Source organism: Bos taurus, chromosome 28, assembly GCF_002263795.3.
Source record: "Bos taurus isolate L1 Dominette 01449 registration number 42190680 breed Hereford chromosome 28, ARS-UCD2.0, whole genome shotgun sequence".
Taxonomy (NCBI): Eukaryota; Metazoa; Chordata; class Mammalia; order Artiodactyla; family Bovidae; genus Bos; species Bos taurus.
In genome coordinates this window covers 35,604,587-35,663,236 of record NC_037355.1, presented here as the reverse complement: position 1 = coordinate 35,663,236, position 58,650 = coordinate 35,604,587, and the positions used below count along the sequence as shown (strand labels likewise).

Here is a 58,650-nt window from a genome sequence, read left to right as displayed (position 1 = left end):
TTAAAATTCAGAGCTGGCCAAGTATAAGGAAGTACACATTTCCAAATACAGTCCGTGTGACTTGTTTACAAACTTACAAGAGGGTACTTGGTTCTTTTGTTCGTAAAATTTAAATGCCATGTTTGTCTGGTTTGACCTTTGGGTCAGAGGTGCCATCAAAACAGGGAGGGAGTGCTTTGCTCCCTGAACTGTGGGTCAGGTGGCCATGCCCCATCCTGAGGACGACAGGAAGGCAAGGTTGGTGTGTGCTGAATGGATCATGGCGGTGGTGGTAGGGTGGGCATGTGACTCTCTTGGGAAACCCACGTCTAGGCTACCTGAGAGCAGAGCCCTCTCGTATTGCCAAGGTTGAAGGAACTACCTCTAGGGTGTTTTGTGGAGTCCCAACAGGGTGGCCCTGGGACACTGGGGGCTAGAAGGAGCCCCTGTCCTCTACAAGCCAAGGCTGTAAGTGCTGAGGCATTTGTGTAGCCTTAGAGGACTATTCGCAATGGCACCCCACTCCAGTACTCTTGCCTGGAAAATCCCATGGAGGGAGGAGCCTCGTAGGCTGCAGTCCATGGGATCGCTGAGGGTCGGACATGACTGAGCGACTTCACTTTCACTTTTCACTTTCATGCATTGGAGAAGGAAATGGCAACCCACTCCAGTGTTCTTACCTGGAGAATCCCAGGGACGGGGGAGCCTGGTGGGCTGCCGTCTATGGGGTCACACAGAGTTGGACACGACTGAAGTGACTTAGCAGCAGCAGCAGAGGACTATTCAGATCCCCAGGTTACAGAGGAGGAAACTGAGGCTCAGGAGGGTGGGGCCTCTGAGAACCTCTGAGGATCCTCACTCCATAAAGGGCTGACCCTGTCCCCAGGCAGGATGGGAACCACAGGTGTGGTGGCCAAGTCCCCTTCACTTCATTGCAAGAAGTGGCTGGATCCTGTCCCACCCAGCACTGGGCCTCGCCCTGCTGCTCTGGAGGGTATGAGGACCCTCCAAGCTGTGTGTACTCTCCGGTAAGAGGGACAGCCCTGGGCCCCTGGGGAGGAGTAGGGAACCCCCTTTCACTTACCCCTGGACCCTGAGGGGCCCCCCCACCTCCAGGGTCCCTGACCCCAACCACCGGCACACACCTCCCTCCTCCTGACAGGAGGTTGGGTGCAGTGGGGTGGGGGCCTCTTGGTATTTGTGGGTGACGTAAAGCTGGTTGGCTGTTCTGTTGGGCTGAGGGTCTCCTAGCCTGGCCAGGGCTGTTGGGCAGCCCTGGCCAGGCTGACAGTGCTGGCTCCCCATCGCCTCCTCCAGGGCTGCTCCCCCTCCATCTCCCTCCATGCAGCTCTGAAGAGAAGTGCCCCACTCCTGTGGCCAAGATTGAGGGTCCTACCTAGGAACTTTCTCCTAAAAAAAAAAAGAAATGTGGTGCGGGGAGAAGGAAAGAAGGATCACCTTTAATTACCTCTGGTTTTGGCACCAAATATCCCAAGGTCACGAGTTCCATGGTATCTCACTTGTTTCTATCTTACTTCTGTTTCTCTGCTTTTCTTACATTTCAGTTTCCATTTCTAACTTTCTGAGCTCCAGATAGATTCCAGTGGTTTCTAGATCCAAAATTTACCCCAGAGATAGTTCTACAATTTCCACATGGTTTTCTGCTTCAACTTTTTCACTTGTTTCTAGTTTCCCTGACAGGCAATTACAGAAAATAATCTCTGTTACTTCTATTTTTCAAAAAATTTTGAGGTTTTTGTTGTAGTCCAAAATGGTGAATTTTAATCTTATGTGATGACCTGATGTCATTAGCATGTAGATTTGCATCTATTTCAATTTGTTGTTTAAAATTATACAAGATGCATTTATATTTTAAATTATGTAAATCAGATACTCCAATGGACAGTAATTTTAAGCTTTCCTGAGGGAAAGCTATGGATGAGAGAGAACAGTAATATGTGAATGTTCAGGCATGGCAAATGGTGGTTTCCGCCCTCCCCTTCTCTTCCTTCCCTCCTGCCTCACACCCTCTCTCTGCCTCCTAACCATCCCTCCTTTTTTCTATCTTTTTTTTCCTTCCCTCCCTCCTATCCACAGAGGGTCTCAAACAAGATGAACCCAAACAGACTTACACCAAGATATAACAAGATATCTAAATTAAAAAAGTTAAAGAAAATTTTGAAGGCAGCAAGAGAATAACCAATTCACATATAAGGAAACCTTCTTAAGACTGTCAGCCGATTTTTCTGCAGAAAGTTTGCAGGCCAGACGGAAGCTCTTGTAACAATATGAAAACAAACAAACAAATAATGAAGAAATGGGCAGAAGACCTGAATAGATATTTTTTTCTAAAGAAGACATTCAGGTGGCCAACAGTCACGTGAAAAGATGCTCAACATCACTAAACATTAGGAGATGTAATCATAACTCCAATGAGATATTACCTCAAACCTGTCATAATGGCTGTAATCAAAAAGAGAATAAATAGGGAGTTACCTGGTGGTCTAGTGGTTAGGACTGTTCTTCCCATCTCTTAAGAATTTCCACAATTTGTTGTGATCCACAGAGTCAAAGTTTTTAGTCAGTGAAGCAGAAGTAGATGTTTTTCTGGAATTCCCTTGTTTTCTCCATGATCCATGTTGACAATTTAATCTCTGGTTCTTCTGCCTCTTGGAAACCAGCTTGTATGTCTAGAAGTTCTCAGTTCATGCTGCTGAAGCCTAGCTTGAAGGATTTGAGCATAACCTTGCTAACATGTGAAATGAGCACAATTGCATGGTAGTTTTAACATTCTTTGACATCGGAATGAAAACTGACTGTGCAGAAAAGGTCTTAATGACCCGGATAACCATGATGGTGTGGTCACTCACTTAGAGCCAGACATCCTTGAATGTGAAGGCAAGTGGGTCTTAGGAAGCCTTACTATGAAAAAAGCTAGTGGAGGTGACAGAATTCCAGCTGAGCTATTTCAAATCCTAACAGATGTTGTTAAAGTGCAGCACTCAATATGTCAGCAAATTTGGAAAACTCAGCAGTGGCCACAGAACCAGAAAAGGTCAGTTTTCATTCCAATCCCAAAGCAAGGCAGTACCAAAGAACTACCATATGATCCAGCAATTCCACTCCTGGGTATTTACCTGAAGAAAATAAAAACACTAATTCAAAAAGATACATGCACCTTAATGTTCAGAGCTAGGGCTTCTCAGGTGGTGCTAGTGGTAAATAACACTCCTGCCAATGCAGGAGACATAAAAGACGAGGTTCAACCCCTGGGTCTGGAAGATCCCTGGGAGGAGGAAATGGCGACCCACTCCAGTATTCCTGCCTGGAGAATCCTGGTGGGCTACAGTCCTCAGGGTCACAAAGAGTCGAGCATGACTGAAGCAACTTAGCACGCTAGCATGCACGTTCACAGCTGCATTATTTACAATAGCGAAGATACGGGGCAAACTAAGTGTCCATCAACAGATGAATGGACAAAGAAGATGAATACACTTTATGACATGTGAAGTGAAGTGTTAGTCAGTTGTGCCCGCCTCTTTGCGACCCCATGGCCTGCAGCCCACCAGACTCCTCTGTCCATGGGATTTTCCAGGTAAGAATACTGGAGTGGGTTGCCATTTCCTTCTCCAGGGGATCTTCCCAACCTAAGGATCGAACCTGGCTCTGCTGCACTGCAGGCAGATTCTTTACCGACCTTGGTTATTCAATCATAAAAAGAACGGAATTCTGCCATTTGCAACAACAGGGATGGACCTGAAGAGTATTAAGCTTAGTGAAACAAAGACAAATACTGTACGTCATCACTCCTATTTGAAATCTAATAAAATGTTGTATAACAAGAAGGAAACAGCCTTATAGAGAACAAACTAGTGGTTATCAGAGAAGTGGGGAGGGGCGAGAGATTAAGAGGTAAAAACTATGTTTCAACAGGTGACAAGGGAATATAGTACAGCACACGGAATATAGCCAATATTTATATTAACTTCAAATGGGGTATAATCTATAAAATATTGAATCACTGTTATATACCTGAAGCTAGTATTATAAACCAACTCTAGTTTAATTAAAAAACCACAGAGATTCTAGATTTGGGTCACACATCTAATGAGCCAGATGGAATATTTGTCAGGGAGGACATGTTCACTGAGCCCTGGACACATTTCTTCTCCCTTCCTTGCCTGCCAGGCATTCTCTGCTTCTCATCCTCCACACCATCCTGTGAATGCACATGTGAAGTTCATGGCAGCAGGATGTTCCCTTCTTTTCCTCCAGGAAGCCAGGGTGGGCCCTTGATCTAGCTTCTCACCAAGGGGTCATTGTTCTCCAGGTCCTCCCTTGGGGGGCTGGGTCTTCCCTGCATTCCCTCAAACAGAAAGTAGAAATGGATTACCTCTTGGCTTTGTGACTCTGCGTGGGCTTGCTAATCCAAATCCCCAAATGACCCCAAGGCCCAATGTAGAAACTCACCTTGTCCAAATGTATTTTTGAACTAGCTATATTTGTTTTTAGTTTAAAGAATTGTTTTTACGTAAGTCTTTTTTTTTTTTTCTTCTCATATTGCATCTCCGTAGTATTATAAACAAAGTTATGGATAGTATTTGGCAGGTAGTGGTTTTTAAAATGATTCCCATTATATTTTAATCTCTAGAAAATGTAACGAGTTAAATTTAAGTTGATGATGTAATTCACTATTTCTTAACTATTATCTGGGAAAAGTTCAACCACCAAAGACATTAGACATATCACAACACTGTTTCTCTGTCGAGGCTTCTGTGTGGCTGGGCAGTAAAGAGAACAGCGGAGGTTATGCCATGGCATCAGGGGCTCCTGGTGGTCTGTCTGGGCCTGGCAGGGCTGCTGCCCTCTGGTCACCAGGGCTGGACTGAGTTCAGTTACTTAGGGCTGCACACGGTGCATGCAGGTTGGGATTCTCACCTGTCCAGGGCTTCTGGGCCAGGGAGGCCTTCGGCCTTTTCATCGAGAGTGAAGAGCCATCCCTGATGGCACCGCTGGCTGTGCACCTGCTGAAGGCCTAGGAGCAGCCTGAGCCAAGATCTGGAGCAGCAGCCTTTGGACTGGAGGCTGGGGCATGAGTTGCTGTGCCCAGTAGTCTAGCTGATCCAGGATCAAACATGCTCGGGGTGGATGTGGATTCTAGGCAAATAGCAAGGCTGGAGCTTCTGGCTGATACAGCAAGCAGTCCTGGGACCTGAGGCTTAGATAAGGTCTACCTTGCAGAGTGACTGTCCAAGAGGAGTCCATCCAGAGCTTAAGCCAAGGCTGTGGGCAAAGGATGCACTGGATCGTCAGGGAAATTTTGCCCAAGATTCTGTCAGATCAGATGGGAAGAAGTTCAAACCTGACTCTAGAACCTGCAGACTGTGCTACTTCTGGTAAGTTATGGAGCCTCACTGAGCCTCGGTTCCTCTATTATTTAAGGGAGTAAAGATGGGCCCTGTGAAGGATATGGTGGATGTAAAGAAACCTAACAGGTGCTCAGGAGTGGACACTGGTTCACATCCGCTTCTCCAGGGCACAGCATTGAGCCAGCCTCTGTGGAAACAGGGATGGAACGTCCAAGGGTGAAGACTCTATCAGGCTAGGTCAGGGGGAAAGAAGATCCTCATGGTAGAGCCAGGAGAGTGAGAGGATTAAGTCAGGACTTATCAAGATCCCTGATATAAAACTTCCCTGGTGGCTCAGAGGTTAGTCCGTCTGCCTGCAATGTGGGAAACCTGGGTTCGATCCCTGGGTCAGGAAGATTCCGCTGGAGAAGGAAATGGCAACCCACTCCAGTAATCTTGCCTGGAGAATCCCATGGACGGAGGAGCCTGGTGGGCTACAGTCCACGGGGTCTCAAAGAGTCGGACACTGAGCGAATTCACTTTCACTTTCGTGAAGGTGGCATGACTAAACAGGGAGAGTGTGATGGTGTGACGTTTGTTTTCAGATCGGCTCATTTGACTGCAATTTTTCCTGCAGCCACCAGAGGGCAGAGCTGACCCATATATTTCCTATGGGAGAGCCGTGGGCTGTATGTTGTCACCCTGATTATTTAACTTATATGCAGAGTACATCATGAGAAACGCAGGACTGGATGAAGCACAAGCTGGAATCAAGATTTCCGGGAGAAATACCAATAACCTCAGATATGCACGTAACACCACACTTATGGCAGAAAGTGAAGAACTGAAGAGCTTCTTGATAAAAGTGAAAGAGAAGAGTGAAAAAGTTGGCTTAAAACTCAACATTCAGAAAACTAAGATTATGGCATCTGGTCCCATCACTTCATGGCAAATAGATGGAGAAACAGTGGAAACAGTGACAGACTTTATTTTGGGGGGCTCCAAAATCACTGCAAATTGTGACTGCAGCCATGAAATTAAAAGACACATACTCCTTGGAAGAAAAGTTATGACCAACCTAGACAGAATATTAAAAAGCAAAGACATTACTTTGCCAACAAAGTCCATCTAGTCAAAGCTATGGTTTTTCCAATAGTCATGTATGGATATGAGAGTTGGACCATAAAGAAAGCTGAGCACTGAAGAATTGATGCTTTTAATCTGTGGTGTTGGAGAAGTCTCTTGAGAGTCCCTTGGACTGCAAGGAGATCCAACCAGTCCATCCTAAAGGAGATCAGTCCTGAATATTCATTGGAAGGACTGATGCTGAAGCGGAAACTCCAATACTTTGGCCACCTGATGGGAAGAGCTGACTCATTTGAAAAGACCCTGATGCTGGGAAAGATTGAAGGCAGGAGGAGAAGGGGACGACAGAGGATGAGATGGTTGGATGGCATCACTGTCTCGATGGACATGAGTTTTAGTAAGCTCCGGGAGTTGATGGTGGACAGGGAAGTCTGGCTGTAGTCCAGGGGGTCGCAAAGAGTTGGACACGACTGAGCGTCTGAACTGAACTGAGCTGTGGGCTCCCTGTTGTGAATTCTATTGGAAATGATGAGCCTTAGGCTGGAGAAGACTCTTGAGAGTCCCATGGACTGCAAGGAGATCCAACCAGTCCATTCTAAAGGAGATCAGTCCTGGGTGTTCTTTGGAAGGAATGATGCTAAAGCTGAAACTCCAGTACTTTGGCCACCTCATGCGAAGAGTTGACTCATTGGAAAAGACTCTGATGCTGGGAGGGATTGGGGGCAGGAGGAGAAGGGGACGACAGAGGATGAGATGGCTGGATGGCATCACTGACTCAATGGACGTGAGTCTGAGTGAACTCCGGGAGTTGGTGATGGACAGGGAGGCCTGGCGTGCTACAATTCATGGGGTCGCAAAGAGTCAGACACGACTGAACGACTGAACTGAACTGAACTGAACTGAAGGCTCAGGGGTTACCTTCCGCCTCTGTAGGTACAGAAGCCATTCACAGACCCTGAGAAGTCAGAACCCTTTTCTTAACATTCCATCTCTAGAGCAAGCGCTTTTCCCCAGGGTGAGGGATTATGCACGTGAGAGACTGACCCTTAGGTTCCTCACGAATCCTTATGGAACACACATACCATCCAACTTTCGCGTCTGCTCTTCAGTGCACTTTAGAAGGCAAAGGGAATGCCTGATGAAGGACACTGAAGGCCCTGCCCCAGGCACCATCATCCCCCACCCTGCAGCAAGCCCGGCCTCAGGGGCACAGCTGGGAACCAGGGCTTCCTGAGTAAGGGTCTCTCCAGGGTTGTGAGACTCAGGCACAAGCAGGAGGGTTTGCGGCACTGTGTCCTACCACCCCCTGACCTTTCATTGTGTGCACCAGCCTGGGTTTCCCTCCCGCCTTGGGCCCCTCTGTTCCTCTCATGTGTGTCTCCCAATCCAGCCAACTCTCCTCGGTTCTCTGGGGCTGTGGAGCAACGCTCTGCTGGCCACTCGGTTTCCTCTACACCCATGGTGTGGCTTGCATCCTTGTGGGACTCTGTTCCCTTCCCTGGTTCGTGTTTATCCGAGACACTTATCCTCAGCCTGCTCTTACGCACTTCTTGGGTGCAGGCTCTTTCTCCTCCTCCCTATTGGTCTTTGGGCCAACTGGGATCTCATGAAGAATCTTTGTTTGTCCCATGGATGTCTGTAGAGCTGTGGGCATACAGAGCCATGGCAGAGGGCACAGCCCCAGGACAGGACTGCTGGTTGCCGAGACAAGGCTTTTTTATGGAAGCAGACATAGCTGGTGGCCAGTAGCCCTGCAGGGGTCACCTGCCATAGTTGAATTCCTGAAGGCCCTGCTTCTCTGAATGTCCCTGCAGACCTGGCTCCTGGTCTTGGGCATGTGGGGGCCATGGCCAGTGTGTGCCCTCTGGTCTTGAGTCGGGGCTTAGCCATGTAGCTATCCACTCTAGCCATTCCAGTATTCTTGCCTGGAGATTCCCATGGACAGAGGAGCCAGACGGGCTACAGTCCATGGGGTCGCAAAAGAGTCTGACACGACTGAGCGACTAATAGAAATGCTTTCACTTTCATGTCGCTTAAGGGGAGTCCCAGCTCTGGCAAGGATGGGCTGTGCTCAATTTGTAGCAGGCTGAGCTCCTCTGGCTCAGGTCGTATATGAAGCGCAAATTCAGTTTTTTACATTTATGCTTGTAGTCATAATTTTCATATTAACACCATCTCCCAGTAAACCAAAATGTGTTTGGTTGAAGCTGTTTCAGAGACATATTGATTGGAATCTGGAGTCTTTACTTGTTCCTAGTCAGTTTCTCCTGGGGCAGTGAATAACAACCCAGCAGATCCTCCGGTACATGGGATGGAGGGATTGGAGGCAGCAGCAACATAGCAGAGAGCAGTTTCAGAAGACGGTAGAGTTAGGAGTGATGTAGAGACCAGGGAATCCTTGCTTGCCCCTCAGAGGGCGGACACTGGGCTAGTGTGTGAGGGGCTGGCCCTGCTCCCTACAGATGTGGGACACTCCATCAAAGATCAGATTTCCCCCATATCCGTCCCCCTGCCAGGACCACTACCTGAATTGTCTCATCATCTTTTCAGTGAGGTGGGGTAGCCTGTGGTCTGACTGCCTGCCAGGGTGCTGTGAGAGAGCAGGGTGGGAGGTGCCGAGACCTCCTTCTCAGCCCCATTCTTGAGCTACTTTAAGTTGAAAGATCCAGAGAACATCCCCTCTTGAACATTAACCCAGACCATAGCCAATCTTAGGCCCACATCTTGGCCTGAGGAGACATTGTTCCAACATCCCGGGTCACTGGGACAAGCGTTGCAGAATATTCGTGCCCAGAGGCTTTGGGCCCTTCTGAAATGTTTTCTAAAGTCTAGGATGGATGTATTGAGATATTCTTGCTGTAATCTGAGGTTAATTAAGTACAGGAGGGCTTGCAGAAGGGCACTGCATAGGGGAGAGTAGACCATGTGGAAGGACCCAAAAGAACGAGCCTCTTTAGAGAGCTCTGTGCAGACTCACGCTATTGACTTCATGGTGTTCTGGGGCCAGGCTCCCAGGTGGAGGCCAAGGCTGACACAGGAGGGTTACTTGTGTATCAGCATGTGGGCTCCGAGGTTCTCTGAGGGCCAGTGGAAGGCCTGGATGAATGTAATAAATGAATATAATAAATGTGGGGGAGGCATGGGGAGATACATGATGGGAAAGTCCCTTCGACTCCAGTACAGGCGTGAGGCTGGAATCAGCCAGATCGGAAGCTGGTGTTTCCACGAATCAGGGGGAAGAGAGAGTTCCATGTTGTCCTGAGTGTGGGATTCCTCCCAGAACCCTGTAACTGTTCAGAGCACAGGATAATGTGCGTGTTTGATTCTGATGACTAGGGCCTCCTTGATCCTGGGATAAACTAGGGCATTGTTTGTGAAGAAGCTTGCAGGCTGTTGAAAGTCCTCTCCCTGTCACAGTGTAGGTGGCAGACAGTCTCTCTAACTCCCTGAGGCTGGGATCCAGAGGCGGCCCATCCTGCATCCTTCCCGGGGATGTGAACCCCAACCTGCTTGCTAGTCCCTCCGTCCACCTGTCCTACCCCATAGGCTGCATTCAGCTTTGCCTCCAGCAGGCAGTCACATGTAAATAAGCACCAGAATCTGAGCCCTGGCTGCTGCCTCCTCTCTGGGCTGAGCATGTGTGTTTTGCAAGGTGTCTGAAGCCCACTGCCCCAGAGAAACGGACTCTTTGACTCTGTGAGAAACCTCTGCACATGGTCAACATCTATGCTTTGATGGACACTTGTCTCCCGGAAGGCTGGTCAGGCACTCTGGCCACACAGTCCTTTCCTTTTCTCTCTCCTACCATATCTTACTTCCCTGCCCGGCCTCCCGATGTAGCCATGGGAACTCCCTCGGGAGAGTCACTCTTGTCCAGGTGGAGGCAGGGTATGAAGCAAGCCCTGAGCATTCTCACCCCTGGCTTCTGGGTATCCCTTGCTACTTCAGGAGAACTGGGGCTTGTTTTATTTTTTATTTTTTGACCACACTCCACAGCAGGTGGGATCTTAGTTCCCTGACCAGGGATCAGACCCACGCTCCCTGCATTGGAAGCATGGGGTCTTAAGCACTAGTCCACTGGGCAAGCCCTGGAGTTTGTTTTAAATAGCAGCCTCATTTGTACCCACACACTCTCCTGCTCACCAGCCACATAGAAGTCAGAGCCCAAGATGATTCACTTGGACCACGCGGTCCCAAATTAGACCCATGAGGTGACAGCAAAGCCAAAGGAGATCTCTGTTCAACCTCTGCAGGACCAGGTCCCTGCAGGTAGGGCTGCCAGATAAAATATAAGATGCCCAACTGCATCTGAACTTCGGATAACCAATGAGTAATAATATTGCATACTTACAGTAAAAAGATTATTTGTTCCTTTGTGTACTGTTGGTGGGATTGTAAACTGGTAAACAGGTCTAGTCACTATGGGAACCAGTATGGTGGTTCCTCAAAATTTAAAAATAGAACTACCAGATGATCCAGCCATCTCAGTATATATTCAAAGTATATATCTGAGTATATATTCAAAGGAAATGAAAACAGGTTATCAAGAGATATCTGTATTCCCGTGTTCATTGCAGCATAGCCAAGCATGGAAATAACCTAAATGTCCATTGATACATGAGTGGATAAATAAGATGTGGTGTATACATACCATGAAATATTATTCAGCCATGAGAAAAAGGAAATCCTGCCATTTGCAACAATATGGATAGACCTTGAGGACATTATGCTAAGTGAGATAAGTATTAGTCGCTCAGTTGTGTCCAACTCTTTGTGACCCCAAGGACTGTAGCCTGCCAGGCTCCTCTATCCATGGGATTTCCCAGGCAAGAATACTGGAGTGGGTTGCCGTTTCCTTCTCCAGGGGATCTTCCTGACCCAGGGATTGAACCCAGGTTTCCCACTTTGCAGGCAGACTCTTTACCATCTGAGTCACCAGGGAAGCCAAGTGAGATAAGTCAGAGACAAATATTGTATGATATCTACTTTTTTTGTGGCAGAAAATACAATCAGAACACTCCAGACAAGAGAAGAATCATGATCAAAGACATGGAAAGCAGCACTCAGTTCTGTGAACTTGGAGCATCATCCTCTGAGAAGCTGCAGAAGGGAGAATTGATGGAACAAGAGTTAAAGAAAGAGGTAAGGCCAGGTAAATAAATAATTCGTGATTTTATTAGAATTTTTATGACACACTTTTATATATTGGCATTAAGCTATGTGAGTAACTTGTTAAACAGATGACCTAAATGATTAAATAAAATACCCCATGATACTCTGTCACTGTTTAATGAAAGTAATATCTGAACCAGTGCTAATTTCTTCATTTTGATGCCTATGTGGAAAAATATTTTTGTATAAAATATAAATTAAGGTACTAGGGTGATGGAATATCATAGTTTCAGGAAAAAATTTGTACTTCCTCTGCATCTTTCCTATAGGCTTGATAGGAAATTTAATTTTGATTCAAATTTTTAAAAGGCTCAAGAAGTTATATAACCTGATCAAAACCACATGGATAAAGAGTGGCAGTTCCAAATCACAACTTGAGTATTTCTGACTCCTAAGTCCACCCCCTCCCCCACCAACCACATGGCCCCGACCTCCAGGCTGCCTTCCCCAGGGCCCTTCAAAATCTGCCCAAGAAGATCCTCCCTGTTCTTGTTCCTTCACCCCAAGAACCACACTCCCTCCAAGCCAAGTTGAAGTCCTTAAGCTGGACCTGCTCCCCACTTGCCCCAGTCCAGTGCCGGCCCTGGCTCCCCATCCCATGCCAGCAGAGTCACAGGCATGTGACAGGTGGCAGCAGGCAGCTGGAAGCACTTAGAGCTCCAGATCAGCTCTGACAGGCCTCCTGCTCCCAGGAGAGGAGTTCCATTAGCTAGGCTCCCACTCTCCCTGCGGACCTCAAGATTTTCAGACCACTCCCAGGTAAGCATGGCAATCTTTTCCTGTATTGGTTCTCCATTGTTACCATCCTACATTAGAGATTCCCTCCTAATTAAGTGGTTTGAAGAGGGAACCTCTTCCATTGTCTTCACAAGTCATCCTACCACTTAAAGATATCACCACTGCAGGTCATTAGACATCACCATGGTCAAGACAGAAACCATGGCTTCCTGCACTGTCTCCCTACCACTGAGCCTGCCGAGGCAAAAGAGTGGGGACCCGGCCAAGTGTTCACCTGTGCCAGTGAACCATGTACCCATCAACTCAGCCACAGACCCCAGAAGCAGGAGTTGGGAGGCTCAGTAGTGAGCCATGCCCCTTGACAGACAGATTGTTCCAGCTCAATCTGATGATCCTTTGGCTTGAGACATGACCTCTGCATGGTTTAGAGCCACAAGGATGCTTCCAAGAGCCAAAGAGGCTCTGGAACTGAAATGGCCCCAGTGGACAGCGCTTTACACCACTGATCTGTCTCTCTGCTCCCCTGGGAAAAGAGTCCAGCCCTGGTATGTTCTCTCCCACTGGTGGGCTTTTTGAGGGTAGTGATCCCAGGAGTGTGAACACGTCACTAGCCAGGACCAGGGGGGCTGAGACCCAGGAGGGAGAAGACTTCCTTTACCACATGCCTCCTTGTAAGTGCTCTCGTCCTTTACTGAGTGGTAAACTGGATGGATGGAAGGAGAGTGGGTGACCTCCGGTCCATGGGAAATTTCCCTTCTTACCAGCCTGGGGTTTCTCGTTAGATTTTCTAAGTGCCTCTCCAGCCTGAGTGCCTGTGAGGAAATGTTGCTGAGTAAACAAGATGGCAGCTTCCTGCCTGGCCCTTCTGGTGTAGAGGCCCTTGTGACAGGAGCCTCTATAGGGTGGAGGGGATGCCTGGGGGCCTACATCAGTATAAATGGCACCATCCACCTGGCCACACTGCTCTGGAGGCAGGGAGCATGGGCTGTGTTCGTGCAGGTGAGTTTAGCCCCGTTCTCTGGGTCTTCCCCAGGGTGAACCAGCCCAGCAGGCACAGGCTTCACCACGGGTCAGGTGGAAAGGAGGGTCCTCCTCTGTACTACTGGGAGCTATTCCATAGAGTCCTAACTGTGGGTGCAGGATGATGGGCTTGCAGATATCCTCCTTCTTCACTGTGCTCCTAGGCCAGGTCCCTTCTCCCCAAGGACTCAGCAGGGCCAGCAGGGTTCGGGCAGGGGGAGACACAGCCTGCCAAGGAGAAAGGGACACCAGAGCAGGGAGAAGGGGACTCCCTATCATTGACCAACTGGGAATGGCCAAGCCATGGGCCCTGGTCATTTCTCCTCATCCTCAGGATTGTGATCCCTTAACTCAAAAGGAGGGCATCTGAGAGACAGACAGAATGAGTGAGTGAGTGACCACTTCCTTCCTCCCAGCAGCCTGGGAGGTACACGCCAGGACTGCCTCCAGGGCAGACATGTTAGGGGAAGCCAAGGGAGTTCCCTGTGGTCACACAGCGAGGAACAAACAGAGACTCTATTAGAACCCAGGTCCTCTGACTCTCCAGAGCTCTTTACAACCCCTCACCTGCCCAGGTACCATACCACCTCCAGCCAAGGGGATGGGGCATAAGACCATGTTAGGTACCAAATGATGCTGGCAGTTTCCAAGAATAGTTTGGGTCTTTCCAGAGTTACTGTTTATACCAACCCAGCCCTCAGACCCCAGCATGTGCTGAATCTTGACAAAGCAGAGCAAGGGGAAACCCTGATAAATGCTTCAGAGGGGCCATGGCCCTTCCCTTCTGCAGGAGGAGCTGCTGGAGCAGGCGCCATGCTGCTGTGCTCTTTGACCCTTACCCTCCTCTGGATGGTGGCTTCTGGCCTCGAGTGCGATGTCAAGGAAGTTTGTCTTGGAAGCCCTGGCATTCCTGGCACTCCTGGATCCCATGGCCTGCCAGGAAGAGATGGGAGAGATGGTATCAAAGGAGACCCTGGGCCTCCAGGTACTGAGTGGGAGCTTGGGGACAGTGGCCTGATTTCAAGGGGACCACCTGCCCACATGGGTCCAAGGGTCAGCTGGATGGTGGGTATTTGCTGGGACCCTTAGACTGGAACAGCCCTGGATGGTCTATCCTCACAGTGCCCACGGAGGGCCAGGCAAGTCAGCCTGGCTGAAATGGAGGTCCAGTCACATCAGCCCCAACTCACTGTGGGTGACAGATACCACACATCCTCCTCCCCCTCTCTCTACAGGCCCCATGGGCCCCCCTGGAGGAATGCCAGGCCTCCCTGGGCGTGATGGGATGACTGGAGCCCCTGGCCTCCCTGGAGAGCGTGGAGAAAAGGGAGAGCCTGGCGAGAGAGGTCCTCCAGGTAAGCTGGATGGGGCCAACGGGCAGAGGCGACTGGACACCGTGCCCATGTGTTCAGTTACATGAGGAATGACGGGGGTCAGACAAAACTGTGCAAGTTCCCAAAGGGCATCCCAGAGGTGTCTGGGGTGTGGGTCATAAGTGCAGAGTCCGGTGGGAATTGAAAGTTTTCTGTGCATTACAACTGCTGACAGGAAGATACAGAACATCAGGTGTGGGAAATGGAATAGCAATGGGAGGAGGGGAGGCCCTTCCTGGGGCTGAGGTATATGGGCTCACATGGACCACGGAGCAGACAGATGATGAAATTGGGGGCCCTGCTTGCTCAGGGGACCTCTGGAGCTCAAGGTTCCTTACTATGCCTTATAGCAGCAATCAGGGTTCACCAGAGTACAGAAAGAACCACATTTGCTCTTAATGGAGGGTGGGAAAGGGCCCCTGCCCAGGAACTAGAAAACTCCACAGATACGGACAGACAGAGCCATGAGAGGACATGGAAGGAAAGAAGAGCAGGGAAGGGGCGAGCAGGTGCAAGGCTGCACTAAGGGATAAGCGTGTAGGGAACATGGAAACACACTCCGGCCTTGTGGACCCTTATGACCTGGGGCCTGGGTGGTGGCTGTAGACAAGTGAAGGGAAGAATTCCAGGCTTGCAGTTGATCTCAAATCTGCTTGGCAGCAAGTGGGGTTGTTATTGACCTGTTGGTCCTCTCATCTTGCCGGGGATCTCTCTACAGGGTTTCCAGCATATCTAGATGAAGAGCTCCAGGGCACACTCCATGAGATCAGACATCAAGTCCTGCAGTCACAGGGCGGTAAGGGGTCCCCCTTGGGGCTCTATATGGTAGGGGGTCTCCCATTAGTTCTCCTTATCCTCAGAACCAGGCTCCAGAATCTAGAGACTTGATGAACAAGTGTAGATGTGGAAGTCATTTTTTAGATGTTCTTAAATGGCCAGAAGTGAGAGAAATAGACACTAATTAGCTCCCTATGTCCTGGGGAAGCAAGGTCCCTACCAATATTGCTTTCTTTGATTCCCAGGAAATCGCACAGTTTATGACACATAATAAGTAATTGCTAAATGGGTGAATGAATAAATAGAATCATGAGAGCATAGCAGAGAATCCAGAAAGACTGGGGTTGGAAGGAGGGATGACAGAGACAGGCAAAGATAATGAGATTGGGGAGAACACAAAGGTGGAGAGCCTGAAGGGAAGAAGGCAAAGAGATCTGTGGCCTGACCTGGATTCTTGCTGTTAGTCCTCCGTTTGCAGGGGTCCGTGCTGGCGGTGGGAGAGAAGGTCTTCTCTACCAATGGGCAGTCAGTCAATTTTGATGCCATTAAAGAGTTATGTGCCAGAGTAGGTGGACATATTGCTGCCCCGAGGAGTCCAGAGGAGAATGAAGCCATTGTGAGCATCGTGAAGAAGTACAACACTTATGCTTACCTGGGCCTGGTCGAAGGCCCCACCGCTGGAGACTTCTATTACCTGGATGGAGCCCCTGTGAATTATACCAATTGGTACCCAGGGGAGCCCAGGGGCCGGGGTAAAGAGAAGTGTGTAGAAATATACACAGATGGTCAGTGGAATGACAAGAACTGCCTGCAGTACCGACTGGCCATCTGTGAGTTCTGAGCAGGCACCAAAGCCACAGGATGGACACAGTCCTATCTTTCCTTTTAGCCTCCATCCTGGGGATCCACCTGGTCTATGAATCAGGTGCTATAATTCCCTTGTGGCTATCAGAATTGAAGGCACTCTTGAGCACTCCACTCCTGGGTGGATCCTGACTCCTCCCCAATGATCACTAATCAGTCTGACTCCCCCAGAACCCCTTCTCAGCATTGCACTCTTGGCAGCCACTCTAACTTTGCCCTTCTGCAAGAGACAGAGGTTTCTTTCCTCCTTTTCTTGTCCAGTTCCTTTATTTATAGATGGCAACAGTAAGGTCCTGAGATGAAGGTTCCCTCCACAGCACCACACTGCCTACTTCCTGGCCCCCCTCTACTCTGTCTTTGCAGCTCACTGCTTGCCCAGCCTCATCAAGATTTAGCAGTGCTGCTCAAGCACAATGATAGATGTACTTCTGGGAAATTTCACACGTGTGGAGCTAAGGATACATTTGGGTTTATCTATCAACCTGAGATCTGTGGGGAGGCATCTTGTTAGGCTCTCCATGAAGTCAGAGGGCCAGGTGGTGCTCCAGCATGATGGAAGCCAACTTATTCCTAGTGATTGGCAGGTATTATCCACTTCCTTGAGTCTTAGGGTGTCAGCCAACACCTCTAAGGAAGATGTCACCCCCACCATAGACATTACCCAAGTACCTGCCTGCTGATGAACACATTCCCCACCTCTTCAGAAATCAGTGAGGAGTTCACGCTCCTTGTCACACCACCGTTTATTGAGCACATACTATATACCAAGCACCGTGACATGCACTTCTAAGACATATGATTTAATCTTCACACAGTGTCATGGGATGAGCATCATTTTCCCCAATCTTTTATACAAGGACACTGAAATTTAGAGAAGTTAAATGTTTTGCATTTTTTTTTTTTTAACATGAAGCAATTGGCAGAGGCTGGTTTCAAACCCATCTACCTGGACCTAAAGCTTGTGCTCATAATTACCTCTCCTTCTCATTGAACAGAGATGATTCACGTGTAATAAATCATGAATGTGTTAACATGAGTTTCCACTGCTTTGGTTTCAAGGAACATTTCTGTATTTTTAGAAATCAAGTTAACTCTGGCTCTGAACCCCCACTTACCTGAGAAGTGGGAAGTTCAATCTCAGGTTAAATTTTCTTTGTTGGGTGATAGGGGCCACTTGGTTCCATCCTGGAAGCACATTGGGCACCATCATTCTCTCTACCACCCACACATGCAAAAAAAATAAGAGAAAAAGTTACTGCCTACCTTTCATTTTAAGAAGCCACCACTGTATGGCCAGGGTGATGATGAATCAGAAATTAAACAGATTTTAATGACAAAGCTAGGGGCAATAATCATTGGGACTATATTTTAAATCAACTCCATAAAGTTTGCATTCTAAGGAAAAATATATGTAAATAATTATGAGACTGTGTATTAGTTTGAGGAAAACAGTGAGCTTCAAGGCTTCAAGACTGTACCTATCTATAAGATTATTAAGATTCTTGAACTTGTTATAAAATTAGTGAGTTACATGGATGCACTTCTTAATGTTGAACAATTGCATTCCTGGAATATACTCAACTTGGTCTAATGGCTCATATTCTCATAGCACTTACTATGTGCCATATATTATACTTGTACTAACTCATATAATCCTCATTAACCCTAATATGTAGATGCTATCATTATACCCAATTTAAAAATGAATCAATTCAGTCACTCAGTTGTGTCTGACTCTTTGCAACCCCATGAACTGCAGTACACCAGGCTTCCCTGTCCATCACGAACTCCCGGAGCTTACTCAAACTCATGTCCACTGAGTCGGTGATCCCATCCAACCATCTCATCCTCTGTCATCTCCTTTTCCTCCCGCCTTCAAATCATTCCCAACACCAGGGTCTTTAAAAATGAATCAGATCAGATCAGTCGCTCAGTCCTGTCCGACTCTTTGCGACCCCATGAGTCGCAGCACACCAGGCCTCCCTGTCCATCACCAACTCCCGGAGTTCACTGAGATTCACGTCCATCGAGTCAGTGATGCCATCCAGCCATCTCATCCTGTGTCGTCCCCCTTCTCCTCCTGCCCCCAATCCCTCCCAGCATGAGAGTCTTTTCCAATGAGTCAACTCTTCGCATGAGGTGGCCAAAGTGAATACTGAGGCACATATAGGTTAAAATGATTTTCCGAAGATCATGCAGCCAGTTCATGGCAGAAGTGGGCTATAAATACAGGAAGTCAGAGTCCAGGGACTGGGCTATTAACCACTGATGCATGACTAGATTTTAATAACTATTTTTTACTTCAAGCTTCCTCGGGGGCTTCATATTTTCTCCACATCATTTAATTATCCTGATATTAGTGGCTACTAGGGACATATTCTCCTCACATTTAAAGCTGCTGTTCCCTGAGTGTCTGCTCATGGTCACACAGCCAAGTCAAATACCAGAGGGTCTAGGGTGTTTACTCCACACACTCTAGTGGGAGGTGCTACAAAGTACCATGGTAAAGGGCATGGCTATGTATTTCTATGAAAAGAAGACATGAAAAACCAGGAGCAATCATTCAAGCCACTGTGGACCTATCTGCCAAATATATTTGATTTTCCAAAGAACAAGGTTTTTGAAATTTTATTAATAGCTCTATAGTTTTTTCCTTATACTAGTTCATTAGTTCCACTGCTAAATTTTTATTTATATCTTTATTATTCCTTATTTATTCCTTACTTACACTTTTTACTTTTATTTTAAAATGTATTTACTTATTTGGCTGTGCTGAGTCTTAGTTGTGGCATATGAAATGTTCAACTTTCATTGCGGTGTGCGAATCCTTAATTCTGGCATGTGGGATCTAGTTCCCTGATCAGGGACGGAACCTGGGAGTTCCGTGTTGGGAGTGCAGAGTCTTAGCCACTGGACAAACAATGAAGTTCCACTTACACTGTCTTTTAAAACTGTCTGTTTATCTGTTGTCCAGAGCAACAGTCTTCAGAGGCCTATTTTTGAGTCTTGTATCAGCCAGATTTCACTCTGCTTACTTCTCACTGTGTTTGGTAGTTTTTACAAGGTAGATTCAAAGTGACCTGACCTCATCTGAGAAAATTCTGAGTGCCTGGGTTAAGGCTAAGGTCCCTGATTGTTTTTACGTCCCCACAGTACGCTAGATTGTGATGAACTGGGACACTTGAGAAAGAGTTTTTCGTCTCGGCATAAAGGGAAAATTTCAGTAATAATAATCATAGGAAAATAATACTAATAAGCATAAATTCAAATGCCAGGTCTGTGAGAGGACAGGCTTATGGCATCCTCAAGGGAGGATCTTTATTCCTGCCAGAGTCAAGTGTTTCTTATTGTCCCTCGCTTACAGTGCACACCCCTCCCTCCTCCTGTTCCAAGCTCTCCCCTCCTTCTATAGCCACCTTTCCTCTAAATCTGTAGCACATATAGGGGCCTGAAAGTGAAAGTGTTAGTCACACAGTTGTCTCCAGCTCTTACAGCCCCATGGACTGTAGCCCGCCAGGCTCCTCTGTCCTTGGGATTCTCCAGGCAAGAAGATTGGAGTGGGTTGCCATTCCCTTCTCCAGAGGATCTTCCCAACCCAGGGATTGAACCCAGGTCTCCTGCGTTGCAGGCAGATTCTTTACCATCTGAGCCACCAGGGAAACCCACATATCGTGTCCTGCTGCTAAGTCACTTCAGTCGTGTCCGACTCTGTGTGACCCCATAGACGGCAGCCCACGAGGATCCCCCGTCCCTGGGATTCTCCAGGCAAGAACACTGGAGTGGGTTGCCATTTCCTTCTCCAATGCATGAAAGTGAAAAGTGAAAGTGAAGTTGCTCAGTCGTGTCTGACTCTTAGCGACCCCATGGACTGTGGCCACCAGGCTCCTCTGTCTGTGGGATTTTCCAGGCAAGAGTACAGGAGTGGGGGACCACTAGTTGTATGTAAATCTCTCAGTTCAGATTTCCACCTTTCTGGGAGGTATGCTCATTTGCTGTAAGGTTTGAGTGTTCTTTGTCCTCTGAGCCTAAGGGCCCTTCAGAGTTACGTCAATGGCATCAGGAAACACAATCCTGGTGTGTTGGCGGGAGGCAGTGATCTTCTCTACAGTGGGCTCCTCTCAGGACCTGGCAGGCTCCTTGATGACAGGAATCTGGGAGGCTTGCTGAACAGGGCACGGCGACTTGAGTACACAAGGGCCAATGACCCTTGAGGAGCCAAATCACCAATCACGAAGTAGAGTCAATGGGAAGTGGCCTCAGCCCCTGGGACAAAGCAAACCTCTAGAGTTGCTTTAGTTGTTAGAATAAGTGTTTCAAAGAGTGGGTGTAAGTTTGGGGGAAGGCAGGAATTCAAAGTTGCATCAGGGACTTGAAAAAGGCCATTTGATCAGGCTCTGGAGATAAGAACTGGATGCTTCTGGAAATCCAGGCACGGAGGAGCCATGGACTGATCTGGTATCCGCCCTGCTCAGGGTCTCTGCTTCTCTCCTCACTCTGTCAATGGATCCTCACTGTGTGCCCAGCCCTGAGTTACACCCTGGAGACAAGGAGGTGAATCAAAGGCAGCTCCTGCCCTAGAAAAGAGAGCACAGATATCAACTCTGGGTGGAGGGAAGTCAAGAGAGCCACTTTGAGGACACAGTGCTGGAGGATTCCTTTGTTTCATAATGTTTATTGAGCACTGATTCTGTTCCAGGCCCTCTTCTAGGTGGGGATGTAAGATCCCTGTTCTGATGAACTTCCTGTTCTAAAGGAGTGGGCTGGTCAGTACATATGGCAACCAAAGAATTAAGAAAATGTTACATAGAGATGGACTATAAGCAGATAATTAAAACAGAGAACTACAATTTTGTGATAGGGTTTTCTCCAGTGATATCACTTAAGCTGAAATCTGAATGACAACAAGTAATTGTGCAAAGATGGAGAGACATGTTCTCGGCTAGAACGCCTAGCACAAATGCCCATGTTCAACTCCAAATTTGAGTTATTTACAAATACTTCCTCTCCTTGTGCCTAGGCCTGTGATGCACCCAGAGAGGACAGATAAGGGATGTTTTGAATGAGAAGAAAGGGATGAGGTGACTTCCTGTTGTAGGTCTTTAACCCTTCCCTCCTACCCCCAGTAAACTAAATATGGATAAAGGGGTGAACTAGGCAGAACAACTGATACAGAGGTGTGCACCTGTGTGTGTGTTTGTGCCTGTATGTGTGTATACCTGTGTGTGTGTGTATGTGCCTGTATGTGTGTGTGTGTGTGTACCTGTACGTGTGTGTGTGCCTGCCTGTATGTGTATGTGTGCATGAACATGTGCTTGTTTGGTAGGATGTATATGCATGCCTCTTCCAGAAATAAATATTGGGAAAGAACTATCCTCTGTGATTCTGATCCATGATCTGTGATTCTAGATGGTCAGATAGCTGAGTGGTAGAGAGGGATGTGTGGGAGGGAGCAGTAGGAGGTGTCTGGGTGCTGCAGTACAGAGCTGCCCAGTGCTAAGGTGGAGAACCCACCAGCAGCCCTGGAGAACTGCCCAGGATATGGCAATTCTCAGGATGGTTGTTCATTAATCTGGGGTTGAAGGCCAGTCTACCACTGTCTCTGCTCACTAGACTAGTTGGGGCTGATGTTGCTGAGGCATCCGCCAAAGGCCCAGGCTGGAGGACCAGCTTCCCGGCCACAGCCTCTGTGCTCTGAGGAGGCCCTAGTAGGTCATTCGTGGAGGAGAGAAGTGGAGGCCTGGGCCAAGAGTCTGGCCATTTGACTTGATCCTGGTGAGTTCCAGGCAGGGGCTATGGTGGGGTCATCAGGTTCCCTGAGGGCCTCTGTCTCTGTCTGACCTGGGGCCTTGTGCCCTTCCTGGATCCAGTTGACCATCTGGAAACTAAAGGTAGTCTTTTCAGCCAAATAGAAGGATGGAAATGGGGTGTATATGCTAGCAACATGTTTAGCTCTGGCTTTCGTCTCTAGCATAATCAAGGGAGGTAAAGAAAGGAGAAAGGTGAAGATCTGATCAAGAAAACTCCCTTCCTGGATTTTCCCAGCAGTCCAGGGTTTACCCACCAGTGGTTCCATCTCTGGTCCAGAAGCTAGGATTCCACATGCTGTGTGGTACAGCCAAAAAAGAGATCAATTAATCCCCAAATTCAAAATCCTAAAAAAGAAAGATATTTCCCTTCCAACTCATTGCTTCTCACTGAGTCCTGGAGGAAAGAAAGGGTTAAGAGAGCTGACAGGCCAGGGGAGGCAAGGACAGATGCAGTAGTGTGAAGCAGCTCCAGGGACACGGGGGTTAGAGGCCAGAGATAAGCAGAGGGGGAGGCCCACGGCGGCTGGGCTCTGAAGGCTTCCTGGGAGGGAGCCAGCTCAGGCAAAGACTGGATGGGGATCTGATGGCTGGATGGGGCGCAGAGCCAGAGAGGCATCTGGGAAGCTTGCAGCGAATCCTGCCAGGAGGAGGAACATGAGCTCACCCCACCGGGCCCAGAGTGAACAGAAATTTTAGAAGCCTGGGTTCTGGCTGGACAAATGGCCTCTCCATGGAAAATTCAAATGAAGGGAAGGAGGTAAATCTAAGTCTCAGTTGGCTGGGATCAATGACCAAGAAGCCTCCATTCTCAGGGTCAGAATAAGGCTCCATACCTCAGGGCAATCTGGGTCCCCAGTCCCAGCAAGTGCCTGTCACAAAATAGAGACTTTATTAAACAAGATGATTGACAGGCTGTTGGGAAACAGCTGTGGTTCTGAGGGTGGTTGGGACTCTGGGGTGTAAAACAGATTTTTATGTGAAATGAGACAATGGATGTTGTAAAAACAGGTGCCATCAAGCAATGGGCCTTGTGGGACCTTGGGTCACCTGCAACAGTTTTGCTTTAGGGTCCATAGGAGGGGATGGAAGAGGGAAATTTAGGCTATGTAGACCTTCAAGAAAGGGAGTTAAGAGAGCAGCCAAAGCTCATGCCAGCAATGAGCTCTGTTTGCTGGGCCATCACCTGTTCTAAAAGGAACAGGGCTTGCATGTCATGCGCAGACCCCATGGGCTCTCATGCTTTAGGGCTGCCTAAACTACCAAGCCTTGAACTCACAGGGCAAAAGAGCCCCAGGGAAAATGGGCCCCTATTAGATTACTCTTGCATCTAAATTTGTGTTAGCACTAATCTAACTCTAATACAGTTTACTTATCCCAGTAGTAGTTTTCCTAGTAGCTTAAGGAGTAACTCAGAGCCAAGAGTTGTGATATTTCCCTGTGTCAACTGCCCTGAGCACAGTGCCCAACACATCAGTTGTTCAGTAGCTCAGTCGTGTCCAACTCTTTGCGACCCCATGGACTGCAGCATGCCAGACTTCCCTGTCCTTCACTATTTCCTGGAGCCTGTTCAGACTCATGTCCATTGAGTCAGTGCTACCATCCAATCATCTCATATTTTGTCACCCTCTTCTCCTCCTGCCTTCACTCTTTGCCAGCATCAGGGTCTTTTCCAATGAGTCGGTTCTTCACATCAGAATTGGAACTTCAGCATCAGTCCTTCCAATAAATATTCAGGGTTGATTTCTTTTAGGATTGACTGGCTTGATCCCCTTGAAGTCCAAGGAACTCTCAAGAGTCTTCTCCAGCACTGCAATTCGAAAGCATCAATTCTTCGGTACTCAACCTTCTTTATGGTCCAACTCTCACATCCATACAGGACTACTGGGAAAAACATAGCTTTGACTATATGGACCTTTTTAAGCAAAGTGATATCTATACTTTTCAATATGCTGTCTAGGTTTGTCATAGCTTTCCTTCCAAGGAGCAAGTGTCTTTTAATTTCATTTGCAGTCACCGTCAACAGTGATTTTGGAGCCCAAGAAAATAAAATTAGTCACTGCTTCTACTTTTTCCCCTTCTATTTGCCATGAAATAATAGGACCAGATACTATGATCTTAGTTTTTTGAATGTTGAGTTTTAAGCCAGGTTTTCACACTCTCCTTTTTCACCCTCATCAAGAGGCTTTTTAGTTCTTCTTTGCAGAGGTGGTGGCAAATGTTGGCTAAACAAAATAAGATGAAACTATTTTCCTCAACTCTCTTCATTCTAAGGTAAGGATCATGTTCCTGTTTTCATCACTTCCTGTCCTCCTGTGTTTGGTGACAGTATCCTTCTCAAATACAAAAGCCGTTGAGGATGCTCAGAAGACCTGCCCAGTAGTGGCTTGTGCCATCCCAGTCACTAACGGCACCCCAGGAAGAGACGGGCGAGATGGACCCAAGGGAGAAAAGGGAGAGCCAGGTAGAGGACAGGCCACTCTTCTTAAACCTTTACCCGAACAAGAGAGTGTCCTCTCTAAGGGGTCTAGCATAGAGACAGGGGGAGGCTCACCTTTCATTAAGGTGCGTGCCTGTGAAGGGGCATTCTCTCTAAAGATGCTTCTCTGGCTCTCAGGATCCCTCACTGCCACCCTGGAATTGGTGACACATGGTTGTACTTAGAGAAGGGGTATCTTGACTGCTCAGGGAGCTGCCTTAGGACAGGCCATCCCCAGGATGCAGGAGGATCTTTCTTCCTTGGGTCACCACAAGTTGAGTGGCAGTTTCTTGGGGTCAATCAACTATCGAGCTTTTGGAGAAAGAGAATGAGTGACAGCTACTTCTTCATATTTCCTTCATCTTCCAACAGGGCAAGGGCTCAGAGGCTCGCAGGGCCCTCCAGGGAAAATGGGGCCTCCAGGAAACATAGGGAATCCTGGGCTTCCAGGACCCAGGGGCTACAAAGGAGATCGTGGAGATAGCTCGGGTAAGGAGCTCACCCCAGCATGTAGTAGGGGCTGAGGGGACGCAGGCCCTGGGAACTCCAGGCCAGGTGGGAGGTGCCCCGTCTCCTGCTGCCCCACTGGAAGATGCTCAGCTCTGCTTCCTGACCCAGCACTCTCATTCCTCTCAGCTCCTTGGGGCCTGAGGGGATTTCCACAGCTGGCTGGGTACAGACTTCCAAACTCCACCGGCTGCTCCCTGAGCAGGCCACTGTAGGCCATGTGCCCTGGCCTTTCTTCAGCTGCAGAGTCCACTGTGTGGTTGCAGGCTGCAAGGATGGAGGCGGCTCTTCTCTGCTCTTCCTTTATGCCTCTTGTCATGAGAGTGGCATGAAAAGTGTTGGCCTCATAGAATGCCTGGATAATGGGCGACATCATAGCAACTTAGTTCAGAGTAAAATAAATTTAGTAACAGCAAAACCAAAATGATGACCTCTTACTAATATTTTATCCACTGGCCTATCAAAATAATAAATGTATTCAAGAGTCTGCCTACAATAAGAAATTAAAATAGGATTAGGAACATGTTTCAAAAAGCAGAATAATTTGTTGGGCCTTTCTTATGAATAATTATAATATTTAAGAAATATATGAAGACAAGGACCCAAAACTATAGTTTATGGTATTATTACTACTATTACTATTATTATTTCCAGAGTTATAGTTTACAATAGTTACTAAGTATACTTGGGAAGGCAGGAATACATTTTATTTTCCTTTTGTTTCTTTTTATTTTTTTTTCTGGAATACTTTTTACTACGTTAATATCTGCTTTCCAATTTAAGGTCTTCTTCATGGACGGAGGAGCGTAGTAGGCTACAGTCCATGGGGTCGCAAAGAGTTGGGCACGACTGAGCGACTTCACTTCACTTCACTTCTCAATAAATATCCTCTCCCTATCGCTTTATAGTTGCTGAGGCTAAGCTGGCTAGCTTGGAGAGACAGATAAGGGACCTGCGATCAGAACTGGATCACGTCAAAAAGTGTAAGCCTTTTTTTCTGTCGCCAATGTGTTCTGGATTCTTTTATTTCCAGCGAACTCTAAGTTTTGGGGGAAGGGTGGAAAAGAACTTACATGTATGACCACTTATTATATACCAGGGCTAGGTTGGTTGTCATTTTCTTAATAATATGATTTCATTCAATCCTCTTGCCATCCCTATGTGTGAGTATTATACCCATTTTATTGACAGGTGAGAAAAAATTAGGTCCAAGCAGTGTGGATAATTAATTCAGCAGCATGCAGTTAGGAAGATGGAGGAGGATGGAGTGGAGGTCTGCTGACTCTGGGATCTTTGCTTCTTCCTCAGCACCCATGGGTCTCAGATGGGTATCCATGCCTCTTTCTCACCCTGGTGCCTACACCTGGCAGTGCGGCTCTAGCATGTTTCCCTCGGTTCACCAGTACAGGGACAATTTTTCTAGATATTTGTCCTAAGGATGGGATATCCCTGGCCTGCTGCCAGGGACTTGCCTTCGCCTTCTTACCAGGATCTCACCAGAGGTGGTGAAGAATGGGGCTCAACCCCAGATTCCCAGAGCAGGGCTTTTTTCATCTGCTGTCCAGGGCGGGGCTCTAGGCCAAATTAACCCCACCTACTCTGTGATTTCAGTGCAAACCTTCTCCTTGGGCAAAAAGTCTGGGAAGAAGCTGTATGTGACCAATCGTGAAAAGATGCCTTTTTCCAGCGTGAAGGCTCTGTGCACTGCACTTGGGGCTACCGTGGCCACACCCAAGAATGCAGAGGAGAACAAAGCCATCCAGGACATGGCCTCTGATACCGCCTTCCTGGGCATCACAGATGAGGTGACTGAAGGGCAGTTTATGTATGTAACTGGAGGAAGGCTAGGCTACAGCAACTGGAAGAAGAATGAACCCAATAACTATGGCTCAGGGGAGGACTGTGTGAGCCTCTTACCAGACGGGCTCTGGAATGACATCTCCTGTTCTTCCTCCTTCTTGGCCATCTGTGAATTTCCAGCCTGAAGAGGCAAGTTCCTCTGCCCCCTCAGTGTCTCCCTGCTGCTCTGGAAGAGAATTCAGTGCTTATTTTCCCACGTCCAGTGTTGACTGATTCCTTCTCGGGGATGGGAGGAAAGTGAAGGGGTGTGTTGGATTGAGGGAGGAGGAAGAGAAAAGAGGCTGACAGTGGAGCATGAGGGTTTCTGGTCCAGTCCATGGCAAAGGACATCGTCTGTCCTGCCTAAGAGCACAGCATTGGGTCAGAGTCAGTTACATAAAAAGCAAACAAACTCTCTCCTTTTTTAGTGAGGACTCTGCAGCCCAGCTGATGGATCAGTGGAGGACCACGTCTGTGTCCAAGCAAGCATTAGTCTCAGCCTCCAAGAGACCCAATTCCCATTTTTCCAAATTGCCAGTACTTGGTGTCAAAGACTCCTTCCTTCTGATGGTTAACCCAGCCCTGTCTACAACATAAGTGTTGTTTTAGTTATTCATGAGCTACCCCTGAAGATCTCTCACTGCCAGACTATAACTCCTGGCATGGGTAACAATGAATAGTCCTAGGAATCCCTTCGCCTGCTCAAGTGGCTGTGGTCTCCCTATAGCCACTGCGTGATCCTGAGGACAAAGGGTAGCCTTTCCTTCTTGCATACTTTTAGGAAACTGATTTGATAGTGCAGCATATGCCAGCATCATAGAAGCTAATGGTCAGACAGGCTGTGTCGTTCCCCACAGCATCACTGGTCTTAGTCCCTCCATGTTCAGCATCCCCTCCCTTCTGTGACATCCTTATCCCATTATAGGTCAATAGGTTCATTATTAGTAGAAACAAGAGGGAAACTTCATAAGGGTGAGGTTCATACCCTGGAGGGGAAGTTGTACAGCACCATCCAGTTAGCAAATAAAGCCTCCCCTCTGAGCAGAGTTTGGACACCATCTTGGCTGACAGTCAAGCTCAAGACCATGGATGTTCTTGAGCAATCTCAGGGTGGTGGAGCTGAGATTATATAGAGCCCAGACAACAAACTGGGGGAAGGGAGTGAATTCTGGCTCCAACTGTATGTCAATCACAAAATGAGATTGAAAATATTTCACGAATGGGCTAAGGACCACCTTAACTTAGTGAAATATCTTTGTTAAATTAGTTTTCCACTTTATTTTTCTTTGTATCCAAACTACCAGAGGGGGCACTTCGTATTTGGGAAACACTTGATGAGCATTTGTTGGAGTGGTGTACCAAAGACTTAGCAAAATGGATGAGTGGGTGGAATATTGAGAATTGAACAGTATAGGGTAGAGTTCTCTCCAAGGTGTGCTTTATCTGCAAGGCTATCAGGGTAGGGGCAGGGTGTGCTAAAGACACTGGGGCTGGCAGGGTGAGGGGGAGAGTGCCTTGTCCATGGCCTCTGGCCCACCAAGATGGTCACATCACTGAATTTTCAACCTCCTGAAGCTCTTGTTCAGGCACTGCTCTTGCAGGCAGTGAGAAGAGTGCTTTTGGGATGCAGAGCCGAACAAACCACTATTTGCACTTCAAATCCAGGCTGCTTGCCAAAGGAATGGGAAAGTGCCCAAAATGTATGAAAGAGGCACATATGAAACATAAAGAATGTAGGCTATGGCAAACAGAAGAAGGAAAGAGGAGAAACATTTTAGAAGGAAAGAAGATACATAGATGATGACCCAGAACAAGAGAATTATGGTAACCAAGCATGAAAATTACGGCTGAATTTTATCATTGCCAAGATGAAAATGAGAAAATGGACAGGTTACCATTATATAATTCTTTCTATTTTAATAATAAGAATGAACGGGGATGGGGACCACTTCTACCCTGGGAAGAATGTCTCCTTTGTTTACACTGTGCAGAAGGGACAGTGTCTAGCTATAAATTTGAAGAGGACATGGTCATGTGCTTCACAGAAATTGTTTCCTGGTATGTAATCCGTCCTGAATATTCTCATTCAGAATTTGTAGGGGGGAGGAAGCACCATGGAAGGAACTAGAAGAAGGCTGAAAGGGAAATGGAAGAATTTGGAAGGACTGATGGTGAAGCTGAAGCTCCAGGACTTTGGCCACCTGATGTGAAGAACTGACTCATTGGAAAAGACCCTGATGCTGGGAAAGATTTAAGACAGGAGGAGAAGGGGACAAGAGAGGATGAGGTGGTTTGGATGGCATCACCGACTTGATGGACATGAGTTTGAGTAAGCTCCAGGAGTTGGTGATGGACAGGGAAACCTGGTGTGCTGCAGTCCATGAGGTTGCAAAGAGTCAGACACGACTGAACTACTGAACTGAACTGAATGTAATGAGTGCCCCCTCTGTCAGGGAAGTGTAATAAAAAATCTGTGGATGAGCTCAAATTCTTCCATTTCCCTTTCAGCCTTCTTCTTCTAGTTCCTTCCATGGTGCTCCCTCCCCGTTACATCCCTCAATCACTAGAGCCTCTCACATTCGTGTTTTGAGAGCTTCCCATGAGATCCAAGACCCGATCCTGCTCCCCTACCCATAAGCCAGTCCTGCTGAAGATCCTTATGGATTCCCTCTTGTCTTGGCCCACCTTGCAGGACATGAAGCTTCTCCCCAGGCTTTTGGACAGGTAGAGCTGGTTCTCTCCCTAATTGAGCACCTGATTGTCTTTTCAGAGCTCCTGTCTCTATTGTATGCCTGGCAGCATTCTTCACTCAGTCTAGGATTGAGGGAACCGCCTCCCTAAATTCACTTTCCAGTTCTTATCAGCAAGCAGTGGGGCCCATGCTGATCAGCTCAAGAAAACATGGAGATAATCTAAAAATGGATTCTCATGAGAGTCCAAAGATAGAAACTGCAGTTAAGCCAGGCTTCCCAAGACCTGGAACAAGAGGGAGATTATGGATTCAAGAAGACTGTCCAGATAATCTCTCTCACTTTCTCAAGGGCTGAAAGCAGGATGTTTTCCTTTTCTAAAGGGCATATGATGACTGAGATCTCTTGCACAGGGGACCTAATTAAGCCAGGTGCTCCAAGGACAGACCTCAGGGACCTCAGGCAGCACATTTCCATTGGGGCTTCAGGACTCTGAGCAACCTCTTGAGTCCTGTTGTTTGTTCTGATGGAAGAGGAGTCTTCGTTATGACATGCTGGCTCCCTGGACTTCAGTTTCCCTATCTGAAAATTGATCTGTAATGGCTTCTCCTTTTTAAAGCTGGATGAATCTATGATCACATACAGTTTCAGACCTACAGGGCCCTGCCGGGAGCCGGCATATTGCATATTGAGTGCATATTGCATATTGCATATTGAGTGCAGCACTTTCCACAGCATCATCTTTCAGGATCTGGAATAGCTCAACCTGAATTCTATCACTGCCGGGAGCGAGCGTGAGGCACTCCACCCATGACAAAAGTCATGAGGAAGGAGGCTCGGCATACGCAAAGGCGGGATCAAGCCTCAGGAGTCCCCCTGGAAATTCTCGAGCATCTACCCCCAAAACCAGAGTCTGCCTACTTTCTGCTTTGTGCTTTCACCTACACCTCTGACTTTATGGGGGGCTGTCCCCCACTACCTCTCTCTGAAAAAAGAGTTAGCTTGCAGCTCCAGTTAATAATTCCTGGGCGTGACAGTGTTTCAACCTACAAACTCCTTTGGAAATCCTCTAGCCTGCCTGAATAGGTTTTTCCAGCCACATGTGATTGTTCAGAGCCTCCCAACTGTGAGAGGCAGGAGATGTTCTAAACAGTCTAAACACAGATTCCTTTGAGTAGTTAAAAGATTGATTAGAAATTGTATTGGTGAAGGGATTTTCACTTATTGGGCCAATGTTTGCTGCTAAGTCTCCATACTCCTTACCTACTGTGTCCTTGGCAGTGTATTGATTGATATAATGGGTGTATAGAAATGTAAGTAGTAGCCTCAATGTTTGTAAGCTTGGATCCTTGAGTTAATTCTTTTCTTGATTGAGCCCACCTCACCTTTGCCCTGTAGGAATGCAACTCTATCCAATGCTTTTTGGAGGCTGGCGCCTGACTTTAGAATAATCACCTTTAGAGAAAAATAAGTTTCTTAAAATGTTAACAGGCCTCCTGGCCAGAAGATGATGTAAATCACCTGAACTTTTGCATATGATAAGTTTGAAAGCCTGGCTTCAATTAGGACCAGGAACTGCTGTCCTTGCATGACTCCACCCCTTCCCCCATTATCCTCTATGCATAACTTAAGGTATAAAAACTACTTTGAAAAATAAAGTGCGGGCCTTGTTCACCAAAACTTGGTCTCCCCATGTCGCTATCTCTCTCAAATTCTGGCTGAGTCTCCATCTGGAGCGAGGAACCCGCCATGCTTGCTAATTATGCCTGGGCTTCTAAGATCCGACCGGGGAGGCCTCAGCGTCTCCTCTCCTTCGGGAGACTGGAAGGACGCCTGCGGCCTACGTAAGTGGTGCAAACTTCTTGTCTTGAAGTTTTATTGGTCTCCCACGTAAACCGAGCTACTCAGCCTCTTTTCTCCACTGAATTTTCCTACTGAGCTATCCTCATTCTATTACTCTTTACATCTTTGATAAATATTTAAATAAATAGGTCGCCTATGCCGTTTCTCCTTCGAATACCCTGGATCAGCCGGGGCTGGACCCCGGCAGGGCCCATCTCAGGGGCAACGCTGCAGGATCCAAGGATTGTCTTCCATTTTTGTTACCTGACAATTTTTTCCAAACTAATTGTGCCCTGAACAACTTACCACCAATTCTCAGGTTCATAGAAAGTCATTCTGAGTGAGTTAGAATAGCAAATACTCCCTGCTCTTAAGACGTGGACTCTGAGTTTAAATTATGTCTGAAAGTCAACTCTCTCCTGTGAAAGTATAGATACAGGCTTCATTCCTGGACCAGAATGAATATAACTGCCAAAACTTGCAGCATTCAAGCCCAGGCTCCAGCCTGGATTCTGGATCCTAGAACAGCAAGACCTTGCAAGTCTTTGTTTGGAATCTTCCAGCTTTGCTGTTCTCACTTTTCAGTTCAGTTCAGTTCAGTTCAGTCGCTCAGTCGTGTCCGACTCTTTGCGACCCCATGAACACACACAGCATGCCAGGCCTCCCTGTCCATCACCAACTCCCGGAGTCTACTCAAACTCATGTCCATCGAGTCGGTGATGCCATCCAGCCATCTCATCCTCTGTCATCCCCTTCTCCTCTTGCCCCCAATCCCTCCCAGCATCAGGGTCTTTTCCAATGAGTCAACTCTTCACGTGAGGTGGTCAAAGTATTGGACTTTCAGCTTTAGCATCAGTCCTTCCAATGAATACCCAGGATTGATCTCCTTTAGGATGGACTGGTTGGACCTCCTTGCAGTCCAAGGGACTCTCAAGAGTCTTCTCCAACACCCAGTTCAAAAGCATCAATTCTTCAGCACTCAGCTTTCTTCACAGTCCAGCTTTCCTCACATTCATACATGACCACTGGAAAAACCATAGCCTTGACTAGACAGACATTTGTTGGCAAAGTAATGTCTCTGCTTTTGAATAGGCTGTCTAGGTTGGTCATAACTTTCCTTCCAAGGAGTAAGCGTCTTTTAATTTCATGGCTGCAATCACCATCTGCAGTGATTTTGGAGCCCCCCAAAATTAAGTCTGACACTGTTTCCACTGTTTCCCCATCTATTTCCCATGAAGTGATGGGACCAGATACCATGATCTTAGTTTTCTGAATGTTGAGTTTTAAGCCAACTTTTTCACTCTCCTCTTTCACTTTCATCAAGAGGCTTTTTAGTTCCTCTTCACTTTCTGCCTAAGGGTGGTGTCATCTGCATATCTGAGGTTATTGATATTTCTCTCAGCAATCTTGATTCCAGCTTGTGCTTCTTCCAGCACAGCGTTTCTCATGATGTACTCTGCATATAAGTTAAATAAGCAGGTTGACAATATACAGCCTTGACGTACTCCTTTTCCTGTTTGGAACCAGTCTGTTGTTCCATGTCCAGTTCTAACTGTTGCTTCCTGACCTGCATATAGGTTTCTCAAGAGGCAGGTTCTCACTTTTAGCCATGTCCAAACCAAAGGATAGGGGTCTGGGGTACCAGTTGAAGGCCTAGCTTTCACTCTCCTCAAATCCCCTTCCTGCTCAGGACCAGCCTGCCTCCCTTCTCTGTGGCTGGCACCAGGGGTCACAGTTTGCTCACTGCTGTCAAGGTTGTTTGCTCATTATTATGTAACTGAACTGTGCTTTAGAACCTCCCAGGAATCAGCGATTTTTTTTTTCTTGTTAACCAGGAAGGGATTGTTTATTATCATGGAGCGTGGGCTGGAGATGTCAGGAAGCAGACTTTGAAAATCGCTGTTGTCCTTGTAACCCTCAGTGTCTGGTGGGGTGCTGGGAGGAGAGGAGGAGCTCAGTGCAGGGCTCCACCTGGAAGGGGAGTCCTGGGTGGGGGGGGGGGGGGGGGGCAACCTGGTGAAGAGGAGACCCGGACCCGTGGTTTGTCCAGGCAAATGCAAGTGTCATGCTCTAAGGAAGTGACATGCAAATAACCATTCTTTAGCCTAACAAACGCCTCTGGCTGAGCCAGCTGCCACCGACCCCAAATCCAGCCTGCCCTGTCCTGGTAACCACAGTGCTTAGAGCAGCGACCTGCAGAATTGCCTGGAATGCTTGACAAAGAAAGTCACAGGCTGTCAGCTCTGCTCTGCATCCAGTGAACCAAAATCACGGAAATGTGTTACCTTCATGAGACCCGGAGGTGACCAAGTGTGTTTGGTCAGTTTGGGAAACAACTGTCCCACGAAACAGCATCACCATTGCTGCCTTCTGCCTCCCTCTCACTTTTGCAGGAGGCCTCGAGCCAGGAAGCCAGACTTCCCCTTTCCTTGTAGACCCTCCATGAAGTAAAGAGGGTCCTGCTTTACTTTGTATTGATAGACCCCCAAATAATCTCCTTCAACTGATTGATGCCCCACTGATAAAAAGCAGCTGCTGACCAAAATCCCTCCCTGTGCATTTCCAGGATCTTCCTGGACATCAGGGAGGGGCCTGGAACTGCCCTGGGGAGTGTCACAGAAGGTGAGGCCCTGGGCAAGTGACACTCTGCCTGGGAAACAGCGTGTATTCAGATTGAGGAGTGTTCATATGTATTTGTGTGTGTGTGTGTGTGTGTGTGTCTATACAAAAACCAATAGACTCAGTGCTTGAAGTTCTGGGCATCCTGTTGTTAAGGGGCTCAGCCTCTGCCCTGCCCCCAGCCTGTGTCCAAGCTGCTCTCCACACTCCCCCTGCTGAGGACCACTGGCTTTGGGTGGTTCCAGAGGCTCTGGGTGAGGAGTGTAGGTGCTTGGTTATGGACTGAAGGGTCCGCAAGTGGCTGCAAGTTGTGTGCTGGGAGCCCCTAGCTGCTCTTGTATTACCACACTACCACTCACCTCTGTAGTTCCAAGGCCTAGAAAAGGACTCACTCAGGTGTGTCCGGCTCTTTGCGACCCCATTGACTCTACAGTCCATGGAATTCTCCAGGCCAGAATACTGGAGTGGGTAGCCTTTTCCTTATCCAGGGGATCTTTCCAACCCAGGGATTGAACCCAGGTCTCCTCTATTGCAGGAGGATTCTTTACCAGCTCATCTATCAGGGAAGCCCAAGAAGTCACATACACACTCAATAAGGTTGAACACATAATCAAACACGTGAATGACTCTAAATCCTCCCCCAAAACATGTGATCCGATTCCCTTCTCTGGAGCTTGACTCAGCTTCAAGCTGGATCCAAAAGAGAAGTAGCCAGATTGGTTTTGGAATATGGCTCTGGGCACAGCCTCCTTTCTCAAGTAATGGGGTTCCGTGACTTTGTGCCCCAGGAGCTGAGGCTTCCTGCTGCCCTCTGCTGGCATCTGTAAGACAGGGTCAGCAAACAAAGATCACAAAGCAGCCAGGTGAGAGGGGGGTTCTGTGAGAACTTTGAGACTTCACATGATCCTCTTCCCCTTCCCCCTGGTTGCTCCACTCTCTTGGAATGCCTTTCCCTAAAAGCCCCTACCCGCAGGGCCAGATCCAGATACCCCACGCCCACATGTGTCTCCAGCACCCTGGACTCACCGGCTTAAGACCACATTCACTGTGAGCACCCTGGACCAATTCCCTAGGGCTCTGGGCAGAATTCCAGATTAGAGAGAAAGCAGTGACCCTTTCCTCCTCCCTGACCAGGAGCTGTAACCACGCGGAGCCCCAGGGCAAGGACATCAAATCTGACCCCAGGCCACGAAGTTAAAGTGAGGGAGGGCTGAGCTGAGATGCCAAATTCCCTTCATCCTCGTCCTGTTTAATTATGACTAGTACCTGAAAGGAGATGAATGTATTGCTTTAAAGTTCTTTTCATTTTTTTTGTGTTTGTGGTTACAGCGTCTTTCTTATCTCTACCGCTCTGCTTGTTAATCTTTTGTCTTTTTTTTCTTATACAGATTTATCAGGATACATTTTTCTTATTTGACTTTAAAATGTTTGGTTTCCTGGTTAATTTATCATTTCTTTTATTTTTAAAATATTTCATTAATTTCACTTTTATATTTATTTGTTTTGTCCTTTATTTTTTTGTTATTTTTAACATTTGTTTCAAAATGATTAACTGTTCAATTATTTTCAGTTCATATTTTTATGGTTTTAAAATTTTTAATGGCAAAAGTAAGACATATTTTCCTCTGAAAATAGCTTTAACTATAGCTTATAGATTTTTGGATACTTGTTACTATTTAATATGAGTTTCTTTAATTACTACTCAAATTGTGCATTTTTTCATGGTTCCATACTATTGGCCATCATTATTTCTTCTTTTATGAATTTTCTCTTTTAATTTTCACTTATTTTTTCTACTTACATACTAATTTTTTATGCAGATTTATCAATATTTTATTTGGGTTTTTGTCTCTGATAGTCTTATTTTTTTTAAATCTGGATGCTATTTTATTTCCATTAGAAAAATACTATCTATATAAAATTTAGTACAGTTTTTTTTCTTTACGTTTTTCATTCAAACTTAAAAGCTTTAATTTTCCTCAAGTAAAAGCAGAATCATATATCTGACATGAGAACTCAGTATTTCACATCATTAAATTAATAGGATTTGATTGAATTAGATGTGCTCTTTATTTCTCAGGAATAGTAGTAACTCATCTTTCCTACATGTTATTTCCCTTTACTTTTGTGTTTCTGAGAATTATGTAATGTATGTCTGTTTTCCCACATCCAGTAATATAAGTGTTCTAAAAGTATAATTTATAACATTAGTAACTAGATTCATCATTAATCTTCAATTCATGTTCAATTCTCCTTATTAAATGGAATTTCCATAGTCATTTCAGATGTTTCAGTCAACCTTACACTTTCCAACAAAGATTGTAAAAATGAAAACATTAATTAAAAAATCTTATTTAAATTCCAGACTAAATGACACTGGAGATCAGTGTCATTCTAAAGGAGATCAGTCCTGGGTGTTCTTTGGAAGGAATGATGCTAAAGCTGAAACTCCAGTACTTTGGGCACCTCATGCGAAGAGTTGACTCATTGGAAAAGATCCTGATGCTGGGAGGGATTGGGGGCAGGAGGAGAAGGGGACGACAGAGGATGAGATGGCTGGATGGTATCACGGACTCGATGGACGTGAGTTTGAGTGAACTCTGGGAGTTGGTGATGGACAGGGAGGCCTGGCATGCTGCAATTCATGGGGTCGCAAAGAGTCAGACACAACTGAGCGACTGAACTGAACTGAAATGACACTGGACCCACTTAGAGTGATGCTGTCAGGAGAGGTCCTTGCACAGCTACTGCTTCAGTCTCAACCCGGCCTCCTTTTGGCAAAGCAGCAACCTGCTACTCTGAAAATCTTGTTTGTCAATATCACTGATAGTATTGAAGTCATTTATGTCAGCCAGCAAAACAGGTGTTTTTACCACATTTGTGAAGTCACAGCCTGCTACTCTCAGAATTTTACCCATGTTTGTGAGAGGTTGTTTAGCTCTTTCTGCCACTCTCCTGGCACAAGCTGTCTACCTGCAGAGTCCATGCCTAGCTGTCCTGAAGTGATTATGGTCCTATTGACTAACACAGCCTGATTGCAGGGATCAATGGCCACTGTGGCTTTTGTGGTGTGGATCACCTTTTCTTTTTCTCCAATTTGTTTTTATTTTTATTTATTCTTTTAAAAAATTGGAGAATAATTGCTCTACAATGTTGTATCAGTTTCTGCTGTACAACAATGTGAATCAGCCATATATATACATATACCCACTTCCTGTTGAGCCTCCCTCCCCCCATTCCACCCCTCTAGGTCATCACGGAGCATCAGGCTAGCCTGCCTATGTTATTCAGAAGCTTCCTGCTAGCTATCTATTTTACACATGGTACTGTATATATTTAAAGACGGCATGGTTAATCCTTTTCCCTCGCCACCCTTCAGAGTCAACTAGCCTGGATACTACTCCTTCTTGCATCTCGTTGCACTCTCTGACGGTCTTAGATTGCTCTTGTCCCTTCTAAGACTTCATAAATCATTACTTAACATTTTCTTCTGATTTCTATTTTGATACATAACTAAAAGAATCTAATTTTGTTTTTCTTCTAAATGCTTAACCTTTTAGCTCAGCATTATTAATTGAAAGATTATTTTCCTGCAGTTTAAGGAAAAATAAATAAAATTTAAAAATAGAATTATTGTTTATCTTAATTATGCATATATAAGATATATGTGTATAAATATATGTATATTTGGACCCGCTTTTGGACTTTGTTATTTTTTACATTGTTTTGTTTATTCCTGTGTCAGTAATACACTATTGTAATTATGTTAGCTTTCTAAAACCCTTTAAAATGACCAAGTCTACTCTCATTACGGAGAAGGCAATGGCACCCCACTCCAGTACTCTTGCCTGGAAAAGCACATGGACAGAGGAGCCTGGTAGGCTGCAGTCCATGGGGTCGCTAAGAGTCAGACACGACTGAGCAACTTCACTTTCACTTTTCACTTTCATGCATTGGAGAAGGAAATGGCAACCTACTCCAGTATTCTTGCCTGGAGAATCCCAGGGACGGGGGAGCCTGGTGGGCTGCCTTCTATGGGGTTGCACAGAGTCGGACACGACTGAAGCGACTTAGCAGCAGCATTCTCATTATGTTTTAAAATTAATTTTTATGTCTGTTCTAGGATGTTTATTCTCTCACCAGAGCTTTGGAATCCTTTGATGAAGTCTTCACAGCCTCAGTCACTCTTCTGCGGGGATTGAGTCTTTGGAGAATTCACATCCCCCTCATTCTCTTTCTCTTCTCTCAGACTCTCTGTAGTTGGGAACAAAGCTTCCTAGGCTTGTTCAAAACCCACCACTGGTTTTCCTCCCCTGCCCACCCTGCTCCATCCTTCTGTTCACAGAATGCCTTTGCCTGGCCTGAGGTTGTCATCTGACCTTTTGGCCCTTACCCCTGAATTGAAGTATTCAGGGAGTTGATAAATGTGCAGAAAAGCTGGCAGTGATGTAATAGTGCTATTTCTTCAGATCAGAGAGCCTGGAAACATCTTGAAATCACCTTCTTCAGGGCTATAAATAGACTTACAAGTAGGAATGAAGGATTTTATTCACTCAACTCTTCCACTTACTCACTTTGTTCATTCCTTCTCCTTACTAAATAAATATGAAAAGTACCATTTCGCTCAGGCAGGGCCCCCTTGAGTCCCTCTGTGTCTCCAAGTTGTTTCAGCCAGGCAGTCTGAGAGACTGCTCTGCTTAACTAAATGGAGATCAAATATGTGAATATTCAGAATGTATCTAGTAAGGATGGGCTACAGAGGATGTAGTAACAACTCTAAAACCACACTCAAAATCCAAGTGGATCTAGGTGATCCCCAAGGGCATTTGTTTTCCATGCATTTGCTCAGGTGTCCAGAATCCTGGGATGTCCAACCTTATAATCACCAACATTTCTGTGCTCACCAGGGCAGCAGAAAATTGGGCATTTCAGCAATGTTCACTGGCCTTCATCTTCTTCTGTCCAGGAGAAACACATGTCACAGGGCAATGTCTGCCTTCATAAGGGCTCTCTTATTGAAACATTAGTGAAAAGCAGTAAAATCTACCAAAAGATATCAGTCATTAGTTATACAGAGGCCTAATAGTCCCAGGCAATTCAACTGAACAATAATGAGTATCTAGGTCTCTGAATATATTGGTGTCTCCACAGGAAGAAGGCTCTCCTCTATTCTCCTGGTGAAAACATTTTACAATCCATCCACTCATTTCCAGTTTACACTTTGAGCACCTCCAACACCATTGCTGAAACACAATTTTATATCTGATCTCTAATGTTAAGGGAGTTCCAGGTTTTAGTATATGTGAAGGCATGACATGCCTGAATAAATGTTTGAAGGCATGACATGCCTGAATAAATGTTTGGCATATCAATTAATATTTTACTTTTTCTGATAGGTACCTGGTTTCTTTGCTGTACTATATAAAACACAGGTAACCTGAAAAAGTCCACCATGCCATTAAGCTTGAATTAAGGACATCTGGAAGGTAAGAGTGATCAAGAATGTTTTGAATGTAAACAACTCAAATGCCAGGGTTGTATATCAGCAAAATTCAGAACAAAGCTAGGATCCTAGAAAAGTTAAAAAAAAAAAAAGGGGGGGTGGTTCCCATAGGCTGTTCAGTATAGGGTGTGGGCTGGGCTGGTGACAGGACGGTTGAGAATGAATATAGAATATATTTGAGAACAACTACAGAATATACTTGTGAACATACTATAAACAGAGGCTTGCCTATGTGGTTGTCCCGCCGCCAGAAATGGAAGGATCCTAGCTGGTGCCTACGGTTTCAGCTGGCATTGTGAGTGTCTTAACATCTCTCGACAATAAGAGGCCTACAGCTCTGGCTTCACTTGGCACCTAGGCTACTAAACTAGGGTCATGGCTACTGTGGTTGGGGTGGGGCTGATGTGATTGGAGATCCATGTTCACATTTGCTCATGACTGACGGTGTAGGAGGGAGAGACCTCTGTGTTCAAGAATGGTTAAAATCCTGCATTTTCTGAAATCCTTGCCTCTTTCCTCTGCTTAAATTGGACTGTGTCTGCAGAGCCCAAAGACTCTCCTTACTTAATCTCTGTGCTGGAGAGCTGCAAACCAGACTCCCGTGGCCCCTGGTGCAGGTTGATCTAAGCTTCTTCCTAGGCTTTGGGGTCTCAGCATTTGTGGACTTCAGCAACACAGATTTTTTCCTTCCTATGGCATCACATAGTTTCCTCTTGCCAAGAAATAGGCATGGCTTACATATTGGGATGAGTAGTGATCACCCACAGAGCATCCGCCCAGACCACCAAGACCTCCCATGCATCCCAGTGGCCATGTTGGATTATGAGGTTCCAGAGTGAGTTGGTTGGATCAGAGGTGGGCATCTGAGACAGGAAGATGCATTTTCACATAGTTTTGAATTGATGTCAAGCAAGAGAGCAAGAGTTTCTGATTTCTGTGACACACAAGAGACCTGGATGCAGAGGATTTGATATGTAAAGAAGGGAAAGAGGTGAGGATGGGCAGAGAGAGGCAGAAGCTAGGGAGGTGGCACAAGGTTGCTTGCCCCCCGCCACCTGGTCCTTCTAAAATCAATTCAGAATTCTCTTTTCTCAGGAAAAAAAAAAAATTACTTCCCTTTGGCCTAAGTAGATCCAGTTGTTTTTCTTATTTGCAATAAAAACAGGCTGTTCTAAGCTCCACGCCTTTGTGCTGGAGAGCTGTTTGCTCATTATTGTGTAAATGTTTATATTCAGAAACTGCCAGGAATTGGGGAGATTTTCAGTAACAGGAGAAAGATCTTAGCAGGAACCTGAGCTGCATGTTGTTGAGAGGTGTGGCTTTGTTTTCAGATGTGCTGTTCACATATGCTGTGTGGCTGCAAGCATGTTGGGAAGAGGAGTGGGGCTTGGGGGTCCCATTCAGAAAGGGCCAGAGAAGGCAGTCCTCCTGGTCCCCTGTCTGGGGAAGGATATTCATCACCCCCTCCCATGAGCCTGTGGTTCATTCAGGCCTCATTATAATTTCTTAACCACAGATGTCATTTAAATCTTTCTTCACAGCACCATGTCAAAAAAATCAACTAAATATAAAAATTCAAACTAAATATAAAAATTTTTGATCTAAAAATTTACAGGCTGGAAGTATAAGCTCTGGAGTCACATGGCCTTTCTCAAGAGTGAGCAGTAGCATCAGTGCTACCTGTATAAGTTCCCTTCCTCTTTGTGTCTTGGTTTCTTGTCTGTAAAATGAGAAGGGTTTGACTAGATTATCTCTGAGGCAGAGTGGAGATGAACATCCCCAGAACTGCCAGGCAGGAAGAGGTTTGGGGATGAAACTGAATATGGCTCTACACCCTCTTTGCCTGAGATTTCAAAAGGGATTAGGATTGTGCAGATGGTATATTCTCCCATGAGCCAATGGCAGTCACATTGTCAAGGGTAGAGAGAGATCCTCAGTGTTCAAGAGTGAGGGTCCTACTGGGTGTAAGGCCACTCAATCTGGCCAGAGAAGCTGGTACCTTCCTGCCAGGTCATCCCACTATACCTGTGCAGCTTCCTAGGCTCAGGGCTTGAAGCAAGAGGCAGCCACTGAGACACCTCCTGTTAGGGGAAGCACACTGATTGAAACTGCCCACCCTGGTCAGGCACCATAGTAACCATTTGCATGAGTTGTTTTACGACAGGAGATCCTGGTAAGGAATATGGAACTAATAAGCTTCCACCAACCGGAAGAGTTCAGGAAAGGTCAAAATGAGATACCACATGTCCGACCACATCCCAGAATCCTTCTCTCTGGCATTCATCTTGGCTGAACAAGGTGTGCACCACCAGGAAGGACTCTTGACTTAGAATGATTGGCTAAAGACAACCCAGAAACTAATCCCATCACCATAAAACCCAAGACTGCCAGCCATGTGACAGAGCAGTTCTCCTGGGTTCCCCTACTGCTCTCCACCCAGGTGGCCTTTCCCAATAAAATCTCTTGCTTTGTCAGTGCATACGTCTCCTTGGACAATTCTTTTCCGAGTGTTAGACAAGAACCCAGTTTTGGGCCCTGGAAGGGGTCCTTCTTCCTGTAACACTCCCAGCCCCAGGGCGGCAGCTTGCATTGGCTAGAGAAGTCCAGGGTTTGGGGAGAGGTCTTGAACAGAACAGTACCTAGGGAGGCATCATTAGAAGGAATTTAAGCTATGGGAGAGAATGAGCCCAAGCCTGGAGTAAGTGTGAGGAGAGAAGGGAGCCAGAATTGAGGTTCCCAACCTCCTCCGCGGACTTGGAGGAGAGGAGGAGGGACAAGGGAAAGAGAATGATGCTGAGCAGCCAGGAAGATATGAAAAACGCAGGCAGGAGAGGAAAAGGGAAGGAGGAGGAGACAGTGATCAGTAGGGTCAAATGTAACCGATGGTTGGTAGAGATGGATGGATGAGGCAGAGACATTGGATTTTGCAACAGGGGAGAGTTGGAGAACTTCCTTTAACCCTTGCTCCTGGGAAGTGAGGCTGCCCGTCTTTTCATCTAACAAATCTTTCTTGTGTGAAGCCAGTTTCAAACTTTATTCTGAGGGATGTATTCCATAGGAGCCCTGCCTCTGGCCTTATCCTGTGGCTCTGTGGAGAAGCCCTGGCCAGCAGAGGGTCACCATTTTATTGAAACACTGGAAAAATGCAGCTCTGGGCACTGCCCATCCCCCCCCCCGACCCCCACCGCCCCAACACACACACTATGTGTGTGTGTGTGCAGGAGGAGCTCAGAACTCGCAGATCACGAGGCGCTGCTCTCCGCAGACCTTGTCATTCCACTTGCCGTTGGGAAAGATCTCCACACAGTTCTCTGAGCCGCCATCATTGTTGGGCTCCTGGGGGGCCCAGTTGGAATAGACCAGGGGCTCCCCCGTGGGGTAGATGAAAGTACCCTCCTTCCTGGTGTCGCTCATGCTCAGGAAAGCAGCCTTGTTCTGGGCTGTGGCCAGCTGAGTCAAGGCCTCGTTTTCAGCTGCAGAACGTGGGGAGGGCAACTGTCCTCCAGCCTGTGTGCAGATCTGCTGGGCATCCTGAAACGTTTTTTCAGAGCCTTCCGTCTTAAAGATCTTCTCCCCGACACTCCGGCCATTAGGGAAGAGCATCGCTAGGGGAAGAGGAGAGTTAGGTTGGGGATGCGGCAGCACCTAGATCTTGTGCTTCAACTGGAGTCCCCAGCTCCCACGAGGGTACCAGGGCACCAGATAGAACAAAAGCAAGGCACTTAGCTCCTGATAATCCATCATGCAAGAGATGAGGACCCTGGAAATCAGGTGCTTACATAAGAGGCCCAAAGTTGCCCAACTGTTCGATGTAGACAAGGATCAGACTTTGCTGGAGGTAACACTAAAGCTTGCACTTTCTGTTCCTCCCTATGTTGCATGCCAGAATCAAGTTTTCAGTTACTCTGTAGGTTGGAATGACTTTGGGAGGGAAATGACACCATGCAGCCCAGGGCAGTTCCTGGAAGTGTGGAGAACATCATACTCACTCTAAGCCCTCCATGGTGATTGGGTACATGGGGTTGCCACAGGGAGTTCTGTGCTATCTGAAGGGGTGAGGGCAAGGAAAGGATGGGGGTGCATCTGAGAACAGCCTAATATTGGCCTCAACATGCGTGTGATGAAAGTCACTCAGCGTCCCTGGACCACTGGGCAGTGTGTGTGGCAATAGTGGGCAGGATGGGCTCAGCACTAAAGACACCCTTGTTTTGGATCCAGAAGACCATGTGTTCATCCTGACCTCGGCAATGATGGTCCAGGTGGACACAAGAAAGTCACTTTCCTTTTCAGGGTCTCATTCCTTATTTCTAAAGTAGGGGTATACTGTAAAAGAGTATCCTCTGTGTGACGTAAGTATCTCTTCTTATTGTAACCCATCCCCATCACTCTGACTTCTAGGGTCATACATGGAAATTTTGAGGGCTCCCTGGACTCTTTAGGAACCCAGACTGCACCCTGACTGTCTGCCCTTCTCTGAGTAGCTTCAACAGGTACTCAGGGAACAGATTCTCTGGGGGGTCAGGACGGCACCCAGATCAGCCCTGAACAAGGTTAGTGTGAGTCCATGTGACACTACTGGGCTTACACCCCATGCATCTGGGTGGGTGTGTATTTGTATCAGTGAATACGCCCATGTGTCTATCTGAAGATACATGGGCAGACTTAAGGTCCATCTGGATAGGAAAGGTCATGTGTACATGGTGCTCATGTATGTAGATGATGTCACATAGGTGGAAGGAGGAAGGAGGAGGAGGATGCTTCTGGAAGGAGGAAGACATACCAAACGCTGGCAACTCTCATCCTTAACTACTTTGGTACTTAGTTGGCTAGAGTTCTAAGAAGCCAACAATATGTCTCACCATATCAGGCCCCTTTATGCTCTGCTCCTTCAGAACATTTTTTATCAATCACTGAGTTTGGATGAATGATGTGAATGCAAAGCTGTCCTCAGGGAGAGCAGAAAAGGAGGAGGGGCAGTTGGTGGAGAGTCCCAGGGCACAGGGCACTCAGTGTGCTCCAGGAGGCCTCTGCCTGCTTAGGATCCAGGCTTAGAGAAGAATCTCTGCTTTAAACACCACAAGAGGTGCGGGGGAGTCCCGAACTGACCAGAGGCTGGAGGCAGCCTGCTCCTGCCAGACCTAGGGGCATGTTTAGGGAGAGATACTTGGTGATCACATACTAAAGACAGGTCCCCAGCAGCCTTGAACACCACATGAAGCATCCCAGCCCCACCCCCATGACCAGGTATGGATTCTCTGCTGCCCTGGGCTGTGTGGCTGCTTCTCTGCTTCTTGCATACCTGGCCCCACGGAAGAAAGACAAGGGTTGGGTATCCCCTTGTCTGTCATAGGGACCTGCCCAGGGTATGCTAGGATAAGGTCTGCTGAACTGATGACACTGACCACTTCCTCCTCCTTGTTCCGTGTGTCTACTTGCAGCTCCTGGAGCACGGCTCTGTCCCAGCCTTCTCCTTAGCCCCACTCCTGCCCCAGGTCTAGGTCCAGTCCCAATCACGGTCCCAGCAAGTCCAATTTAGACCCAAGCCCAGCAAACTGCAAGCCAAACCCAGACTAAGTCTGAGGTCCATACTTGGGGCCTGGCTCAGGGTCAGGTCCAGGAACTCACCTTTCTTATACTGAGAGAAGGCATTCTGGAGCCGTTGTAGTTGTCCCTCTAAGATTCCCACCCGCTGCCTGAGAGCATTGACCTCTGCAGGAGAGAGAGGCCAAGTGAAGACAGATCCAGAACAACCTGGGGTCACTCAGAGCCCAGGACTCAAGGGAAGAGTGTCCAGGTGGAGATGCAAGTTGGGGGTGGGGTTAAGGAGGTAGAACAGACCCTAGGAATCCCACCTCTGCTAACCTAGCTGGCCTCTGCTTCCCACAAGATTTCCTGTGGTTCTCTTGTGACCAGTATCTCCTGAGCAGGTCCCTGCACCTCACTGACAGTGAACCAGATGTCATTTTAATTCCAGATTCTGTCGATAGCACTTCCTTTTGCATTGCAGGGGGTGGTATGGTTGTAGGAGAGGAATACACATAGCTTGAGTATTTCCCATCCATTGAGTTATTTGCTGATCAGGGTTATCTGATGAATTGGAGAGGCAGGTTTGCTTGTCATAAAGATCAGATAGAAAATCTGCTCAGGTTGTCCTCCAGTGAGTCACAGAGGCTAAGACCAGAGTCCACCTCGCCATACACCGTGTCAACTTTTCCTGCTTTGACCCCCACCTGTAACTAAATGGGTTACCTGAGAGGAGCTGCTGCTGCTAAGTCGCTTCAGTCGTGTCCGACCCTGTGCGACCCCAGAGACGGCAGCCCACCAGGCTCCCCCACCCCTGGAATTCTCCAGGCAAGAACACTGGAGTGGGTTGCCATTTCCTTCTCCAATGCATGAAAGTGAAAAGTGAAAGTGAAGTCGCTCAGTCGTATCCGACTCTTCGTGACCCCATGGACTGCAGCCTACTAGGCTCCTCCATCCATGGGATTTTCCAGGCAAGAGTACTGGAGTGGGGTGCCATTGCCTTTTCCACCTGAGAGGACAGCTGAGCTAAATAAGGCCTCCTCACTGCCCCGTACCCTAGCGGGGGCCTCCAAGGCTTCCTTACCTGCAAGCCCACTCTCCCCCTTTGCTCCTCTTTCTCCAGGAGTACCTCTGTCTCCCTTCAGTCCTGGGGGGCCCCTGGCACCTGAAGGCCCCTGTGGACCTATGGCTCCAGCAGGCCCTGGGATCAGAGAAGTAGAAATGGGTGAGTGCTGAACATATATTTCAGCATTTTCACACCCCTCCCCCCAACCTCCACACATGGACTTCCTATCCCCCAGCCATACACCCTCCACATTTACAAATGTCCCTCTGTGCCTGAAAACTCTCCTGCATCCTCTCTGTACACTGACTGTCCCATAACCTAACAACCAGCCTTCCCTAAATACAGATAGTCCCTGCTGCTCATACCACCCTCTACCTGGAGACAGACAGTTCCCAGAACCCAACACTGGCTCTCATCCTGGAATGCCAGCTCTGACCTGGAGGGTGGTGGGGGTGGGCACAGGGGAACATGAGCCCAGCCCCACGTCCATTGCTCACCTGGTGCCCCAGCACGTCCAGGGGCTCCGGGCTCACCAGGGGCACCTCTCTCTCCTTTGAGACCTGCAGGGCCTGGGGAGCCCTGAATGCCTGGGGCACCCACTCCTCCTGTAGAAGGAACACATTGGAGAAACATGGCTGAGAGTGCGCTCAGCAGGTACAATCTCCTCAGCAGTGCAGCTTGTCACTCACAGCTCCAGGTGAGAGAGCGACTTGGGAGACTGCTCCTGACTGCTTGGTCTCCTCTAGGAAATTCACTCGGTGTGAGAATATGGGGGGAGAGGCCCAGGCCAGGCCAACCAGGTGCGGAGGTTCCAGGCTTTTCCAAGCACTGTGCACATACCTTGGTCCCCACCAGGGCTGCCAATGTCACCCCTCCCTTCTCCCTCCCTCACCCACCACATACCACCCTCCTACCTTTGGGCCCAGTGTCTCCTTTGGGGCCTGGTGTGCCTGGAGGTCCCATGCTCCCCTGCTTCCCTGAGGGGCCCTCTCTTCCAGCTGGTCCAGGCATACCTGGAGGCCCTGGGAAAAAGGACCAGCCCAGTCAGTGACACTGAATCTCCTTGGAAGTGGAGTGCATAAAATATGGGGCTGTAATAGAAGTCAGACAGGCAGCCTCCTCCAAAAGATGTTTCCCTCACTCTCCGCCCTCCCCAGGAGCTCCAGCGTTCCCTGAAATAACCCCGTGCACCTTGAGAATGACCTTCTTCCTCTTCCTGGGGCAGAATCTGTGCATGCCTACTGCCATGGCCTAGCGGCAGCACACCATCTGCAGACACCTGCATTCCATGCCCAGCTGCTCACCAGGTGGTCCAGTGTCTCCCTTTGGTCCGGGTTCTCCAGCAGAGCCATTGTCTCCTTTCAGCCCAATAGGGCCAGCTGGTCCAGGCATTCCTGCTCGTCCTGCAGGTCCTGGTGAACCTGTGGCAGAAAAGACGGACATAAAGCTGACCCAGCCAAGGAGGAGCCAGCTGCCTCTAGAGTCAGTGCCCTGGCATTCCTTCAGGGTTCTGTAGGGTGTAGACACTCCCCCTTCAGGTGACTGGTCCAGTGGTGATGCAGGAAATGCATATCCGCATCCCCTTTTTACAGGAGAAGGAACAGGCTTGCAGAATTGGAGGCAGATTCAAACCAAGACTAGCCTGATTTTGCATACAATGCACCTGCCCCTGCCCCAAGGCCACAGTATTTATGGCAGTTCAGTCTGTCAGCTTTTACCCTGGACCATGGACTCCCTGCCCTCCCCCCTTCCCAGAACCAAAGTTTATGGCAGAAGTGACACCTGACACTTACCACCAGAGAAATAGAAATCAAAAGCACAATGAGCTGTCACCTCACACCTCTCAGAATGGCTATTATCAGACAGCAAATAGGAAGTGCTGGAGAAGTAGAGAAAAGGAAAGCTTTGTGCAGTAGGGATGCAAATGGAACAGCCACTATGGAGACAGCATGGAGGTTTCTCAGAAAGTTAAAACTAGAGCCACCGTAGAATCCATCAATTCCCCTTCTGAGCATTTAACTAAAGAAAATGAAAACACTAACCTGAAAAGATATATGACCCCCAAGTTAATTGCAGCGTCATTTATGGTAGGCCAGACATGGATGCAGCCTAGAGCCCAAGTATCTGTGGATGGATGAACGGATGTAGAAAATGCAGGGTGCATATACAATGGAACATTATTCAGCCATAAAAGGGAATTAAATCTTGCTATTTTCAGCAACACTGGTGAACTTTGAAGGTACTATGCTTAGTGGAATAAGTCACAGGGAAGGGCAGTACCATACGATCTCACTTACATGTGAAATCTAAGAAAACAAATAGAAACAACATACTCACAATACAGAGAACAGATTTGTGGTTGCTAGAGGTGGGGTTGGAAAGTGAGCAGAATGAATAGAAATCTTCAAAAAGTACAAATGTCCAGTTTAAAAAAAATTGATTCCTAGGAATACAATGTACAGTGAAGTTACTATAGTTAGTAATCCTGGGTTGCATGCTTGAACATTGCTGAGCAAGCAGATCTTAAAAGTTATCATCACACACAAACTATAATTATGTGTACTGATGACATTGACATGACTTATTGTGACATCATTTCACAATATATACAAATATGAAATAATTATGATATACATTTGAATCTATTATAGATCAATTCTATTTTAATATAAAGAAGAGAAAAATCTATGCAACATGTTTTTAAAATTAAAGAAGATAGTCAAAATTAATGTGCATCATCAAGTGATAAATGTAGGCTATAAATACTCTATTTAATTTGAATCAGTTTTTTCAACATGTCCACGCATGTGACAGGAATGTGCACATGTAACACACATTGAAAAAACCACAAGAAGAGCATATGCAAGTGTTAACAGTTATTTTATCTAAGGGGCACAATTCAGGTAATTTTAATTTGCTTCTTTTTGTGATTAGTGATCACATGTTAATTGTTTTGTAAAAATGATCAAATATTTAAAAATCACATTACCTTAAGAGGGCTGCCTAAATCTGAAATTATGAGAGATTTACCTTCAAAGACTAAAGGGAGAAATAACTATTGATTCAAGAATTATACACTCAATTCTGTGAGCTTGGTTATTCTTTTTTCATTGAGATGAAATTCACATAATATAAAAATAAACTTTTTTTTTTTTTTTTAACAGTGATGTGTAGATTGCAGGATCTCAGGTCCCCGATCAGGGATTGAACCTGAGGCCTGGCAGTGAGAACACCGAGTCCTAACCCCTGGACCTCCAGGAATTTCCTATAATTAGTCATTTAAAGTATGTGATTCAGTGGCATTTAGAACATTGACATAATTGTACAACTACCACTTCTCTTTAGTTTAAAACTATTTCATTAATCCCAAAGAAAACCTCATACCCATACTCCCTCCCTACCTCCTCCTAAGCCCTGGCTACCTCTATGCAGCTGCCTGTCTCTGTTACCTATTCTGGATATTTTATATAAATACATACAATATATGACCCTTCGTCTCTGCCTTTTTAAACTAGGAGTGACATTCTCGAGGCTCATCCAATTTGTAGCACGTCTCAGTACTTCGTTCCAGTCTATGGCTGAGTAATGTTCTATAGAATGAATACAATACATTTTCTTTATTCATTCACTGTGAATAAATGTTGATAGACACTTGGGTTGTTTCCATCTTTTGACTGTTGTGAGTAAGCATTCATGTGCAAAAAGACAACAAAAGAAATCTGTCAGTTACTACTAACTTGTTCATTCACGTATTTGTTCATTTCTTCATTTCATCTCTCTGTTCACTGAGAATCTCTCTGTGGAACATGGCTTTCTGCCTAGCACTGAGCAGGAAGTAAATGTCAGCACCAGGTCCTGGTCTGCAAGGAATTTGCCACTGAAGTTTAAACTGTGAGGCACAGGTAATGAGTGAAGAAAACAGCTTATGAGATGTCCCTCATCCCATCCCAGTACCCCCAACCCATGGACACACACGTACTCATAGGAAACAGGACTTCAAGGCTGAAGAGGATTCAGAGCCCTGGAGAAGAGAGGTGACATTTCAGATCTGGAAACCACTCCCCCAGGGTAAGAAGGGCCAGGCTTGCCTGGGCCAAGAATGTGCTGGTGGAGGGAGACTGGGGTATTTGGTGGGTGGTGAGAGCCTCTGTGCTGGACATTGGGTCCTGCTCTTAGCTCCAATTCTCACTAGGCAATCAATGGGAGCCCCGAGGATGGGCCCCACATCCCAGACCCCCTGTGCTCAGGCAGAGACACCTGGTCCCTGGCTGAGCCTCTCCTGGGCTCCCCCCTGGCTGGGGAGGGCAGCAGGTACCTTGGAAACAAGTCATTCCTTAGAAGGGAGCATTAGAGGTTGCCCATCCTTTGCACAAACCATGGCGGCCATGAGAGCAGGGAGGTAGAGGAAGGGATACTTTTCAATTCAGGGCCCCTCAGGGAGCTAGAGAGAGCTAGCATTTTGAATACCACCCCTCCTCTGAGATTACTTCTAGGCAGCATTTTCAAGCCCCAGCCCATTCATGTTGGGAGCTACTTTCTCTCTAAAAGACAGATAGATAAGATACTTGTCTCTTACCCTACAAATCCTGGGGATGTTACATATTCTTTTCAGCTTTAATGTTGTACATTTCTTTCCTCTCCAATCAAAGCACAAACTCCAGAAAGATGAAAGACCTCAGTTAATCCCTCCACATCCCTGGCCCAGGGCCATTGTGATCCCCTCCTTGTCACTGGTTCATCAAATTCTCACTTCTTGCCAGTAAAAACCAGATCTCCTGTGGGGCAGTGTTTCCAGAAAATTCTCTTAATAATCAATACATTTGGAAACTGCAGGAGAATTCAGCTTTTTGGTACATCAGAAGGATAAAACTTTATCTTGAAGACCAAACAAAGAAATAAAGCCTTGGCTCAATTCTTTGTCACTGTATGGCTGATATTATTCTCATCTACAGATGATTAAACTGAAACTTACAACACTGTCATCAGTTCAAAAATATTTAACATTCTGCAGAGGCAACATTTAATACGAATGAACAACAGTTAAGTTTTGGAGTGTGTGTACTCAGTCGCATCTGACTCTTTGTGACTCTGTGGATTGTAACCCAACAGATTTCTCTGTCCATGAGATTTTCCAGGCAAGAATAATGTAGTGAGTTGCCATTTTCTATCCAAGGGATCATCCCAACCCTGGGATCAAACCCACATCTCTTGTGTCTCTTGCATGTGTGTACTAAGTCGCTTCAGTCATGTGCAAACCAACAGACCATAGCCTTCCAGACTCTTCTGTCCTTGGGATTCTCCAAGTGAGAATACAGGAGTGGGTTGCTATGCCCTCCTCCACGGGATCTTCCTGATCCAGGGATCGAACCTGCATCTCTTATGTCTCTTGCATTGGCAGGCAGGTTCTTTACCACTAGCGCCACCTGGGAAACCCAAGAGTTCTGGAGTAGGGGCCTGGAAATATCAGTCATTCACTCATGTTTGTACATTCTTGGGGGTGGTTAGAGTCAGAAGGTCCTAGGGGAAGAATCAGGACAGCTGGTTATAGAGCTGGGGGCTTTGGCAAGCCAGTCTTTGCCAATCAGTGAAGCCATGTCTCAGGTGGACTGAAGATCTGGGGGAAACCCACCCACTTGGAGAGACCACCTTCAAGGTTTCCACAGCAGAAGATTCAGAGTTTCTGGGTTGGTTACAATTCCAGTGCCCACCCCTTCCCACCAGGGCAAGTCCATGGACCCAGTTCTACCTGGATCTCCCTTCTCCCCCCGGGGGCCTTCTCTCCCATCTCGTCCATCACGACCAGGCAAACCATCCTCCGGGGGGCTACACATGACCAGGGTACAGGCGTTGGCCATTGTTTTCTGGGAATAGATCTTCATTTCTGCTCCCAGGGATCTCCAGGGCTGTGTGAGCAGGAGCAGCACGGAGAGAGGGAGGAGAAGCATGTCCTAGGCAGAGGAACAGAAAGAGGTGGTGCTCTTGGTCCAAGGACGAGGCGTAGGGCTGGCCCAGCTCCTGGAGGTCAGGAGAAGCCCTTCCCCCATCTCCTCTCCCATCCTCTGAGGCAAGAGTAACAGGGCTCCAAAAGCAGTTTCAGGAAAGTTAGGATAAGGTCTGGCCAGGGAGGACATGTGTGGACAGCTGGGCCTCTGACCTGGTCTGCCAGCAGCGTGAATCTACTGTCAGATGGTCTGTGTCATCCCTTTTGGGCTTGTTATCCCTGCCAGGGGCACTTTGGCCAGGATGTAGAATTCCTCACTGAGGCCATTGTCACACCAGGAGGGACTCACTGAGGGCCCTCGAGTGGGACCCTTCCCTCTCTGGGCCTCTTTATCCCTTTTTTACCAGTAAGTCGGTTGCTTTACCTCTTACAATGCTGGCTTGTTTCCTATCACTTGTTGCTCTGGACAGACTAGTACTGGAGTCTGCAGTGCTATCTGAAAAGAAAGCCAGAGGGATAATGCTTGGTAAGGTCTGTCCTGAGCACAGAAAGGTGCATGACTGCTTATTTTCCAGGATTTGTCATTCCTGGGCTCCACCAGGAAAGTTCCTGGCACACTTAGAGTCCTGCCCAGACCTCCTGAGAGGACTTGGGATAGGGGCCTCATGGAAGAGGGGACCTGTCAGATGGGTGCCATCAGGGGGAGGCTAGCTTCAGAGGAGGAAAGCCAATGTCCAACAGAGCTTCCAGTCACCATCAGAAAGTGACTCAGGAGCTAAGTGATATCAGGGTGGGTGCAGGACATGGGTCACTTCTGGTGTTGGGCTTCTTTCCTCTCTCAGAAATAAGCTGTAAAGTTTTGAGCATGGAAAAGAATCATGGGAGGTGCAGGGACCTGGAAGAAATCCCAAGGGACCTGTGCAAAGGACCAAAGGTTGCCAAGCAGGCTGATGTAGTGGGAAGGAAGGGGTTTCCTGGCCAGAGAAGTGCTTCCTTCCAAGAGGAAGATGACATGCACTTTCCAAAGGGACTTCCAGACAATGGCATCAGAGAGCTGGTTGGATGTCACATCTCCCCCTCTCCCTGTCCTGCAAACACATCTCCTGCCAAACAAAGGGAGCAGAGTGAAGAGCACCCCTTATTACCCCATTTTCTTCCATCTCCAACACTGAACCTCATAGAGTGGAAGGTCTACACACACCCTGCCTTCTGCAACTACCCACATAGGTAGGGAGATATTCACTAGACATTGGAAAACAAGAGGCAAGGACAGAGACACTCACAGTTGCTTCCTGTAGGACTCCAGCACGTCCAGGCAAATTAGAGTTCCTGGGCGAGAACTGGCTCCTTATACCTGTCCTGTAACCTGACTCTCAGCCCCAGTTTCCTGAAAACTCTCTTCAAGAAGTAGGGTAATTTCCTTCCTTATTGACTCACTCAATTGCACCCTCACCTGGGTTCTGGACACCTGCCACTGCAATTCATAGGACTACACACACCTTAGAGTTCAAAGAGCACCCTCAGCCCAAGATCTCATGGTTCCTCACTGCAGCCCTGTGAGTAAAGAGGCAGCATCAGTGTCTGTGTTTCATGGATGTCCAGAAATCCAAGGTCCAGAGAAGCCCAGCCAGCTGCACAATGACCTAGAGCTCTTGTGAAAGCAGCCTGCCTCCGCAGAGTCCAAGAAACAGCACCTGCTGTGCCCACTTCTCTTCCACCTTCATCTCAACATTACTGCTCAGACACTAGGAAAGAGCTGGGAGCTGCTTGGCCAATCTGAGCAGAAGTGGGGCAGGTGAAGGGCTGCTGAGGCAACAGCCTGTGGGAGACAGCATCTGGGGGAGCTGCCATCTGGCAGGGGTCACTCTTTTGCTTTATGCTGTAGATCTAGGACAACTCTCCACTTGTCTCAAGATGGCTTTCTATGCTCTCTGTTCATCCCCTGCCCAACCCTCTTTCACTCACATAACTATCCAATTCTCTTAATTACAGGGTTTAATGGTAACTGCCTACATACTTGCTGCCCCAGACACTGGTTTCCCTGGTAACTGATGAACAAACTGACGTCAACTCTCTGTTAGAGTGGTGGGTTCCTCCCTCAAGCAGTGAAAATTGCATCCATGCCCTTCCTGTTCTCGCTGAACATGGTTGTGCTAAGACCCTTCTTTTTGGACATTAAGATTCCTTATCTAATAAGCCATGGACATCTTTGTCCCTGTCTCCCAACTCTTGCTTCGGTCTCAAGGCTGGGCGTCAACATGCGTGCACAGCTGCAGGGTGCAGTCCAACAATTAGTGAGTCAGCCAGAAGGCTGCAGATAATCTGGTGAGTGCCGAGATGTTGGAGAATGAGGACAGGGAAGGGAAAGTTGTGGGGATAATCCTGGGGTTCATTTCCCTAGCATGTGGGTTCCTGTGAGAGATATCTTTCTCTTCCATTAAACTGATGACATCCTTTTAACTTCAGTTTCTTTCCAGTTTAAAAGTAGCAGCCTGAACCCTCACGCGGGTATACCTGTGGTGGATTCATTTCGATATTTGGCAAAACTAATACAATATTGTAAGTTTAAAAATAAAATAAAACTTAAAAAAAAGAATGAAAATTGATTAAACAATTAAAAAAAAAAAAAGTAGCAGCCTGGGCTTGTGCTTCACCTGACTGCCTGGGGAGGGCTTGTGATACCGGCAAAACATAAGAGCCTTTCTGGTTTTATTGTTTTCTACAAAATACAAACATACCCCTGACCCACCACCCCTAAACAATTACAGGCTTTAGAGACACTAACTGGGACAGCTTGTGAATTGGCCATGGTCGGTTACCATGAAGGGTTTGGTTAGGACCGGTGGCAATGGCGAAATAAAAAGAGTACCCTCTGGGCTTCTGGTCCCAGGTTTGGGAGGGGGCAGAGCAGGGATATAGTGTCAAGGAACACAGCTCTATGCAGCCTACATGCTTTACAACAAACAGGTGGAAGCTGCTACAGTGGGCCTACTCAAGTTGCTGAGCAATGCAAAAAAACACCGCTTTAGTGGCCATGAAGTTCAGGAATGGGCTGATAAAAATGCCATACCCAGACTTTTCCACCTGTCCTACAGCCCTACTGCTGCCGGGCTAACAGAAGGACCAGTGGACTGAGTAAGAAACAACTGATACAGGAAACCCACTGTCTCAACCTGTGAACCAAGAGGCTAGCTTAAGTCACAGAGATTGTCATTAAATATTCCAAGAGCAGTCAGCACAGGGCGTACCTACATCGTGTTAACCCAGAGGCAAACTAGTCAACATCATTGGAGTTCAACTGTTGACCACCCAAGTATCATTGCCAGCTAATGATCAGGAGAATAACTCACTTTTGCCTTTGCCACAGGATCTGTCCCCAGGGGAACATATTGTAAGTGGCCCTGGGACTAAAACTGGCAGGGAAGTCCCAGGTGTTTGGGGTTTGCAGCCCTGTGGGGATTAAGACTAGAAAGGAACTTACAGATTTCATCTGGACCCAGGTAAGAAGACTAAGAAATTAATCTAGGTCCCCTACTAGAGAAAGGCACCATTAATCTGGTGTTCTGTTACACCCCCTCCAGTGTTTGACACTGGCTGAAGAGGACAGAGGTTGGACAGCATAATGGTACTGCAGCCCAGGACAAAAATCGTAGTCAAGGGTGTTAATATGTCACAGTGCTGTTACTGCTTATCTTTTGCTTAATGGTCAGGATCTTCCCTGCAATGAGTCTGTTAGATATCTTATATTTCATGTCTGGTCTGAGTGGAAGGATCTGTTTGCAGACACAGCAACAATGATGACCTCAGTCCAAAATGAACCTGATGGCTGGGTCTACAGCGATATGCTATTGTTGTCCTCAGGAATTCCATGAAAAATTGACCTGATAAATGCCTGTCTCCAAGGTTGCTACCTTTTGGACTCAGTATTCACTAGCTGTGGTTGTCTGTGTTGCATTTCTGGTATCTGTTTGTGGTACACCTCTATGTACCTGAGCCAGGAAAGTTGTGGAAGAGGGGTTAACCAAGATATCAAGGGGTATGAAGGTTGTGTAGGGATGGAGTGTATGGTCAACCCATTCAAGATGGCTGTTCTCTTGCTTTTTCTACACCTCCCTGCTCGACCAGTCCCTGCTCCACTCACAGGTCTATCTAGTCCTCTTAAATATAGGGCTTAACTAGTAACTGCCTACCTGCTGGCTGCTGCCCTAGCTGCAGGTTTCCCTGGTAACAGATAAGCCCAGCTGACATCAATTCCCCCAGTGGATCACAGGGAGACACTTTGACACTTTTCCCCAGTGTCAAAAATTGCTGCCATTTCCTATCTGCTATAAATGGTGGCTTGTCACTCTAGGAGTTTCTGTTTCTAAAATGTAAGATGCCCTGTCCAATAACTATTGATGTCTTTGTTGCTGTCTCTCCCTCTTACTTAAGTCTTAAGGCAGGGCATCTGCAAGGCACAAAGGCCTGTGAGACCCATCCCGACAGCAGTGGGCAGGTTGCTTTGGTTTTGGTCTCTGGGAACTGTCAGGGGAGGTCTGGCATAGAGGCCTTCTGCCAGAGCATTCACAGACCCCCTTCTGCTCTGTTCTGGGTGCTGAGCTCTTTGATTCTAAAACTGTAACAAGGGCAGGAAAAAGGAAACATGGACATCAGAAGAAGTAAGATTCCACTGTTTTCCCCTTGACCTGTCAGGCAGAGGGCAATGTCTCTGAGGCCGAATCCTGGGGGTTCAATTTATACCTTTCATCTCGTCCTTGCAAACCAGGTGCAAATTCAGAGCAACTGTCCACACCAGGCTAGGAGTGGCTTCTCCATTGGTTGGCTAGAATGGAGGGCTCCTCATATAGTATTGCTTACCTTGTCCTTCCGTTTCCTTAAAGTTGACATCTTAGCATTTCCCATTTTTCGATTCTTAGGGGAAATAGTGATCTGTCTTCATTTCACTACCCAGAGTACTCAAGTCCTCATGTATACAGGCATTCCTTAAAACTTTCCCTCTCTGCTAAGAGCTGGGATCCAAATGAAAAATCACCTTCTCTGGCTCACATGGCTCTCCTGGTTTAGGCATGGATTGAAATTCATGCCTTCAGTGAATTCATGCCTTCAGTGGGCACGTGCCCACTTGATATGACTATAAGCTCTTCTCTTATGTACAGATGTTCAGAAATAAGCAGTCACGATGTCCTGAAGAAACACACCTGAGTTAGAATCGCCACTCTTTCTTGAGGCTGTATTGGGAGAGACACTTTTCTGCTGAGGTTGAATTTCCATTCCTTCCATGCAGAACAGAAGAACACAGGTCTTGCAAACCAGTTGAAGCAGGATCATAGGTTTTTGGATACAAATGACTTTTTCAGAGACTCAGATATACCCCAAACCACTATCTTCCTACCTTTCGGAGAACAACAGTTCTCAACCAGGGATAATTGTGTCTCAGCCCCAACCAAGGATGAGCGCAACAAACTGAGATGATTAGGTTATCCCAAGGGGTAGGGGAGGCTGGATTTGGGGCAGGGTTTGTATGGGCTCCTAGGGCTCTCAAACCCAAGATCCTGGTAACCAATGTACCTCTGTTTCCTAATCACTTACTTCAGAACTTACCAGAGAAATGATCTGTTCTTGTACCTTGGAGATAAGGAATAAAGGAACAAACCACATGCCCAACCAGCCTGACCCTCATTATTTATGCACATTCCTTCTTGACCATCCATTCAAATGAGCCTGTACCACTCAGCCACTCAAGGCCACATGTACTCCCAAGGGATGAATGTTAACTACTAGGATTTGAGTAAATGTTGTCTCAAACACCCCAAAGGGCAGCAAGAGAAACATGTCTTCTTGAGAGTTCAAGAAAGATGGGGGAGGGGGTGGGTTTGGTACTAAGGTACAAAGAACCCCCAACAACTGGTGGCCCAGTGGTTAGGATTCCTGGGTTTCACAGCTGTGGCCTGGGTTCAATTCCTGGTCAGGGAACTGAGATCCCATAAGCCACATGGTACAGCCAAAAAAAGAAAAACAAGTCTTCTCCCCAGTACTCTCTTTGAAGTCCTTGTAACCCATAGCTTATTTGTTTCTTTCTTTTGTTTTTGGCCATGGAGCAAGGTATGGGGGATCCTAGATCCTGACCAACAATGGAACCCATATTTCCTGCATTGCAAGCAGGAAGTCTTAACCACTGGACCACCAGGGAAGCTCCCCCATAGTTTATTGGGTACTATAACATTTATAAAATCCTGATCTCTAATAAGTTGCTTACTTTATTTGTTGGTAGTCTGAATATGGCTTCCTCTGCTGCTGCTGCTGCTGCTGCTGCGAAGTTGCTTCAGTCGTGTCTGACTCTGTGCGACCCCATAGATGGCAGCCTACCACACTCCTCCGTCCATGGGATTCTCCAGGCAAGGATACTGGAGTGGGTTGCCATTTCCTTCTCCAATGCATGAAAGTGAAAAGTGAAAGTGAAGTTGCTCAGTCATGTCTGAC

At 47.1% G+C, this 58,650-nt stretch overlaps 3 protein-coding genes and 1 pseudogene across 4 annotated transcripts; 2 read left to right on the top strand and 2 right to left on the bottom strand.

The window, feature by feature from the left end:
- Positions 1-13,285: 13,285 nt before the first annotated feature.
- Positions 13,286-17,393, top strand: SFTPA1 (surfactant protein A1). Its single transcript, NM_001077838.2, is given in 5 exon segments — positions 13,286-13,322; positions 14,134-14,328; positions 14,579-14,698; positions 15,435-15,512; positions 15,958-17,393. Coding segments are annotated over 5 exon segments (789 nt in total). The 5' UTR covers positions 13,286-13,303; the 3' UTR covers positions 16,335-17,393.
- A 4,569-nt stretch (positions 17,394-21,962) lies between these two features.
- On the top strand, positions 21,963-27,203 carry MBL1 (mannose binding lectin 1). 2 transcript variants are annotated; one of them, XM_059882453.1, is made up of 6 exons: positions 21,963-22,129; positions 23,915-23,998; positions 24,436-24,625; positions 25,013-25,129; positions 26,056-26,130; positions 26,759-27,203. In XM_059882453.1, exons 3-6 carry the CDS (start codon positions 24,445-24,447, stop codon positions 27,130-27,132), a joined length of 747 nt encoding a protein of 248 aa, XP_059738436.1. In that variant the 5' UTR covers positions 21,963-22,129; positions 23,915-23,998; positions 24,436-24,444; the 3' UTR covers positions 27,133-27,203.
- A 9,261-nt stretch (positions 27,204-36,464) lies between these two features.
- Positions 36,465-37,486, bottom strand: LOC101904235 (2-iminobutanoate/2-iminopropanoate deaminase-like; annotated as a pseudogene).
- Positions 37,487-42,646: 5,160 nt separating this feature from the next.
- On the bottom strand, positions 42,647-52,665 carry SFTPD (surfactant protein D; the record flags this gene model as incomplete). Its single annotated transcript, NM_181026.2, is given in 8 exon segments — positions 42,647-43,245; positions 45,266-45,349; positions 46,248-46,364; positions 46,727-46,834; positions 47,144-47,251; positions 47,534-47,650; positions 51,976-52,177; positions 52,595-52,665. Coding segments are annotated over 7 exon segments (1,110 nt in total).
- Positions 52,666-58,650: the final 5,985 nt, after the last annotated feature.

Excerpts from the sequence above, each read along its gene's own strand:
- MBL1 (XM_059882453.1), top strand. The coding sequence starts at position 24,445 with ATGTTCCTGTTTTCATCACTTCCTGTCCTCCTGTGTTTGGTGACAGTA. Across the intron at positions 24,626-25,012 it reads GGGAGAAAAGGGAGAGCCAG|GGCAAGGGCTCAGAGGCTCG; the intron begins GTAGAGGACAGG and ends ATCTTCCAACAG. Across the intron at positions 25,130-26,055 it reads AGATCGTGGAGATAGCTCGG|TTGCTGAGGCTAAGCTGGCT; the intron begins GTAAGGAGCTCA and ends ATCGCTTTATAG.